The sequence below is a fragment of the Halichoerus grypus genome, chromosome 14, assembly GCF_964656455.1.
Source record: "Halichoerus grypus chromosome 14, mHalGry1.hap1.1, whole genome shotgun sequence".
NCBI classification, from domain to species: Eukaryota; Metazoa; Chordata; class Mammalia; order Carnivora; family Phocidae; genus Halichoerus; species Halichoerus grypus.
Genome location: NC_135725.1, coordinates 16,587 through 88,675, shown reverse-complemented (window position 1 = coordinate 88,675; position 72,089 = coordinate 16,587). Strand labels below are relative to the sequence as shown.

General features: G+C 45.5%; 1 long non-coding RNA gene and 1 pseudogene across 2 annotated transcripts; one reads left to right on the top strand and one right to left on the bottom strand.

Moving 5' to 3' along the window:
• Window positions 1-5,370: 5,370 nt before the first annotated feature.
• Window positions 5,371-5,861, bottom strand: LOC118533196 (S-phase kinase-associated protein 1 pseudogene; annotated as a pseudogene).
• A 7,733-nt stretch (window positions 5,862-13,594) lies between these two features.
• On the top strand, window positions 13,595-53,589 carry LOC118533194 (uncharacterized). Of its 2 annotated transcripts, XR_013443963.1 has the most exons (5): window positions 13,595-13,681; window positions 14,555-14,675; window positions 41,493-41,549; window positions 42,202-42,313; window positions 43,888-44,628. It is a non-coding gene; the product is annotated as an uncharacterized LOC118533194 (long non-coding RNA). The 2 variants fall into 2 exon arrangements; XR_004916110.2 differs by lacking the exons at window positions 42,202-42,313; window positions 43,888-44,628 and adding an exon at window positions 53,146-53,589.
• The last annotated feature ends 18,500 nt before the right edge of the window (window positions 53,590-72,089 follow it).

Below are 72,089 nucleotides of genomic sequence, written 5' to 3'. Positions count from 1 at the left end.
GAAACTAAAGGGACCCCATGAATGGCTGCTTTTTTGCTCCCTTTCCTGCTTCTTCCCTTGCTAGGACCTGCACCCCCACCTTACACATGCCTTATAGGACAGATAATGTGTGTCCTCCTTGTAAAGGTCAAAGAGTTAATGATTTCTTTGAAGTCTCCCAGCACAATAGAGAACACCTAAGGAGTGACAAGGCGGGTCATCATGCCAAGACCACTGACTCACCAGACCCCTGGCTCCAGGGATCTTATGGAGGACTTACGGAGGACACCGAAACACTCGTCTTTGCTGCTGGATGCGAGAGGACACGTGCACCAGAACATAACCCTCAACAGAAACCCCAGATACCAAGCGAAGATGAGACTCACTCTTCTTTCCTTTCTGAGTCTCCCCGACCCTCTGTCTGTATCTGCTCTCTTTCTAGAGCTTCCATAAACTCTGCTCTCACCTCCTCTCAGCTCACATTTGATTTCCATCCTGCACAAAGCCAAGCACCCTCTTGGCGGGTCCTGTGGGACCCCCTGTGGTCCTTGGACCCAGACAGCCTGCATCACCTGATACATGTATATATTGCAAAATGATGACCACAATCAGGTCACCTCACGTAACTACCATTGGTTGGTGTATGGTGAAACATTTAAGATTTACTCTTAGCAACTTTCAAGTGTATGATACAGTACTGCTACCTGTGGCCACGGTCTCTGTAGTACACCCCAGAACTTAGTCATCCCATCACCTGCGGTTTGTGCCTTTCGATCAACTCTTCCCACTTCCTGTACCACCCACACAATCTGGCTGCCCCTGGCAACCACCATCCTATTCTGTGAGAGTTCTTGACATATCCTGCATACTAGACCCAGGGTTCCCTCTAAAGGAGATCTTGGGCCATGGAGTCTTCCCTGGGAGTCTAGACTCTCAAGTGTCTCAACAAGGCCTGGTGAGAGAAGAAAAACTTCCCCTTCATTCTCTATATTCTAGGACAAAGGAGAGTCTTGCTAGCCTAGTCTTTCTTTTCTCTCCTTTTCCACTGAAGGCCTGGTTGCCTTGACTTCTTGTGAGATTGGCTGGAAATGCAGTCGAACCATCCGTAAATGTTAGCTAGATGGTAAGTTTCCAATCCTGGATAATGAGCCTGGTTCCTGGGGAAAAACAACTCCAAATATAGTTTAGACTATGTCAAATTATCTTGTTACAGTCTTTGTTACCTGAGACAGTGGTGAACTTTCAGAGCTGAAACCCAGGCAAACCTGATAAGTCAGAGCCCCAGGGCATTGGCACCTGCCCTAACTTTGCATTGCCCAACACTCACAGAGGCAGGGAAATCTGTTCTTTCTGATGCTGCAATCTGTCCCAATTTATATGTATGCAGATTACCTAATGCCATTCTCAAATAAGCTGCTTATTGATTTCACAGTTTCTGAGGAGGTAAAGCTTTCTGAGTTACAGACTGTAAATGGGTTCTAAGCAGAACAGTTCTGCCCACATAACATTGCAGTTATGACCTGCAGTTATGGAAACATCTTTTCAACCAAGGTGAGTTATTTCTTACAAGTATTTCTTCTTACAACAAATATTACTTACTCAAATAAAGAAATGACAGCGTTAAAGTTTTGATGGCAGATAATTAATATTCTTAATCCCCAAAAATGAAAATAACATCTTTGGCATGTTCCTGGGCAATTCATTGCTGGAAATCATAAATCAAAGTGTTCCTCTAACTACAATAAACATCGAAGTTTGACTTTAAAGATTATGACTGTATATCATAATCACACAATAAATATGTTAAATGATGAATATTTTTTAGAAAATTAATCATACAAAGAAAAGCACTTCCTCTGGTGCAAAGTTATAACATAGGCCAGTGGTTTTCAAAGTGTGGTCTAGGGAAGCCAAAGGGTCCCCAACACTTTCCTGGGGGGACATGAGGTCAGACTCTTCTCAGAATAATACTAATATTTGTCTAATTTACTCTTATCTCATGAGTGTACAATTGAATTTTTCTGAGACTACATGATGTGCAAAACCAAAAGAGATTGAATGCAGAAGCAGATATGAGAATCCAATTGTCATCTATCAAGGCAGACATTAAAGAAATTTGCAAAATTGTAAGACAATGCCAACTTTCTCACTACATTTTTTTTTCTTTTGGGAATATTGTAACCAAGTCCAAGCCTTTTTTACTTGCCACACAACACACCAGTCAGTCGAGAGGCAAGATGTTGGGGCAGGGAAAGAGACTGTAATTGGAAAGCTAGCAAACCAAGGAGATGGCAGACTATTGTCCCAAAAAACCATCTCCCTGAGCATGAGATTTGAGCAGGGAAGTGGGAGGGGTGGGAGTCAAAGGGTGACTGATGTCTGTTGACATCTGAGGGAGGGTTTGTAGCTCCTTTGTCTTGGGTCAGTTGATTTTTGTTACAGGATTCTGGTCATGTCATTCCCGTAAACCTTAAACATAGCATAGTCATTTCTGTGTGTAATTTCTTACCTCCTTGGATGAGGTAGGTTTTGGGTAAGAAATCAATTTTGTAATTCATGGCTGTAAGCAAAATTCCTTTGATGACACCAGGCCTACGTGCAGGGCTAAGCAGAGGTTTCTAAGCTATAGGTCACAGCAGCAAGGGAAATAGAAACAAATGGAGCCAGACATGCCCAGTTTCTCCTTGTTACAATAGAACTACTTTCCACAAGCTGTGTTATTTATATTAACATGTAATAGATTTATTATTGTTATTTTGTGTTCTATAATTTAATTTTTTAAAGTTAATTTACAGTAAAACTGAACTCTTTGGGGGTGCACAATGCCATAAGTTTTTTAAAATATAGATTTGTATAGTCACCACCATAATCAGGGTACAGACCCATCACCCTAAGAAATTCCCTGGTACTGCGCCTTTGTAGTCACACCCTTCCTACAAACTCTCCCCCGAAGTCCTGGCAACCTCTGGTCAGTTCTCCATCATTATAGTTTTGTCTTTTTGAGATCGTCATGTAAATGAAATCATGTAGCATGTAACCTTTGAGACTGGCTTTTTCCAATCAACATTATGTCTTTGAGATCCAGTCAAGTTGTTGGTTCCTTTTATTGTTGAGTCATATTCCATTCGTTGGATGGCTATGAGTAAGGAAAGGGTTAAGGTATAGGCAGGGAGACTTGGGGGGGGGGGGCGTGCTTACTAGGCTCTGAAACTATCCCTGGCAGCAAAAGCGCTAAGACAAGAGATAAGGGAATAGACCAGACCACCCGGCCCTGGATGTTAAGGAGTATTTTTCTTTGGCAGCTGCATTGTAATCACAGAAGACGCCCAAACCTCAAAGAAGTAAGGCACTAAGGATGTTATCAACAGTCCTTGCTCAGACCAAGGTGGCACCAGAATCTCAGAATCTCGAGGCCACAAGTTTCCCGGTCAGTTCTCAATAAAGACCACCGGTGACAGCCCTCAGTGGCCACCCATTCGGGATCCCTGTCACTCTAGAGAGCTTTTCCTTTCCTTTCTGCTCTCACCTTCACTCAACAAACTTTCACCTCACTTCAGCCTTTTGTGTCTGTGAGATTCATTCTTGGACTTGGTGAGACAAGAACCCTGCAAGCCCCTTACAGCTACACCACAATTTGTTTATCCATTCCCCCCACGAAGGGCTCTCAGTTGTTTCCTATTTTTGAATATTATAAGTAAAGCTGCTACGAAACATTCCTGTGCAAGGTTTTTTGTAAACATAAGTTTTCATTTTTCCTGGGTAAATACCTAGGAGTAGGATTCTGGATCATATAGTATGTGTACGTTTAGCTTTACTTAAAAAGTAGTGAAACATTTTCTAGAGTGGCTGCACCATTTTGCCTTCACACTGGCAATTCTTGCCAATTCCAGTCACTCTACATTCTTGACAGCCCTTGGTAATGTCAATGTTTTCTACTTTGGTCCTTCTAGTGTTGTATGGTCTCAGTATGTTTTTATTTGCACTTCCCTGATGGCTGATGATGTTGATAATCTTTTCATGTGCTCATTTGCCATCGGTATATCCTCTTTGAAGAAGTATCTGTTCAAGTCTTTTGCATATTTTTTACTTGAAGTCTTTGTTGTCCAATGTTGTAATTTGAGAGGTTTTTACATACTCTAGATACTAGTTTCTGCCAGATAAGGGATTTGCAAATATTTTCCCTAGTCTGTGGCTTGTCTTTGTATTCTCCTAACAGTGTATTGTGCAGAGCAAAGGTTTTTAATTTTATGAAGTTCCATTTATCAATTATTGAATGGATCAGGCTTTTCACATCATATTCAAGGACTTCTTGCCTAAAGTCAGGTAATGAAGATTTTCTTCTCTGTTTTCTTCAAAAAATATTGTAATTTTACTTCTTACATTTACATTTATGATAAATTTTTAGTTAATTTTTGTATAAAGTGAGGTTTAGGTCAAGGTTCATTTGTGTTCCAGGATGACCTGTGTTGCAACACTATTTTTACAAAGGCAAATTCACTTTTTGGCAGGGGGGAGGGGGTATTTGTCTTTTTTTTTTTTTAAGATTTATTTTTATTTTGGCTGGAGAGGGGTAGGGGGAGAGAGAGAGTCTCAAGCAGACTCCATGCTGATTGCAGACCCCAATGCAGGGCTGGATCCCAGGACCCTGAGATCATGACCTGAGTGGAAACGAAGAGTCAGACGCTTAATCGACTGTGTCACCCAAGTGCCCCTATCTTTTTTAATTGAAAAGCTAACAGACTATCTAGTTATATTTCCTTCCAAACCACAAACTGAGTAGTCACTGAGTCTCCAGCCAACATATTCAAAGCTGAAGATTAAAAATGCAAAAAGTCCTTAGATCCAATTAAGGGAGCCTTGTTACATAACAGGCTAATCGATTCTGCTGGTACTCCTTAACCATAGGAAGCTGGAAGACAACCTAATAACCCCACTCAAAACATTTACCTCAATTAGCCTTCTTCCAGTTTCCAACTCATGAATAAAGATGATACATTGTTAATTCTATTTCAGAAAATGTTTTGCAACATGTTTTATCTACAATGCCAACTTTAAAAAGGTCATTAAACTAAAGTTAACTACACAATAAACTAGGCAGAAATCACTCTACAAAGAGAGGGAAAGCCCCAAATGCCACCTTGTATAGAGAATCCGTAGTTCAGTTTTATTCAGGTCAAAGAAAAAAGCAACTTTTGATCATACTGGAAGAAACTCAGCGATAAATTTGGACTCTATTCAAACTACACATGCAAGGAAGACAGTATTTTGCTCAAACAACTGATTTTCTGCTGCATTTGTCTACTATTGGTCTCATATTAACAATTATAAGCAGAGTGGTGCAACTAGTAATTGGAACTATCCTTACAGTGTTACAGTGTCAGGCCCCACACTTCACTTCTCTTCACACCACTGGTTCTCTTTGTTACCTCAGCTTCCTCTTCTTCAGTAAAGTCATTCTTGATATTGAAGGTCTCGTGAACCCCCTCAGAAGTTTTCCCCTTGATCATATGGACATCAGTCTTGCATAGAATATCATGCAAACCTTTGATGTCTAAGTAGCTCGCAGCCAGAATAAGTTAAAAAAGTGTTTCTGGGTCAACTTTCAGGAATTCTGGGTCCCAAACAAGGATATCATCTGTTTGCTTTTCTTTGTTCTCATCATCCTCAGGAGGAGGAGGTTCATCCTTGTGGTGGGTGAACCACTGAATTGATCTTTTGTAATATTGCTGTGTTGATTTGGTAGAGGAACTGGGTCATTATCTTCTCCCTTATCCATTCCCAAATCTTCCAAAATGGGTCTTGATAATCACAGACTGTTTGGCAATTCCAACATCAACCTCCAATATCTCTCCATCAGAACTCTGCAGCTTAATTGAAGGCATGGAGGCTGCAGGCCAGAGGCTGACAAGAGCAGAACAGCCTCAGCGACAAGAAGAGAAAGGTGGAGAACAAGACCGCTCAGCAAATTCTCTTTGAATTGCTTTTTGCACCTTTGCCAACAATCAATTTGCCATCAACTCACATCCATCAGAAAGGCTACTATCAAAAAACCCACAAAAATAACAATAAAGTTAAGCACAAAACCCCAGAAGGTAAAAAGTGCTGGAGAGGATGTGGAGACACTGGAATCCGTGCACTTTGGGAGGAAATGTAAACTGGCACAGCCATTGTGGAAGATAGTAGGGGGTTTGTAAAAACTTAAAAACAGAATCACCACATGATCCAGCAATTCCACTTCTGGATATATACCCATAATAATTAAAATCAGGGTATATAAGAGATATTTGTGCACCCATTTTGGAAATTTTTTTACTTAAATTCAATTTAGTTAACATACAGTGTATTATTAGTTTCAGGGGTAGAGTTCAGTGATTGATCAGTTGCATATAACACCCAGTGCTCATTATTTCAGGTGCCCTCCTTAATGCCCTTCACCCAATTACCCCATCCCCGCCCTTTCCCTCCAGCAACCCTCCATTTGTTTCCTAGAGTTAGGAATCTCTTGTGGTTTGTCTCCCTCTCTGATTTCATCTTATTTTATTTTTCCCTCCCTTCCCCTATGATCCTCTACTTTGTTTCTTAAATTCCACATATGAGTGAAATCATATGGTATTTGTCTTTCTCTGACTGACTTATTTTGATTAGCATAATCCCCTCTAGTTCCATCCATGTCATTGCAAATGGCAAGATTTCATTCTTTTTGGTGCCTGAGTAATATTCCATTGTATATATACCACCTCTTCTTTATCCATTCATCTGTCAGTGGACATCTGGGCTCTTTTCATGTTTTGGCTATTGTGGACATTGCTGCTATAAACATTGGGGTGCATGTGTCCCTTCGAATCACTATGTTTATATCTTTTGGATAAATACCTAGTAGTGCAATTGCGGGGTCGTAGGGTAGCTCTATTTTCAACTTTTTGAGGAACCTCCATACTGTTTTCCAGAGTGGCTGCACCAGCATGCATTCCCACCAACAGTGTAGGAGGGTTCCCCTTTCTCCACATCCTTGCCAATATCTGTTGTTTCCTGAGTTGTTCATTTTAGCCACTCTGACAGGTTTGAGGTTGTATCTCATTGTAATCACACAATTCTTTTTTTTTTTTTTTTTAAGATTTTTTATTTATTTATTTGACAGAGAGAGACACAGTGAGAGAGAGAACACAAGCAGGGGGAGTGGGAGAGGGAGAAGCAGGCTTCTGCTGAGCAGGGAGCCCGATGCGGGGCTCGATCCCAGGACCCTGGGATCATGACCTGAGCCGAAGGCAGACGCTTAACGACTGAGCCACCCAGGCGCCCCTGTAATCACACAATTCTTTAAGTATGATAAGAAGGAAATGAAATGAAATTTCTCATTTTTTAAAAAAAATTTTTTTTTATTTGCGAGAGAGAGAATGAGAGAGAGTATGAGAGGGAGGAGGGTCAGAGGGAGAAGCAGACTCCCCGCCGAGCAGGGAGCCCGATGCGGGACTCAATCCCGGGACTCCAGGATCATGACCCGAGCCGAAGGCAGTCGCCTAACCAACTGAGCCACCCAGGCGCCCTGAAATTTCTCATTTAATCTTACTCAAGACTTATCCTTTCTCTGGGAAGATTGCGTTCTGTGGTGGTGCACAGAGATTGAAGATGCCTAGTTGGGGAGGAAGAAGGGAGCAAAGTGACCTGGATCAGCAGAACATACTCTTGAGAAGTGATGGGAAAATGCCATTTGCAGCCTGATCTTTCTCATATATCCAGCATTACTAAAGGATAATAATTTTTCTGAATGTGATGAGAAAAAAAAATAAAAGTAAGGTTGTAGACTATGACATGAGTATGGTAGTTCCCTCCCAGTGTGCTCACCAGCAGGGCACTGGAAGCAATTGTAACAGGGAGACAATTGCATTCGTTTTTCTCTTTTAGTGGGCATCTCCTTTGCCCGATATTTTGTTTTTCAACTTAAAATGGTTTTCATTTTTATACCTGTAAGATAGGTAGCTATTCAACATTCCTTCATATCTATATCTATCTATCTATCTATCTATCTATCTATCTATCTATCTATCTATATCTATCTATATCTATCATCTATCTATATAATTACACACACACACACACACACACACACAATCCTGTAAAGCAGCAAAACATTTGTACAAGTTCCTCTCACCAGGGTTTTATCTTTTTATCTTTTCTCAACTACCTTCTTATTTCTTACTGATAGGATAATGTTAAAACATATCATTGCTTTATTCTAGTGGTGCATTATGATATTGGTGTTTTCCTTGGAAGAGTCAGCATTTTATTTTTGCCCTCCTTCACTTTGGTGAATGCTTCCTTTATGAGGCACATTTAAAAATCTGTCAGCAAGTTATTTCAACAAGTGTCTCTGTATCTGTGTGTGTGTGCATGACACTGAACCGTGGTTTGTTTTTATTTGCTCCTCCAAGCAGGTGTGAGTCAGGGGATATACCCTGTTATTGCACAGATGGTCTCAGATACTTTTATAATTAATCCCATTAAGAAATTTTCTGAGCATAGATTTTTGTTGTGGATACCAGAGAACACATCCTTAGAGGAAATCAAAGGAGGTATAAAATAGTGTGAAATACCACATCTCCTATTCACATTTTATGAACATTTATTTTAGGCCAGTTTTGTACCAATTTCTTTCATACATCAATGGGTCTACACCCAAACCCAATTCAGATTTTGAAAGTCTTAGAATACTTAAAAATGTGCTGTATGCCTAAACATTTGCATATGAAGGAACTGAAATGCTCATTCTCTGATGTCTATTTGGTTGGTATATAACTATGCTTCTTCAGTACTAAGCAGCTGGATGAAAATGGTCATCAGACCCGCCTTAGAGCTGACAATTTGTTGAGTCCAGTGTCACTAACTCTTCAAGATAGCTTTCAGAAACGTGATAATTAACCTAATGTTGATGGATGTCTGAGATTCATATAATACCAAAATATCCTTTTCTTTATACCTTTCCTTATAGTACTTTAAAGTTTGCATTATAGCGCTTTGACCTGTCATTGCTTTGAGAATGTATCTGTCTTTATCTCCAAGTTCTTATCCATTTTAATTATTGTATCATAGAGAGTGATGTCAATATTACACTTTGTACATAGATTACTCAACTGGATAACTTGTTAAAGTGTTTATTCTGATTAAAATGTTAATAGTGGAAAGAGCTGAGATGCCCTTCAACAGATGAATGGATAAAGAAGATGTGGTCCATATATACAATGGAATATTACTCAGCCATCAGAAAGGATGAATACCCAACTTTTACATCAACATGGATGGGACTGGAGGAGATTATGCTAAGTGAAATAAGCCAAGCAGAGAAAGTCAATTATCATATGGTTTCACTTATTTGTGGAACATAAGGAATAGCATGGAGGACATTAGGAGAAGGAAGGGAAAAATGAAGGGGGAGAAATCGGAGGGAGAGATGAACCATGAGAGACTATGGACTCTGAGAAACAAACAGGGTTTTAGAGGGGATGGGGGTGGGGGGATGGGTTAGCCCGGTGATGGGTATTAAGGAGGGCACATACTGCATGGAGCACTGGCTGTTATATGAAAACAATGAATCATGGATCACTACATCAGAAACTAATGATGTATTGTATGGTGACTAACACAACATAATAAAATTAAAAAAATGTTAATAGTGAATAATCCAAACTCAGGAATTTTATGCACTTTACTTGGGTAATGTGTGAAACAGAAATCTGCAGAAGGAAAGGAAAGTGTTGGCCACTGCATTTGAAAGTTCTGATTCCAACTGAGGGTATAGGGCCAATGAATTTTCAGAGTTCCTGATAAATTGGTACGGTAATTTTAAGCATCTTTTGGGCAAAAGTTAAGCACTGTGATTGAATGGTGTTGTTTTCAGGTTCTCTCTGATCAAGTATTTAATTGTTTTACTGCCACACAAAAACACAAAAACCAAACATGTAGCTTTCAAAAATACATTAGAGGTAATTCTGACACAATGTTTATATAAAGAACTAGTGGTGATATTTTACCCGTAATTGAATTCTTTGTATAAGTACATTCTAGGTCATAAATTCCTATCTCTGAATGTATTTTCTTCAAGATTATGTTGTATTCTGTTTTATTGCATGTGAGGTATGTACAAATCCAGTTGTGTAGAATCATGAGATATATATTTACAATAAAGTCTCTCCCTCTGTCTGCATCTCTTCCTGATTCTTTCTTTTTTTTTTTTTCCTGATTCTTTCTGATTGCTCTGTCTCTTTTTCCCTCATCCCCATTCTCTCTAAAATGTATGTATGTTTTTACAGTACTTTAAGTCCTATTAAGCTCAGACTGAAAGGTCTTTTATACCTATGACTGATGCCAACACAAGGTCCATTATTTGATTTTTTGTATATTAAATCATAATGATTTCCTTTTTATGATAATGTGGAACTAAATTAGTATAACCTATGTAATTTCAATGAGTACATCATTTATTCAGTAGTTACTGATGAAATCCCATGGCCATGTCTTACGATAAATCCACCCGCCCCACCTTTTTTTTTTTTTTTTTAAGATTTCTTTTAAAAATTGCTAAATGCTTGGGACTCTTGCTTGGCTTAGTCGGTGAAGCGTCCAACTCTTCATCTCGGCTCAGGTTGTGATCTCTGGGTGGTGAGATTGAGCCCCATGTTGGGCTTGGTGCTCAGCAGGGAGTCAGAGCTTGCTTGAGATTCTCTCCCTCTGCTTCTGCCTCGTCCCCTGCTTGTGTGCTCTCTCTCTCTAAAATAAATCAATAAATCTTTAGAAAATAAATTGCTAAATGCTTGGTTTTTTTTTTAAAGATTTTATTTATTTATTTGACAGAGAGAGACACAGTGAGAGAGGGAACACAAATGGGGGGAGTGGGAGAGGGAGAAGCAGGCTTCCCACTGAGCAGGGAGCCCGATGTGGGGCTTGATCCCAGGACTCTGGGATCATGACCTGAGCCGAAGGCAGACGCTTAACGACTGAGCCACCCAGTCGCCCCAAAATGTTCGTTTTTGTTTTTTTTTTTTTAAGATTTTGTTTGAGAGAGACAGAGAGCATGAGCCGGGGGAGGGGCAGAGGGACAGGGACAAGCAGACAACTGCTGAGCAAGGAGCCAGGACCCCGAGATCATGACCTGAGCTGAAGGCAAACACTTAACCGACTGAGCCACCCAGGCACCCCCAACTACACTTTAAGTACTTGGTTGTCAAGGGACATTTCTGTCACTGCAGAAAGTTCTATGAGACAGTGATATGTGAGCTCTGATATGAGGGGGAATTCAGTACTTCACAAATCAGAACACAGCAGCTGTTCAGCCAAAAGTTCTCACATTTATTACTGAACCAACCTACTGGTGTAGAGGCACAGTAACAGACAAAAATCATTTCCCTGATAAAACATGTCTATTGGCCAGGTAGGAGGGATGTTTACAGAGTGATAAGATAGGAACACGTGATCTTCATGCAGCTTAAATATGTGTGCCAATTATGTGTGTCATCTCATGATGTGCGATGCCTTATAGACTAAGCCTGGTTCTCCAGTGCCTCCTCTTGGAGTTGTGCCTGATTTTATTACCACTTTTCATCCAAATCCACTGGGGAATGGGACAATTCTGCTTTTGTTTCTTGGTCAGGAATCACTTGATCCTGATAGTCTTGTGAGAAGACATGGCGAGGAACAGTCAACCACACACACCAGGATGGTGGCAAAAAGGAGAAAGGAGCTAAATGCTTGGTCTTGACAGGAAACATGTGCTAACAGAGGATGGAACAGAAAAATGGCACTCTTTCACTGGGTTTATCCTGCTGGGTTTCTCTGAGCGGCCTCAACTGGAGCTAGTCCTCTTTGTGGTTCTTCTGATCTTCTATATGTTCACTCTGCTGGGAAACACCACTGTCATTGCATTTTCCCAACTGGACCCACATCTTCAGACTCCATGTACTTTTTCCTCTCCAATCTAAGCTTTCTGGGCCTGTGTTACACGACCAGCACTGTCCCGCAGCTCCTGGCTCAGCTCAGTGGAGTCAACAAGTCTATCTCCTTTGGTGGGTGTGTAGCTCAGCTGTTCCTCTCTCTAAGGCTGGGAGGCACAGAATGCATTCTCTTGGGGGTCCTGGCATTTGGCCGCTACGCAGCCATCAATGATGCTTTGAAGGCCCCTGCACTGCACAGTGATGACGCACCCCCATCTCTGTGCCTTGCTGGCTTCTGCATCCTGGTTCCTTGGTTTTGCCAACTCCTCATTGCAGACAGTGCTCATCTTCCTTGTACCACTTTGTGGGAGAAATAAACTAGATCACTTTTTTTGTAAGGTCCCCTGGCTGCTCAGGCTTGCCTGTGTTGGCACCACTGTTTATGAGTCAGAGATCTTGTCACTGTAATCATTCTCCTCATACCTGTGGCATTAATGACATTCTCCGACAGTCAGATTGTCTTAAGAAGAAGGTCAGCTGCGGGGCAGAGGAAAGGTTTGGGACATGTGGGTCCCACATCACAGTGGTCTCCCTGTTCTATGGCACGTCCATCTACATTTTACCAAGCTCAAAATGACTGGGCAAAACCTCAAAACACAGGCTCTATTTCTGGCCCAAGCACATATTGTACATCTGCTTCAAGAACAAAAAGATAACTTAAGAAAAGCCATTGCAAACATAAAGATAAGAAAAACGAAAGAACCTCTTTGGCTCCCAAAAGGTTAAAGTCATACCAACTTGCACACATTGAAAACATAAGAAGAAGTCTGTAACTTTCTGGAATGTTCTTCCTCATGATGATGTATAACTCTGTATGTAAAACAAAACAGAACAAATATATAAACCTGACCCAAATGTTCCTCCCCCGGAGAACTCCCTTCTTTGTGAAGATTGTGTTTCCCAGGCCGCCGTCCTGACTTGGGTTTGAATAAAACTCTCTTCCTTTCTCTCTAAACTATTTAAAAAGTTTCGCTCATTCAGTGTCGACAATAACAATGTGTTTTCTTTTTAAGTGAAAAATAAATGTTCCTGGTTCACAACTCCAACAGCACAGAAGGGCGGCTGTTCTTCATTCTGGAGCTTCCCTGAAGAACCAAGCATGTGTATATATATTCCAGCAAAAACGGGCTCATCCTAGAAGGATGCTTTGAAGGTCCAAGAAGCACTATTCACTCCATGGGTGAGACCAGAAGGTGAAGCTCTTCCCATTTGAGCATTACTTTTTGGGTCTTAAAATTGCCTTGGAAATGCGTGAAACCATTGCATTTCCTAAAACCCAAGCCTCGGAAGGTCCGAGCGCAGCTGACCTTGCCGGGAGCCAGGAACAGCCCTGCAGGCAGGGGTTGGTGCAGGAAGGGAAGGGGCAGGGCCCTGGGGGTGGTCTGCAGCTAGAGGCGTCCGCGGCAGGGTCCGGATGTCTTGGGGGGGGGGGAAGGCCTGCCCACGACCCCACCCATGCCTGCGCCGCCAAGCCAGGTGTTGGCGTGAGGAGGGGCCTCCTGGACCACCTGCCGTCGCAGGGAAGCGCGGATGTAAGGGCGGGTCGCCCAGTACAGGCAGGCGCAGCATCCAATGGGCTCGGGGCACCACCCTCCCCGACCAATCACCGCATGGGGGTGGAGCTACCTCTCTGTGGGAGAACCCGGAGCTGCCCCGGGATGCAGAGACGGGGCAGGTGAAGAGGCGCTCTGAGAGAGTTGACCTGTGGAGTTCCCGGCTGGGTGAGTACACTCTGTGGGCCGGTGTGGGGGTCCTGGGGATAGGGTGCACCCTGGGTGGGAGGCGGGGTCCTCGAAGGGCGTGGCGACTCAGATGAGTTTTCTTTTTCCCTTGAAAATCTCTTCTGCCGATGTTGGTCAACTGGCTGTACCCCTAGACCCGTGAACTCCAGGGCGCCCGCTCACCCGAACTTTTGTGGGATGGGTTGCAGACATTTCAGGGTTTCCCGTGTTCCCCGGGAAGAGTGCACGTAAGGACCGCACACAGTCCCCAACTTCAGTGCGGTGCCCCCGTCCCCTGGCACAGACAGTGCAGGTAATGGACCTTGAGCGGCTCCCCAAGTTCAGCAGGGTGTCCCCTGTTCCCCCAGGCACAGGTGTGGCGCTAACAAGCCCCAGAGCCGTCCCCCAACTTCAGCATTGGGCCCCGTGTCCGTAGGCGGATGGTGGTAATGGTCCGTCAGGATCGTCTGCAGGGTCCTCCAGGTTCCTGCTCCCCCAGGCACACGTGTGGTGGCAACAAGCCCCAGAGCCGTCCCCCAACTTCAGCATTGTGCCCTATGTCCCCCCAGGGATAGTGGTAATGGGCTGTCAGGATTGTGCAGGAGGGTCCTCCAGGTGGGGGCCTGGAGGCGAGTAAACCAGACCCCACTCAAGTTACATGAGGAACAGATGAGTTGAGGCGTTCATTTGGAAGAATAATTTTGCTTTTCCAAAAAAGACAAAGTCATTGGTCTACTTTAAAATGAAGGTAATTACTACTTAAGAAACAAGTGTGTGTTTCCCCTTCTCCCAGAAACCAAAGCAGGTGTGCAGGCTATAGGTCGGCGGTCCTACTTATCCCCAGCTGACAGCATTTCTCTGCTCTGGCTCCAGGAGACCCGAAGTTTTGAACATCAGCATGTGAGTCAGTGATGCAGCTTGTCACAGGACGTCAGCGTTCAGAGAAAGCAGCAGGTCCATTTGGCACAATGTCATCTTCATGTCAGGATTGGAGGTAAAACTTCTCATTAACCCCAAACCTCCTGAGCTTTTCTCTTTTCTCTAGTTGAACCACAGAGTAAAACTTAAGTAGCTGTCAGCCTTCTGGATTTGGTGCAAGAAGTTACTTAATTTCCCTGCAGGTAGAGCATTGCAGGGTATAACATTTTATCTGTTCATTTATTGCTTAGAAAATGTATTCTGAATATCTGTTTCCTAGAAATAACTTATTAGAAAGGGAAGATGAAATTTACTCTTTGTGCCTCTTTAACATTTAATTTGTTCCTTAATCTAACAGTGTTTATTCAACTGGGCCTAGGATATTGGTTTAGTGTCCAATATGTGGAGTTAGGTGGCTTTTTGTCATCGGATACAGACTTGGATGATGTCTTGTCATTTATCAAAGGTGATGTTCATAATTGATTAGTCTTTCCATCAAAAGAGTTACAATTAGGGTAGAGGGAAAATTCAAAATTATTCAAAGTAGCCTTTTACCATTTTAAAGTTGAGCTTGACTTTCAAGTTTACTAAATGTATCATCTAGATATTTTGAGGTGCCATATTTTCTCTGTAGTTTCTTTGGTGGTGGAGTCAGAAGGAGAGTCTTTGGGAATTCTTTTGGATAGAGGCATGCTGGTGGCTTCAAGGCGCTTGGCGTCAGGAGCCCTGGGGTGAATTTTGGAACTGCTTGCCTGACACTGGGTCAGTCAGGTCATCCCACAGAGTTTCTGTTGCCTCCTTATGAAATTGCTGGCAGATAATGTTCTGCTTAAAGGGGAACCCTCCCATCCTGTTGGTGGGAATACAGGCTGGTGCAGCCACTCTGGAAAACAGTGTGGAGGTTCCTCAAAAAGTTAAAAATTGAACAACCATATGATCTAGCAATTGCACTATTAGGTACTTACCCAAAGGATACAAAAATGCAGATTTGAAGGGGTATAGTACCGTGATGTTGATAGCAGCATTATCAACAATAGCCAAACTATGGAGAGAATCCCAAAGTCCATGCACTGAGGAATGGATAAAGAAGATGTGGGGTACATATATATATGATGAAATATGACCCAGCTTCAAAAAGAATTAAATCTTACCATTTGCAAGGATGTGGGTGGATCTAGAGTATAGTAAGCTAAGCAAAATCAGTAAGTCAGAGAAAGACAAATACTCTATGATTTCACTCATATCAAATTTCAGAAAGAAAACAGATGAACATGGGGTGGGGGAGAGGCAAACGAAGAAACAGACTCAACCTTAGAGAACAAACTGAGGGTTGCTGGAGGGCAGATGCGTGGGGAGAAGGGTTATATGGGTGATGGGTATTAGGGAGGGCATTTGTTGGGATGAACACCGGGTGTTATATACAGGTGAGGATTCACTAGATCCTACACCTGAAGTGAATATTACACTGCATGTTAACTAACTGGAATTTAAGTAAAAGAAGAAAAGACAAAGACAATGTTCTGCTTCATGAAAAGTGAGGTAAAAATGTAGTGATTTTGACTGTACTATTCTGTAGATGATAGTTTTAAAACACCCTGTTTTAGGATACACTAGTCCTTGGAAGGCTGCGATGAAAGATTTAGATCTCAGAGCATGTTCGTGTTCCATTGATATGTTACTTACAGTTTGCACAGGTAGGAAGGTAAGTGGAGAGAAATAAGACAGAAGAAGAAAGTAGGTGTGAACCATTCCTTAGGTAGCCTTCCACCTTTCTAATGAAAGCCTTGGGCCAGTGTCATTTTGGAAGAAGAGGGGGAATCCTGGAGCTCTGCAGTAGATGGGGGAGTTCCAGGTCTGGGTAAAGCTGACAGGGGCCTCAGAGGAGAGCTGAGCGCATTGTGCAGGAGGACGTGGGCAGGGCGGGCTCCAGGGGTGCCTGTGGGTCTCCCGTGTGAGAGCTGTGACAGGTGAGGGCCGTGAGCGGGTTCCTGGCTGAGGACAGGTGAGGCACAGGTGGAGAGCTGGCCGAGCACCTTCTTCTGTGCCACCAGCCTCACCCAACACACACCACCTCATCGTCCGTCCCTGTCACTCCAGTTCAGACTCCTCAGAGTAGCCAGGCTGAGATGTTTGTTTGTGCTTCTTTCTTTGCATGTGTGTGAAGTTTGAAAACTTAGATGATGGAAATGACGGGTCATCAGAACATCTGTTACTCTTTTATTTCCTGCTCTTCTTTCAATCACCAAAGTGAATCATACCTGCCTAGTGGAAGGGGCTATCTGTATGTTTTCATTTCCTGTTTTAATTAAACAATGGGAAAACAATCTTCTGAAATATTAAAAGAATCCTTTGTGAGTGTTCATGTTTTTCTCTTATGTGAACCACATTCCAATATTAGAAAGTATGTTTTAAAGTAAACACAGCCTCAGAGCTGTGACAGGGTGCGGTGGCCTTTCTGAGGGGGAGAAATGGAGAAGGAGTATAGGTTCTTTAGGAGCTCGGGGAGTGGCGCATCATGCTCCCAAAGGAAATCAAGCCCCCTGTTAGCCTTTCCTGAGGGGGCTGTTTACCTGGTGGCCCATCGTGGGCTCTGGAAGCTTGACCCCGTGAGTCACTTGCGACTTGAGCTGGGGAATTTATGAAGAAAACAGAAGGAATCCTGGAGGGTGCCTGCATCCTTTGTACTTGGACAACTCCATGTAGCAAAGGAACCCATCACCCATGAAGCGTATCGGGATCCCTGAGGGTGTGGGCTTTGCTTCCTGGGCTGAGGTTGTGTCTTCATCCTTATCTGGACCAGAGCCAGGGTGTGTGGCTATGGAGATCCAGACCCTTATGTGACCATGTCATTATTAATATTATTATTTTAAGAAAGCAATATAGACCTTGACTTCCAGATACAAATATCAAAAGGAAAAACACAAGGTCAAATATATATATATAATGATTGAACTCGTGGCCTCTCTCATTAGTATGGGTAACGTAGGACTGCACTTATGAGAAAGACCAAGGAGTTATATTTTGATAGAAGTGTGCTGTGCACACGTAGTGTTTTATTCTATCATTTGCCTTATTTCTCTGAAGGGAAACTAGAGCGATGACTGGAGCTTGGTTTCCGACTTTAAGGAATGGGAGACAAGTGAGTTGAAAGAGCAGTGTTGATGGTGACATGGTGCTCAGTGCCCAGTGAGGGAAGGTTTGAAGCTCGGACTTGGAAGCATTGGTGTTCAGCGAGGATGTTGTCCGAGTTTCCAACACATGGAGTCACTTGGCTGGTGTGCCTAATCGGGCAGTTCCTGCCTTTCTAAGGGCAGTTTGGAAGTGGCTTGAGACCCTAGGGCATTTGTGGAGTGGTCTGGATGGGACACCTGTGTGGGCCAGTGTAGACACCCCCCGGGGAATTCCAGAGGTAACGATGAGCACATCTGTGAGGCTGGAGTTTGCTTCTCTGTGAGAAGCATTGATCTGGAGTGGAAAGAAGTCGCTGGGTCTTATGACTCCCTGTGTGAGCAGGTCTCAGCCTGGCAGGGTAGTCAGATCAGATAGCTGGGGGGTTGTGACGCCGTGGTGGTGGACCGTCGCTCATGATGGGCAGGCCAGCTTGCTACGGGGACAGGGATTGGGGTCTCCCCCCCCACCTGGCCAGCCCTCCTGCTGCAGATGTGATAAGAGAGTTGCTTCCTGTTTGGTTCTCCAGCCCTCGGCTCAGCAGGGTGGTTGGTGGGAAGTAGCCCACACGCAGCATTATCGATTCTTGCCCAGTGTACCGCCTGCTTCCTCGGAGGAGGCACAGCGGATGTCCTCTGCCTGGTGTCTGTGAGTTCAGCCAGCAGAAGCACTTCTTCCAGAGCCACACCCCTGAGAAACCCTCTCTCCACGTTCCTGTGCTGTGTGCAAGAGGTCACTTTTCATTTGGAACTGAAATCTCAGCTCCTGCCGTTAGGTTCCGAGGCCACACAGGACACCAGTCTCCATGAAGGTCTAGTTCCAAGTGAAACCTGATGTGTGAGACTGAGGCCGAACCTGGGCGGCCTGCTGACCCAGCTGCAGGCTCCTTCCTGAAAACTGTGCAGCAAAGCCTGGTTTGTGATGACGTCACAGGAAAGAGGGACAGGTGCAGCACTCTGCTTGACCACAGGAGGATTCTGGACGTCAATCACAGGCGGTTGGTGCAGGGAGGAGAGATGGCTGTTTCCCAGGACCTTGGCCAGAGGGAGATTTGGATCCTGGGATGGGTCTCTGCTCAACTTTCTCGGATGAGCACCTCAGACAAGGAGAGGAAGTGTGTGTGCTCACCTGTAATCGAGGAAGGTGTCTGGTTTCAGGTTTCAATTGCAGGTGGATTCCTCGTGTGGCTCATTTTCCTGATGGAGTTCAGGGTGTAGTAGGTGGACCCCCTGGTCCTGTGCATCCTGGCTGTGCAAGGGAAAAGGAGCCCCAGGGCTTTGGACCAGGAAATCAGAGGGAGTCAGTGGTGAAATCATCAGTGTAGGCCTCCATTTCTCCCCTGTCTAGATGGACTGGTGACTGTGATAAATGCTATGGAAATACAGAGCAGGAGACAGGGCTGGAGTGCTTAAGGGGAGGTAGGAGTGGTGCTTGCTATTCACATAGGGCCCAGGTGGGACTTCACTAGGAAGGTGATCCTTGAGTCAAGATCTAACAAAGGTAAGTGATATCACATCAAGAGCATTCTAAACGGAAGAGAAAGAATGTGCAAAGGCCCCAGGGCAGGAGCATACCTGGTATATCTAGGAGCAGCAAGAAGGCCCTGTGGCCGCAGGAGACAGCTTAGGACATGACCTCAGGGAGGTGACAGGGGAGACAGAAAGCCATTGCAGGGCTGTGACCCCATGGGACCCTGTTTCACTGGGCCTTCCTGACTACAGTGTTGAGAACAGATGACAGAGGTTGAGGATGCGCAAGGGAGGTCCATGACGAAGCTTTTCCAGGAACTTAGGCAAGAGATGGGCTCCAGTGTGGACCAGACAGGTGGCCTTGGAAGGAGTGGTGAGTCCTATTCTGAGTACGTTTTGAAGATGGAGCTCACAGGATTTGCCAATGGATTAGATATTGGGAGTGGCAGAAAGGAGGAATTGGGGTAACTCCCAGCTGTGGTTGGTTGTCCTGAGGAAGGGGAAGGAGAAGGTTTCTGGGAGTAGGAGGTAGTCCGTGTTCCCCATGCTGAGGAAGGTGCCTTTCATGGTGGATCTGCTGATGTTTGTGTCCAGGCGATCATTTAACATCTCCTCCCTCAGCAACTTTCAAGTACAAGTATCCCCCACTTTTTAAAAGTTCACGGTAAGACACTTGGCTTTTTTTGAAAGATCTACATTATTACCTGGCTTCAGTAACAGGAAGAAACCTGAAGAGGATTTCCCTCTTATGTAAAAAGTCAAAAAGTGAGCATCGCGTTCAGCATCTGTTTTGCGGGGAGCCACTGCAGAGGCGGCCTGCACCCCACCCAGCTCCTTCCTGGGAACCGCTCTCTGCCTCTAGCCCCCAGCACTTTCAATTGACACCACACCTGGGGTCTGTCTCTGGGATGATTGCCGTCCCTACAGTTGTGAGATGATAGCGGATTGCGGGTTTGACTTAGGTTTCCCTGACGACCATTAGTGATGTTGGACAGCTTCTTCTGTGTCTGTCGGCCACCTGTGTGCCATCTTGGGAAAGAATCTATTCACATCTTCTCCCTGTTTTTTATACAGGTTTTTTGTTTTGTTTTGATTTGTAGGAGTGTTTTGTGTATTTTGGATATTAGCCTCTTCTCACACATATGATTTGCAGATATTTTTTCTCATTGGGTAGGTCGCCTTTTCAGTTTTTGATGGTTTCTTTTTCTGTGCAGAAGATTTTAGTTTGATGTCGTCCACTTGTTTATTTTTGCATTTGTTGCCTTTGCTTTTGGTGTCTGATCGAAAAGACTCTTTGCCCAAACCGAAGTTGAGAAACTTACTACCTGTGTTTTCTTCTCGGCGGTTTATGGATTCAGGTCTTATGTTCAAGTCATTCATCCATTTAAATTTTTGTGTGTGCTGTAAGAAAGTGATCCAGTTCCATTCTTCTGCATTTAGTGTCCAGTGTTCCAGTACCGTTCACTGAAGAGACAGTCCTTTCCCCACTGTGTATTTTCTGCTCCTTTGTGGCCAGTTAGCACCATACATGTGTGGGTTAGTTTCTGAGCTTTCTATTCTGTTCCATTGACCTGTGTGTCTGTTTCTAGGCCAGTACCATACAGTTTTGATGACTACAGCTTTGTAATCGGGCTTGAAATCCAGGAGTTTGGTGCTATCAAATCTGCTTTGCGGGCAGACGTGTTTTCTGACAGAGCTCTGGCCTCAACAGTCTGAGTTAGACTGACTATAGCATACCCAGCTTTTCTTACTCCTTTTTCCATGAAACTATTGTCATCAGTAAACCAGCTGTCCTTCGCAATTTTAATAGGGGCATCTTAAATCTGGTCAACCCAAGAACCTCTGAACAGTTGCGCTCTATAGAAGTACAGTGGTCAGATCCAGGCATAAGGCTAGCTGGGTTTAAAGTCTGACAGGTTTTAAGTGTTATTTCAGGCATATCTATAAGCATTGCCTGGTGTTTAATAAGTCGGCTTCCCATCATCTATTGGTGGTCTTTGGTCTCTAAGACCTTCTGAACCTGATGTGGAAGTCATTCCAGTCAGGGACTGTCCCAAAGTGAGCTTGGAGGCTCCTTTTACCAGGAGCACTGTTGGATGCTTAGCTAAAGCCTTTGTTTGCAATTGTACATCCATAGAGGTGGCTTCTAGACTAAATATGACTATGAGAGACAAAACCACTAAGAAGTCCTTTCTGTTTGAGGTAAAGCATTAATATCCTAATTACAAGGAATCACTGGCAAGTGGGAGAAGACTTGTCAAGATATAAGGGCATCCCCAGGTACATTAGCCAATGCAATCATAAAGAAAGTGGGGTCATCAGATATCTCCACAAGTCTATAGTTAACCCTATGGAGTGGGATATGCTCTGGCTTTTAGGGAATGATTTCATCATCCCAACCACAACGAATTGGTCAAGGTGCTAGTGGAGTTATACAATTGTTGGGGAATCGATCCCATTTTCCAGTTGTTCAAATAATCATACGCCCATGGGGTCCTGTTATAACCCCCCAGAATAAAAAGCACAAAGATTGTCTATATGAGCTGTTGTGGCAATTTCTCTGAAGTTTACCTCAAGCTGTCTAACTTAAGCAAACATTTAAGGATACTCAAAACTAGGATTTAAGATCTGCAAAGGTGGGTTATTGAAACATAATTTTTCTCTCTAAAATACTCATTTCCAGAGATAGCCAAATCAGGACTATTTGAAAAACAAGTCCAGTTTTAACAAACTTGGCCTAATCATTTACATAAGCTCAGCAAGAATAGTGATTGATCATATAGATCTTTTTAGAATCTGCTTTGCTGGAACTTTTATAAGGAATCTCTAGGTTGAACTTTCTGTAGCCTCTCCTGGCCAGAAGCCAAGCCAAGTACTTGCCATCAGATATGCCTGCAATACCTGTAGATTTGGGCGAATTCCTCTTCATGGAGATCCCCAAAGTATCCTGAGGTTCCTGTACCTGCCAGGAAGTGACATTCTCTACTCACCTGGTGAGGCTGCTGGGAACTCTGTAAGCAAGGTCAAGGGGCTTTATGGCTCCAGGTCTGTTAAAGTCAACCTTAGTTCCTTAAAGCTGTTTGGTCATATCTGAGTCTATGCACGTCTCTCTCAAATACGACATTCCAGTCAAAGCCTTGGTCAAATAACCAATGTTACCAAAGGTGTCCTGTTACAAGGAGAACAGATTCTTATTGAACTTATGCAAATGACTATGATTGCCATGGACGAAAGAATACTGAGACCTTTATAATTTTAGAGGGTTCAGGTAGAGAGAAAAGTTAAATGCTTCAATTTGTTTACAAATGAGTATTTTATCACATTTCTGTAAGTCATTGATATCTTAAGAGAGTCTCCTTAGTCTGGAAGAGTAAACATTAGAGAACCAGCAATGTTTCAAGCAAGAGTCACAAAACTAAAATCATCTTTTTAATTCATTGAGTCCCATGTTACTATTTCTTACTTAGTTTGAGTGCAGCTTTAGTTAGTTCTGGAAATTCTTACCCATTTTAGTTTTAGGATTTTAAAGATATTGAATACCTGTGTGTGTCCTGAAAGTCCTTTTTGTGAATCTCCTTGAAGATGAAACTCATTTTGCAAGAGAATAAGAACAATTATACAACTCAGAATAGACATGGTGAAAGATATGATGAGATGCGAGTTTACAGTATAGCTGGCAAGAAAATCAGGTCATTTCTGTGACACATAACACTAGCCAGAATAGCCAGAATATTGAGTAATAATGACCTTATATTAAAACATTAAAACTTTAGGAATTGCATATAACCTCTAGAAGAGTTATAGCATTTACCCAAATGTAACCTAAGGCTTCTGGAGTTACTTAGCATACCAAATAAAAGGCCCTTCATTTACAATTTAAATCTTGGAAAGTTTGTTAAAACCTAAGAAAGTTATAGCACATGCCTGAATAGGATTACAGATCATTACAAAACAATTATTTTCATTTAACCAAGGTGACAATAAGAGATTTGAAAGGCAAATATGTAGGGTTCTATAGTTGTTAGCAAAACTTAGCTCCTTTAATACTGAGAAGTCTTAACCAAGTGATTGAAGACCTGATGACAAAATATAGAAACTGGTTTTCTGGACAGATGAGAAAAAAACCTTTGTTTACATTTTCTTATCCAGAGCAGATGAACAATTCAAGAAACCTTGTCTTTTGAACAGAAGAGAATTTCAGTCTTATGCCCGTGTACCTTTAAAATCCATTCATTTCAATCTTAGTCCATCCTGACCACACCTAAAATTCCTTTCCAAAGATTTCCCATCAGTCTTAATTACATTTAGCAGAATTTTGCACTCTTAGAAACCTTAGTCTCCAGTGAAGCCTAAGTAGAACCAATTGTGAACTGTTATACCAGAATTCTTTAGACGGCAAATTTGTCAGTTAAGCACAAAGCATGTTTACCAACAGATTTAAATATCCTTAGTTTCTTTGCAGTAAGAAGTGAAAAAGTACAACCCTATGTCCAGTAATCAATGATTTAACATTTTATCCTATTTGGAAAAGACCTAGATGTCCAACGAATTAATCCCATTTATTATCCAAGCAAACTTTAAAGTTTCAGGTTACCAAAGAGTTTTTTTACCTTCTTATGGTACCTTACCTTACCTTATCTTACCTTCTATGAAAACTTTGATGAGACAGACAATTAACCATCATTTTAGTCATCTTTTTGCTAACAACTTGCAACAGAAATAACGTGAGCTTATTGGACCTTCAGTAAACCTCGATAGAATAAATTTCACATTTAGTGCTGATAACTTGAAAGACATGTCTATCTTAATTAAACCAACAAAGTTAACTTAATTCAAATACTGAATTATGTTCCACCTGGATCCTCCCCATTGTCAGTTTTTACCTGAGACACTGGTGGGGAAATCTGGAGTGGGTGGTGTTAGGTCCAGGGGTTGCTCTTCGTGCTCCTTTACAGTGAAGGGAGGAGCCCTGGTGCCTGAGGCACTGAGGACGGTACAGGAGCCAGTCATGCAGGCCGCCCCCAAGGTGGTGTGGAAACAGAAGGGGGAGGGGAGACAGAAGAGGCAAAGTGCTGCCAGAAGGCAGAGAAAGGGTTCCCGGTTCTAGAGCTCATCAGCTCCAACAGAGGTGCAGATGCCATGTTCTCCCCCCAACAAGGGCGGAGGGGTTAGGCAGTCCATGTCGGGCCAGAGAAGACAGGGAATTTCCCTGAAACAAAGGGAGTTTGGGCAGCTGCTTGGGAATATTCCTTAAAGTTCCCCTCCCGAGGGAGACTAACCACATTTGGCTCCAGTTACAGCCATTAACCCAGGAAACGAGTGAGGGAGAAGCCCCCACATCTGTTAGGAGGAACAGAGAGAAAGAGTCAGAGTCCTCTTTGCTAGGAATGGCCTGTTTTCTCCAGCAATCTGGGTTTGGTTGGAGGAGGCCTATTTAGATAATTATCATCCAATATGTCACAAGCGGGTTTACTAGCGGACACATCGGGCAATCAGATTCTGCAAAAGGCCCTTAGGTTGGGGTCCTGGTGTAGAACAATGAAGGCCTAGGTACGAGCAATGAAGTTACCCTAGGTCCATGTGCCCTGTTTCCTGCAGAGGAGATCTAACCGATAGATCCCACTGAGGCCATGCCGTGTTACAGGAGCTTAGTGCTTTCCTAAATTTTATAATCCGAATTGTTTCTAGTGGGTTAAAAGGCACCCGAAGGGAGAGTCCTTGGGAACCAAAGAAGCCTGCTAAGGCCATGCTCCCAGAAAAGTAAAGAAGGTCCATTACCAAAATCTCCCCAACTCCCGGGTGGTGTCCCACGCAGGCTTTGTCAGAGGTTCCAGGCGTCAAAAGCAACCGGAGGCGTCCCTCAAATAAAAATTGCTATTGATCACCATCCTGCCTTCCCCTGAAGGCATTCCTGCCATAAAAGGCCCGTATGAGGGATGCCGGCATCCCTCCCCTTCCCCATCGCATCCTAGGCTGCCGATGGGTGCCTGGTGAATGGACCGAAACACTCGTGCCATACTATCCTATGTCCTGAATGTGGTGTTATTGCCCTGCCAACTTAACCCATGGAAAATACTAGAAAAGTTTTACAAGGGGAAAGTACCAAATTTTGTAGCTTTAATAGTTACTAGAGGACAGTGACGGAAAACAGTAAAGATTGAAACCCATCATGGTCTAAGTGACATTCCAACACATGTAGTCTTTACAGCCAACTTCCCTAGGAAATGGTCCCCGGTTGGGTTTTAGTTCAATCAGGTACTGGTTTCAGCTGGCTCCCAGTGGAGGTCTCACAGCCAGAAGTGGCTAGACCAGGGATGTGAAGGGACCACATTAGATCAATCAGGAGGAAACCTCACCCAGGAGTCTTAAGATTGGCAGCCATCCTGGTGACGTAGGTGGCCGTCCCGTGCCCAAGACAGACAACTTTGTATAAGGACAGGAATAAAGAGAGGGCATCAAGTTTCTGGATCTTATTACCATCCCGGCCAGGTACTAACTTCCAGCAAAAAGGCAGGCTTTCTCCTCCCCATAGAGTAGCCACGGGCTAGAGGATTGCAGTCTGAGCAACTGGCATGAAAGTGTTCCAGTAAGACCAGACCATAGTCCTTGAAGAGCCCCGGAAATGAGAGTAAAGGAAGAGAGAAAGGACTCACTAATTTTACACCAAAGCTCAGAGTCCAGATGTAAAGACTCAAAGGCCCATGTTTGGGTGCCATATGATGAAGTTTTAGAATATAAGTGAGTTCAGTGGGGTGGAGTTCGGAGCTGATGACTAAGAAAGAATTCTTGAAATGTCTTTGGAGCAAAATGGTGGTTTATGAAAGCACAGGGACAGGACCCGTGGGCAGAAAGAGCTGCTGCACCGGGGTTGTGAGGGGTGGCTGATTATATACTATGGGTTGGGAAAGGTGAGGAAAAGGGAGGTTTCAAAAGGATTTTTGTATGTTAAAGAAGACTCACAGGATACCAGAGTCCTTGCCATTGCCAAGTTAAGGTTGTTGACCCCTCTAGTAAGTCATTAACATTAAGATAGTTGGGAGCGTCCTGGAAGAATGTCACACATGTCCCACCCAGGAGTGGGAGGTGGGGAGAGGTTGCAGGGTGTTGGCTTATGCTTTGTCTTCAGCCAGCCTTCTCTTCCCTCATCAGTGGCTTCAAGCAGCTTGGTGTCAGGAGCCCTGGGTTGAGTTCTGGAACTGCTTGCCTGACCCTGGCTGAGTCAGGTTATCCCACAGAGCTTCCATTGACTCCTTATGAAATTATTGGAAGGTAATATCTATGAAAAGGCTTTTTACACAGAAAGTCTTCTGTCTAATGAAGAGGAACTAAAAATGAGGTGATTTGGCCTGCATTATTCTGTAAATAATAGTTTTAAAACTGCCTGTCATAGGATATGGTATTTTATTGTACAAGGAGTCCTCAGAAGGCTACAATGAAAGATTCAGATCTCAGAGCATGTTCATGTTCCATCGATATGTTACTTACAGTTTGCGCAGGTAGGAAGGTAAGTGGAGAGAAATACGACAGAAGGGGAAAGTAGGTGTGAACCATTCCTTAGGTAGCCTTCTACCTCTCTCATGAAAGCCTTGGGCCAGTGTCATTTTGGAAGAAGAGGGGGAGTCCTGGAGCTCTGCAGCAGATGGGGGAGTTCCAGGTCTGGGTAAAGCTGACAGGGGTCCTGGAGGAGAGCTGAGCGCATTCTGCAGGAGGGTGTGGGCAGGGCGGGCTCCAGGGGTGGCTGTGGGTCTCCCGTGTGAGAGCTGTGACAGGTGAGGGCCGTGAGCGGGTTCCTGGCTGAGGACAGGTGAGGGCCAGGTGAGAGCTGGCCGAGCACCTTCTTCTGTGCCACCAGCCTCACCCAACACACACCACCTCATCGTCCGTCCCTGTCACTCCAGGTCAGATGTCTCGGAGTTGCCAGACTGAGACGTTTGTTTGAGCTTCTTTCTTTGTGTGTGAAGTTTCAAAACTTTGATCATGGAAATGACGGGTCGTCAGAACATCTGTTACTCTTTTATTTCCTGCTCTTCTTTCAATCACCAAAGAAAATCATACCTGCTAGTGGAAGGGGCTATCTGTGTGTTTTTATTTCCTCTTTTAATTAAACAATGGGAAAACAATCTTCTGAAATATTAAAAGAATCCTTTGTGGGTTTTCATGTTTTTCTCTTCTATGAACCACATTCCGAATTTAGAAATTATGTTTTAAAGTAAAACAGCTTCAGAGCTGTAACAGGGTGCAGTGCCCTTTGTGAGAGGGACACATGGAGAAGGAGTGTAGGTTCTTTAGGAGCTCGGGGAGTGGCTCATCGTGCTCCCAAAGGAAACTGAACCCCTGTTAGCCTTCTCCAAGGGGGCTGCTTACCTGGTGGCTCATCGTGGGCTCTGGAAGCTTGACCCAGTGAGTCATTTGCGACTTGAGCTGGGGAATTTATGAAGAAAACAGAAGGAATCCTGGAGGGTGCCTGCATCCTTTGTACTCGGACAACTGCATTCAGCAAAGGAACCCATCACCCGTGAGGCGAGTCAGGATCCCTGAGGGTGTGGGCCTCGCTTCCTGGGCTAAGGTTGTGTCTTCATCCTTATCTGGACCAGAGCCAGGGTGTGTGGCTATGGAGATCCAGACCCTTATGTGACCACATCATTATTAATATTATTATTTTAAGAAAGCAGTATAGACCTTGACTTCCAGATACAAATATCAAAAGGAAAAACACAAGGTCAAATATATATATAATGATTGAACTTATGGTATCTCTCATTAGTATGGGTAATGTAGGGCTGCCCATATGAGAAAGACCAAGGAATTACATTTGATAGAAGTGTGCTGTGCACACGTAGTGTTTTATTCTATCATTTGCCTTATTTCTCTGCAGGGAAAATGGAGCGGTGACGGAGCTTGGTTTCCAACTTTAAGGAATGGGAGACAAGTGAATTGAAAGAGCAGTATTGATGTTGACATGGTGCTCAGTGCCCAGTGAGCGAAGGTTTGAAGGTCAGACTTGGAAGCGTTGGTGTTCAGCGAGGATGTTGTCCGAGTTTCCAGCACATGGAGTCACTTGGCTGGTGTGCCTAATCGGGCAGTTCCTGCCTTTCTAAGGGCAGCTTGGAAGTGGCTTGAGACCCTAGGGCATTTGTGGAGTGGTCTGGATGGGACAGCTGTGTGGGCCAGTGTAGACACCCCCCAGGGAATTCCAGAGCTGACGATGAGCACATCTGTGAGGCTGGAGTTTGCTTCTCTGTGAGAAGCATGGAGCTGGAGTGGAAGGAAGTCTCTGGGTCTTATGACTCCCTGTGTGAGCAGGTCTCAGCCTGGCAGCGTAGTCGGATCAGATAGCTGGGGGGTTGTGACGCCGTGGTGGTGGACCGTCGCTCATGATGGGCAGGCCAGCTTGCTCCAGGGACAGGGACTAGGGTCTCCTCCCTGGCTAGCCCTCCTGCTGCAGATGTGATCAGAGAGTTGCTTCCTGTTTGGTTCTCCAGCCCTCGGCTCAGCTGGGTGGTTGGTGGGAAGCGGCCCACACGCAGCATTATCGATTCTTGCCCAGTGTGCCGCCTGCTTCCTCGGGAGGAGGCACAGCGACTGTCCTCTGCCTGGTGTCTGTGATTTCAGCCAGCAGAAGCACTTCTTCCAGAGCCACACCCCTGAGAAACCCTCTCTCCACGTTCCTGTGCTGTGTGCAAGAGGTCACTTTTCATTTGGAACTGAAATCTCAGCTCCTGCCGTTAGGTTCCGAGGCCACACAGGACACCAGTCTCCATGAAGGTCTAGTTCCAAGTGAAACCTGATGTGTGAGACTGAGGCCGAACCTGGGCGGCCTGCTGACCCAGCTGCAGGCTCCTTCCTGAAAACTGTGCAGCAAAGCCTGGTTTGTGATGACGTCACAGGAAAGAGGGACAGGTGCAGCACTCTGCTTGACCACAGGAGGATTCTGGACGTCAATCCCAGGTGGTTGGTGCAGGGAGGAGAGATGTCTGTTTCCCAGGACCTTGGCGACAGGGAGATTTGGATCCTGGGGTGCATATCTGCTCAGCTTTCTCGGATGAGCACCTCGGACAAGGAGAGGAAGTGTGTGTGCTCACCTGTAATCGAGGAAGGTGTCTGGGTTCAGGTTTCAATTGCAGGTGGATTCCTCGTGTGGCTCATTTTCCTGATGGAGTTTAGGGTGCAGTAGTTGGACCCCCTGGACCTGGGCATCCTGGCTGTGCAAGAGCCCTGGGGCACCTTTTCCCCCGGGCTTTGGACCAGGAAGTCAGAGGGAGTCAGTGGTGAAACCATCAGTGTAGGCCTCTGTTTCTGCCCTGCCGAGATGGACTGGTGACTGTGATAACTGCTGTGGAAATACAGAGCAGGAGACAGGGCTGGGGTGCCGAAGGGGAGGTGGGGGTGGTGCTTGCTATTCACGTAGGGGCCAGGTGGGACTTCACTAGGGACGTGATACTTGAGTCAAGATCTAAAGAAGGTGAGTGATTGGGCGCCTGGGTGGCTCAGTCGTTAAGCGTCTGCCTTCGGCTCGGGTCATGATCCCAGGGTCCTGGGATCGAGTCCCACATCAGGTTCCCTGCTCGGCGGGAGGCCTGCTTCTCCCTCTCCCACTCCCACTGCTTGTGTTCCTGCTCTCATTATCTCTGTCTCTGTCAAATAAATATAAAAGGAAGGGAGGAAGGGAGGAAGGGAAGGAAGGAAGGAAAGTGATATCACATCAAGAGCATTCTAAATGGAAGAGAAAGAATGTGCAAAGGCCCTGGGGCAGGAGCATACCAGGTATGTCCAGGAGCAGCATAAGGGCCTGTGGCCACAGGAGACAGCTTAGGACATGACCTCAGGGAGGTGACAGGGGAGACAGAAAGCCATTGCAGGGCTGTGACCCCATGGGACCCTGTTTCACTGGGCCTTCCTGACTACAGTGTTGAGAACAGATGACAGAGGTTGAGGATGCGCAAGGGAGGTCCATGATGAAGCTTTTCCAGGAACTCAGGCAAGAGATGGGCTCCAGTGTGGACCAGACAGGTGGCCTTGGAATGAGTGGTCAGTCCTATTCTGGGTACGTTTTGAAAATGGGGCTCACCGAATTTTCTGATGCGTTAGGTATTGGGCATGAGAGAAAGGAGGAATTGGGGTAACTCCCAGCTGTGGTTGATTGTCCTGAGCGAGGGGAAGGAGGTTTCTGGGGGTAGGAGGTCATCTGTGTTCCCCATGCTGAGGAAGGTGCCTTTCACGGTGGATCTGCTGATGTTTGTGTCCGGGAGAACATTTAACATCTACTCCCTTAGCAACTTTCAAGTACAAGTGTCCCCCAGTTTTTAAAAGTTCACGGTAAGAAACTTGGCTTTTTTTTTTTTTTTTATGTTATGTTAGTCACCATACAGTACATTATTGGTTTTTGATGTGGTGATCCACGATCCATTGTTTTCGTGTAACACCCAGTGCTCCATGCAGTACATGCCCTCCTTAATACCCATCACTGGGCTAACCAATCCCCCCTCCCCCCTCCCCTCTAAAACCCTGTTTGTTTCTCAGAGTCCATAGTCTCTCATGGTTCATCTCTCCCTCCAATTCCCCCCCCCCCCATTTTTCCCTTCCTTCTCCTAATGTCCTCCATGCTATTCCTTATGTTCCACAAATAAGTGAAACCATATGATAATTGGCTTTCTCTGCTTGACTTATTTCACTTAGCATAATCTCCTCCAGCCCCATCCATGTTGATGTAAAAGTTGGGTATTCATCCTTTCTGATGGCTGAGTAATATTCCATTGTATATATGGACCACATCTTCTTTATCCATTCATCTGTTGAAGGGCATCTCGGCTCTTTCCACAGTTTGGCTATTGCGGACATTGCTGCTATGAACATTGGGGTGCATATGGCCCTTTTCACTACATCTGTGTCTTTGGGGTAAATACCCAGGAGTGCAACTGCTGGGTCATAGGGTAGCTCTATTTTTAAATTTTTGAGGAACCTCCACACTGTTTTCCAAAGTGGCTGTGCCAACTTGCATTCCCACCAACAGTGTGAGAGGGTTCCCCTTTCTCCACAACCTCTCCAACATTTGTTGTTTCTTTCCCTGTCCATTTTTGCCATTCTAACTGGTGTAAGGTGGTATCTCAATGTAGTTTTGATTTGGATTTCCCTGATGGCTAATGATGATGAACATTTTTTCAAGTGTCTGTTAGCCGTTTGTATGTCTTCTTCAGAGAAGTGTCTTTGCATATCTTCTGCCCACTTTTTGACTTGATTATTTGTTTTTTGGGTGTTGAGTTTGAGAAGTTCTTTGTAGATCTTGGATACCAGCCCTTTATCTGTAGTGTCATTTGCAAATATCTTCTCCCATTCTGTGGGTTGCCTCTTTGTTTTGTTGACTGTTTCCTTTGCTGTGCAGAAGCTTTTTATCTTGATGAAGTCCCAAAAGTTCATTTTTGCTTTTGTTTCAGTAGCTTTTGGAGATGTATCTTGCAAGAAGTTGCTGTGGGCAATGTCAAAGAGGTTACTGCCTATGTTCTTCTCTAGGATTTTGATGGATTCCTGTCTCACATTGAGGTCTTTCATCCACTTTGAGTTTATCTTTGTGAATGGTGTTAGAGAACGGTCGAGTTTCATTCTTCTGCATGTGGCTGTCCAGTTTTCCCAGCACCATTTATTGAAGAGACTGTCTTTTTTCCATTGCATGTTTTTTCCTGCTTTGTCAAAGATTATTTGACCATAGAGTTGAGGGTCCATATCTGGGTTCTCTATTCTGTTCCATTGGTCTATATGTCTGTTTTTGTGCCAGTACCATGCTGTCTTGGTGATCACAGCTTTGTAATATAGCTTGAAATCGGGCAACGTGATGCCCCCAGCTTTGTTTTTCTTTTTCAACATTTCCTTGGCGATTTGGGGTCTTTTCTGATTCCATATAAATTTTAGGATTGTTTGTTCCAGCACTTTGAAAAATGTCATTGGAATTTTGATTGGGATGGCACTGAAGGTATAGATTGCTCTGGGTAACATAGACATTTTAACAATGTTTATTCTTCCGATCCATGAGCATGGAATATTTTTCCATCTTTTTGTGTCTTCAATTTCTTTCATGAGTGTTTTGTAGTTCCTAGAGTATAGATCCTTTACCTCTTTGGTTAGGTTTATTCCGAGGTATCTTATGGTTTTTGGTGCTATTGTAAATGGAATCGTTTCTCTAATTTCTCTTTCTACAGTTGTATTGTTAGTGTATAAGAAAGCAACTGATTTCTGTGCATTGATTTTGTATCCTGCCACATTACTGAATTGCTGGATGAGTTCTAGTAATTTGGGGGTGGAGTCTTTTGGGTTTTCCACATAAAGTATCATGTCGTCTGTGAAAAGAGAGAGTTTGACTTCTTCTTTGCCAATTTGAATACCTTTTATTTCTTTTTGTTGTCTGACTGCTGTTGCTAGGACTTCTAGTACTATGTTGAACAGTAGTGGCGAGAGTGGGCATCCTTGACGTGTTCCTGATCTTAAGGGAAAGGCTCTCAGCTTTTCCCATTGAGGATGATATTCACTGTGGGTTTTTCATAGATGGATTTTATGAACTTGAGGAATGTTCCCTCTATCCCTATACTCTGAAGAGTTTTAATCAGGAAAGGATGTTGTATTTTGTCACATGCTTTTTCTGCATCAATTGAGAGGACCATATGGTTCTTCTCCCTCCTCTTATTAATGTGTTCTATCACGTTGATTGATTTGCGAATGTTGAACCACCCTTGCATCCCGGGGATAAATCCCACTTGGTCGTGGTGGATGATCCTTTTAATGTATTGTTGGATCCTTTTAGCTAGGATTTTGTTGAGGATTTTGGAATCCATATTCATCAGGGATATCGGTCTGAAATTCTCCTTTTTGATGGGGTCTTTGCCTGGTTTGGGGATTAAGGTAATGCTGGCCTCATAGAATGAGTTTGGAAGTTTGGAAGCATCCCGAGAATGAGTACACTGCATGCCCATCCAAGTGAACCCCCACTTTCATCGGCACCTTGGCCGTGACCCATGAGCTTGCCACTTACACTCATGAATGCCCTTAAGCCAAACCACCCGAACCTCGCCACAGCGCCAGCAGTACAGGACTTCATGTCCCAGGCTCTGAGCGTCACCCTAGGGAGTCTTCTGAGGGGTCTGTCCCCAGAGCCCTGGCTCCAAACCCCAGGGATTTGGGACACCTGAGCAATACCAGAGGACTCAGCCTGTCGCTCAAAAGCAAAACACGCCATTTGGAACTCTGGTAGGCATTCACACCAGGAGAACTGTGTGTGTCCATCCCGAGGAAGCCCCAAGTTCAATGTACCCTGGCCGCAATCCCTGAGCCTGACACTGCCCCTGACCCACGGCCTCAACCAAGAGCCCGGGAAGCTCATCAGAGCTCCAGGAGGTAAGGCCTGTCATGCCTCTAACCCTAACTCCAAGTTGGCTTCTGAGCGGTCTGTCCCCAGAGCCTGGCTCCATTGCCCCAAGGATTCGGGAGCCCTGAGCAATATCAAGGGACTCAGGCTGCCACCCAAAAGGAAACCCCGCCATTTGGAAGTCCGGAAGGCATTCAGAGCAGGAGAACTGTGAATGCCCATCCCAGTGAACACACACTTTCTGCGCCCTCTGGTGGCAAACCCTGAGCCTGACACTCAAGCTGACCCACCCCCTCAAGACAAACCCCCGGTAAGCTGGCCGCAGTGCCGGCAGATCGGGTCTGCCATGCCCCTAGGCCCTGACCCTAAGCCTCGCTTTGCTTCTGAGGGCTCTTTTCGGAGAGGCCTGGCTCTAAAGCCACAGGGATTGGGGGTCATGAGCTATACCAGAGGATCAGCCTGCCCCCCAAAAGGAAACTGCGCCATTTGGATTTCTGGAAAGCTTTCAGAGTACGAGAGCTCTGCGTGCCCATCCCTGCGAAACCCCACTTTCAATGGACCCTGCCTGCACACCCTGATCCTGACACTCACCCTGACCCACGCCCTCAACTCAGACCCCCCTGAGGCTTGGCACAGCTTGGTAATGTCAGAGCTGAAATGACCCTAGCCTGTAAGCTTATCCCTAGGTTGGCTTCTGAGGTTCTGTCCCCAGAAGCCTGGATGCAAAACTCTGGGGAATTGGTACACCTGTACAAGACCAGAGGACTCAGCCTGCCACTAAAAAGGAAAATGCGCCATTTGGAACTCGGGAAAGCATTCAGAGCAGGAGAAATGTGCACGTCCATCCCAGCGAAACCGCACATTCAGCCGCCCCCTGGTGGTAAACCCTGAGCCTAACAGTCATCCTGACCCACGGCTTCCACTCAGACCTCAGGTAAGCTCACACAGCATGGGCAGATCCGTGCCGAAATGACCCTAGGCCCTCACCCTAACCCTAGGTTGACTTCTGAGGGGTCTGTCCCCAGAAGCCTCGCTCCCAAGCCTCCGTGGTGGGGATAACTGAGCAAGACCAGAAGACTCAGCCTATCACCCAGAAAGAAAACACACCATTTGGAACTCGGGAAAGCATTCAGAGCATGAGTACACTGCATGCCCATCCCAGCGAACCCCCACATTAAACGGCTCCCTGTCTGCATACCCTGAGTCTGACTTGCACCCTGATCCATGTACTCAACTCACACCCCCAGGAAGCTGGCCACAGCACCGGCAGATCTGGCCTGCCCTGCCCCTAGGCCCTAACCCTAACCCTAGGTTGGCTCCTGAGTGGTTTCTTCCCAGAGTGCTTTCTTCCAGAGCGAGTCCCCAGGGATTGGGGACACCTGAGCAATACCAGAGGACTCAGCCTGCCACCCAGAAAGAAACCCTGCCATTTGGAACTCTGGAAAGGATTCAGAGCAGAACTCTGCATGCCCATCCGAGCAAACCCACACTTTCAGTGGTCCCCTGGCTGAAAAGAAGAGGCTGACACTCATGCTGACCCACTCCCTCAACTCACACCCCCGGGAACCTCGACACAGCACTGGCAGATCAGGCCTCCCATGCCCCTATGCCCTAACCCTCACCCTAGGTTGGCTTTTGAGGGCTCTTTCCCCAGAGGCCTGGCTCTAAAGACCCAGGATTCGGGGACACCTGTGCAATACCAGGGGACTCAGCCTGCCACCCAGACAGAAAAGGCACCATTTGGAACTCCGCAAAGCATTCAGAGCAGGAGAAATGTGCATGCCCATCCAAGTGAAACCCCACATTGAGCGGCCCCCTGGTGGCAAACCCTGAGCCTAATACTCATCCCAACTCACGCCCTACACTCAGACCCCAGGGAAGCTCGCACAGCATGGGCAGGTCCGGGTCAAAATGACCCTAGGCCCTCACCCTAACCCTAGGTTGACTTCTGCGGGGTCTGTCCCCAGAAGCCTGGCTCCAAAGCCACTGAGGTGGGGACACCTGAGCAAGATCAGAAGACTCATCCTGTCACCCAGAAGGAAAACACGCCATTTGGAACTCGGGAGAGCATTCAGAGCATGAGTACACTGCATGTCCATCCAAGCAAACCCCCACATTCGTCAGCCCCTTGGCCGCAAATTATGAACTTGCCACTCACCCTGATGAACGCCCTTAAGTCAAACCACCCGTAACTCTGCCACAGCGCAGGCAGTTCGGGCGTGCCATGTCCCCAGGCCCTAACTGTAACCCTTGGGAGGCTTCTGAGGGGTCTGTCTCCAGAGGCCTGGCTCCAAAGCCCCAGGGATTTGGGACACCTGACCAATACCAGAGGACTCAGCCTGCCACTAATTAGGAAAATGCGCCATTTGGAACTACAGAAAGCATTCAGCAGACTCCCCACTGAGTAGGGAGCCCAGGGCAGGTCTCGATCCCAGGACCTCGGGATCATGACCTGAGCCAAAGGCAGACGCTTAACCGACTGAGCCACCCAGGCGCCCCAACTTGTTGCATTTCTGTGTACTGATTACAAACCTTCACAAAGAGAAAATAAGAAAGCAATGCCATTTACAATTGCATCAAGGAAAAAAAATCTAGGAATAAAAGTAACCACGAATGAGAAAGACCTGGTACACTGAACACATGGTGGAAAAGGAAGGAATAACACGTGTATGTTGAGGGGGGATGTATGAGTCAAAGAAACGGAGGATGACACAAATAAATGGAAGCATATGCCATGCTCATTAACCGAAGAGTTAATAATGTTAACATGTCTATTGCAACCAAAGCAATCTACAGATGTGATGAAATCCCTCTCTGAATTCTAATGGCATTATTCAAAGAAATAGAAGTCAGTCCTAAAATTCGTATGGAATCACAAAAGACACCAAATACCCAGAGCAATCGGGAGAAAGAAGAAGAGAGCAGGAGTCACCACACTCCCAGATTTCAAGCTAGATTACAAAGCTGTAGTCATCAAAACAGTATGGTACTGGCCTAGAAACAGACACACAGGTCAATGGAACAGAATAGAAAGCTCAGAAAATGATAATCATAGCACTTTTGGCAAAGTTTATTCATTAGAGTCAGTACATTAAAGGTATATTTAAACTTTGCTCTGATATAATTATTATTAAGTCTGAATGGGAATTAATATTTATGTCCTGTTTCAACAGCTGATTCCAATAAATGCATTTCTTTAAACTTGTTTTATATAAATATATATTATTAAATAAGGATGATTTAGAATCCACATTTTTAAGAAATATTAAAATCACTTTAATAACCCTATCATGGAAAAGGAAATAGAGATACCAATCATCACATCTGATAGGATTACAAAAGACAATCAGACACAATCCCTTATCTGATGGAAGAATACAACATTTATTGAGTAGTTCTGCCCAAATGTTAAACCTGTTGAAAGCTATAGATCCAGCTACTCATTTACAAAAACACAGATGTCAGAGAAATGTCCTAACAAATAGTATGAACATGTAATCAATAAAGTCCACACTGCATATATTCCAAAAGGAAAAATATTTTCCCAAAAAATAAACTGTAACACAAAAAAAAATGGAGGAGGAGGAGGAAGCTGAGAAACTAACCCACACATATATGGTCTTAACTTACGACACAGGAGCAGAATATATACAATGGGAAAAAGACTGTCTCTTCTATGAACAGTACTGGGAAAACTGGACACTAAATGCAGAAGAATGTAACTGGATCACTTTCTTACAGCACACACAAAAATTTTAAATGGATGAATGACATGAATATAAGACCTGAATCCATAAACCACTGAGAAGGAAACACAGGTAGTAAGTTACACAACATGGGTTTGGGGAAAGAGTCTTTTAGATCGGACACCAAAAGCAAAGGCAACAAATGCAAAAATAAACAAGTGGACGACATCAAACTGAAACCTTCTGCATGGCAAAAGAAACCATCAAAACTTAAAAGGCAACCTACCCAATGAGAAAAAAAAATCTGCAAATCATATGTGTAAGAAGAGGCTAATATCCAAAATACACAAAACACTCCTACAAATCAAAACAAACAAAAAAAGCTGTATAAAAGAATGGGGAGAATATATGAATACTTTCCAAAGATGGCACCCAGGTGGCCAACAGACACAGAAAAAGTTGTTCAACGTCACTAATGGTCGTCAGGGAAACCTAAGTCAAACCCGCAATCCGCTATCATCTCACAACTGTAGGGACGGCAATCGTCCCAGAGACAGACACCAGGTATGGTCGAGGGTGTGTAGACAAGGGGACCCTGTGCACTGTTGGTGGGAATGTAAATTCGTGCAGCCACTGTGACAAACAGTATGGAAGTTCCTGGAAAAAATGAATACAACTACCACATGACCCAGGAATTGCTCTAATGAGTGGATTTATTTGGAGAACACAAAAACACTACCTCAAAAAGATAGATGCACTGCCATGTTCACTGCAGCATTATTCACAGTAACCAGACATAGAAACAGAGACCTTGGGGGCTTATGCTAAGTAACTCAGACACAGAAAGACAAATACCAGATGCTCATGGACATTCCACGTGGAAAAAAAAAGTACTGAACGCATAGATACTGAGAACAGATTGGTGGTTGCCAGATTCGGGGATGGAGGGAGACAGGGGAAGGTGGTCAAAGACACAATGTTTGAGTGATAAATGCGTAAGTCACGGAACGTTCTGTGCAGCACGGAGACTAAGCTCACCCTGCAGTATGGGGTACAGGTTCCCCCGCTATTTGAAAGTACAGTGTTCCTAGGAAACCTTTCACAGCAGAAATGGTGTAAACCAAGGGAGGAATTACCATTATTTACACAGAAAAAATAGTGAGCGTGCTCAAACTCCAAAAATGACTTCTCTTTGGCTTTTCCTAGGCCTCAGGACACAACTTCCTAAGGGATGCCCAAAATAAATGGAGATAAAGCACAGCACATGCTCACAGACACAATTCAAAGTGCTGGGGGCTGGACGCAGAGAGCGGTTCCCAGGAAGGAGCTGGTTGGGGCGCAGGCCGCCTCTGCAGTGGGTCCCCGCAACACAGATGCTGAACGCGATGCTCACTTTTCGAATTTTTACATAAGAGGGAAATCCTCTTCAGGTTTCTTCCTGTTACTGAAGCTGGGTAATGACGTAGATCTTTCAAAAAAAAGCCAAGTGTCTTACCTTCAACTTTTAAAAAGTGGGGGATACACGTACTTGAAAGTTGCTGAGAGAGTAGATGTTAAATATTCTCCCGGACACACACATCAGCAGATCCACCGTGAAAGGCACCTTCCTCAGCATGGGGAACACAGACTACCTTTTACCCCCAGAAACCTCCTCCTTCCCCTTCCTCAGGACACCCAAGTAGAGCTGGGAGTTACCCCAATTCCTCCTTTCTCCCATTCCCAATATCTAACCCATTGGCAAATTCTGTGAGCTCCATCTTCAATACATACCCAGAATAGGACTGACCCCTCCTTCCAAGGCCACTTGTCTGGTCCACACCAGAGCCCTTCTCTTGCCTGAGTTCCTGGAAAAGCTTCACCGTGGACCCCCCTTGCCCATCCTCAACCCTCTGTCATCTGTTCTCAACATTGTAGCCAGGATGGCCCAGTGAAACAGGGTCCCATGGGGTCACAGCCCTGCCATGGCTTTCTGTCTCCCTCTGTCACCTCCCTGAGGTCTGTCCTAAGCTGTCTCCTGTGACCACAGGGCCTTCTTGCTGCTCCTGGACATACCTGGTATGCTCCTGCCCCGGGGCCTTTGCACATACTTTCCCTTCCGTTTATAGTGTGCTTGACTTGATATCACTCACCTTCTTTAGATCTTGACTCAAGGATCACCTTCCTAGTGAAGTCCCACCTGGCCCTTATGTGAATAGCAAGCACCACCCCCACCTCACTTTCAGTACCCCAGCCCTGTCTCCTGCTCTGTATTTCCATAGCAGCTATCACAGTCACCAGTCCATCTCGGCGGGCAGAAACAGAGGCCTACACTGATGGTTTCACCACTGACTACCTCCAATTTCCTGGTCCAAAGCCCCAGGGAAAAGGTGCCCCAGGGCTCTTGCACAGCCAGGATACCCAGGACCAGGGGGTCCACCTACTGCACCCTGAACTCCATCAGGAAAATGAGCCACACGAGGAATCCACCTGCACATGAAACCTGAAACCAGACACCCTCCTCAATTACAGGTGAGCACACACACTTCCTCTCCTTGTCTGAGATTTTCATCTGAGAAAGCTGATCAGAGACCCATCCCAGGATCCAAATCTCCCTCTGGCCAAGGTCCTGGGAAACAGACATCTCTCCTCCTTGCACCAACCACCTGTGATTGACGTCCAGAATCCTCCTGTGGTCAAGCAGAGTGCTGCACCTGTCCCTCTTTCCTGTGACGTCATCACAAACCAGGCTTTGCTGCACAGTTTTCAGGAAGGAACCTGCAGCTGGGTCAGCAGGCCATCCAGGTTCGGCCTCAGTCTCACACATCAGGTTCCACTTGGAACTAGACCTTCATAGAGACTGGTGTCTTGTTTGGCCTCGGAACCTAACAGCAGGAGCTGAGATTTCAGTTCCAAATGAAAAGTGACCTCTTGCACACAGCACAGGAATGTGCAGAGAGGGTTTCTCAGGTGTGTGGCTCTGGAAGAAGTGCTTCTGCTGGCTGAACTCACAGACACCAGGCAGAGGACATCTGCTGTGCCTCCTCTGAGGAAGCAGGGGGCACACTGGGCAAGAATCGATAATGCTGCGTGTGGGCTGCTTCCCACCAACCACCCTGCTGAGCCGAGGGCTGGAGAACCAAACAGGAAGCAACTCTCTTATCACATCTGCAGCAGGAGGGCTGGCCAGGGAGGAGAGCCCAGTCCCTGTCCCCGGAGCAAGCTGGCCTGCCCATCATGAGCGACGGTCCACCACCACGGCGTCACAACCCCCCAGCTATCTGATCCGACTACCCTGCCAGGCTCAGACCTGCTCACACAGGGAGTCATAAGACCCAGCGACTTCTTTCCACTCCAGATCAATGCTTCTCACAGAGAAGCAAACTCCAGCCTCACAGATGTGCTCATTGTCAGCTCTGGAATTCCCTGGGGGGTGTCTACACTGGCCGACACAGGTGTCCCATCCAGACCACTCCACAAATGCCCTAGGGTTTCAAGCCACTTCCAAGCTGCCCTTAGAAAGGCAGGAACTGCCCGATTAGACACACCAGCCAAGTGACTCGACGTGCTGGAAACTCGGACAACATCCTCGCTGAACACCAATGCTTCCAAGTCTGAGCTTCAAACCTTCCTCACTGGGCACTGAGCACCGTGTCGGCATCAACACTGCTCTTTCAATTCACTTGTCTCCCATGTCGGACCAGTCACCGCTCCATTTTCCCTTCAGAGAAGTAAGGCAAATGATAGAATAAAACACTACGTGTACACAGCACACTTCCATCAAAATATAATTTCTTGGTCTTTCTCATATGGGCAGCTCTACATTACCATACTAATGAGAGATACCACAAGTTCAATCATTATATATATTATATAAATCATTACATATATATAAATCATATATCATGTATATAAATCATTATATTTTATTATATATAATGTATATGTTGTGTTTTTTGTATTGATATTTCTCTCTCGAAGTCAATGTCTATATTGCTTTCCTAAAATAACAGTAATAAAAATGACATGGTCACATAAGGGTCTGGATCTCCATAGCCAGACAACATGTCTGTGGTCCAGATAAGGATGAATACACAACCTCAGCCCATGAAGCAAAGCCCACATCCTCAGGGATCCCGACACGCCTCATGGGTGATGGGTTCCTTTGCTATATGGAGTTGTCCACGTACAAAGGATACAGGCACCCTCCAGCATTCATTCTGTTTTCTTCTTAAATTCCCCAGTTCAAGCCGCAAGTGACTCACTGGGTCAAGCTTCCAGAGCCCAGGATGGGCCACCAGGTAAGCAGCCCCCTTGGGGAAGGCTAACAGGGGCCTCGATTTCCTTTGGGAACACAATGAGCCACTCCCTGAGCTCCTAAAGAACCTACACTCCATCTCCATGTGTCCCTCTCAAAAGGGCACCGTACCCTGTCACCGCTCTGAGTCTGTGTTTTACTTTAAAACATAATCTCTAGGGGCGCCTGGGTGGCTCAGTCGTTAAGCGTCTGCCTTCGGCTCAGGTCATGATCCCAGCGTCCTGGGATCGAGCCCCACATCGGGCTCTCTGCTCCGCGGGAAGCCTGCTTCTCCCTCTCCCACTCCCCCTGCTTGTGTTCCCTCTCTCGCTGTGTCTCTCTCTGTCAAATAAATAAATTCTAAAAAAAAAAAAAAAAAAACAAAAAAAAAACAAAAAAAAAAACCAAAAAAAAAATAAAACATAATCTCTAATATTGGAATGTGGTTCATGGGAGAGAAAAACATGAACACCCACAAGAATTCTTTTACTATTTCAGAAGATTGTTTTCCCATTGTTTAATTAAAAGAGGAAATAAAAACACACAGATAGCCCCTTCCACTAGCAGGTCCGATTCACTTCACTGATTGAAATAAGAGCAGGGGGGAGGAGCAAGATGGCAGAGGAGTAGGAGACCTGGATTTCTTCTGGTCCCAGGAATATAGCTGGATAGGGATCCAACCATTCTGAACACCTACGAACTCAACAGGAGATCGAAGAAAAGAATAGCAACAACTCTCTGAACAGAAAAGCGACCACTTTCTGGAAGGTAGGACTTGCGGAGAAGTGAATCTGAGGCAATATTGGGGAGGATAGATGGCGGGGGAGGGGGCCTCCATCCGCCGCTTCTGGCAAGTGATAGAGCAGCGGAGCACAAAATCAGAACTTTTAAAAGTCTGCTCTGCTGAGGAACAGCGCTCCAGTGGCTAAGCAGGGGGTGGAACCCTCTCTGGGACAGTGTGGTCTCAGGACCCTTGGGGTCACAGGAAGACCGGGGGTGCCTGAGTGCGGCAGAGCTCCCAGGTATTGGAGCGGGGAAGCCAGCTGCAGAGACAGAGCCGAGGAGTGGGCTCACAGCTCGTGGTTGCCATAAACCGTGATCTGTGGCACAGTTGGGCCACTGCTCTTCCAGCAGGGACCCAACAAGTGGCAGATCCAGGGAGAGTCCCCTTCCTCCCCCGGGAGGAGTGGCGCGGGAATGCGCTGCAGGGATCTGCTAGGTTTGGAGACTCCACACAGGGCCGGGTGCCAGAGATAGAAACGCTCGGTCACAGGCCGGGTGAGCACGGAGTGCGGCCGGAGACCGGGGAGACGGGAGTGACTGACTGCTTTTCTCTGGGGGCTCACTGAGGAGTGGGGTCCTGAGTTCTTGGCTCCTCTGGGGTGGAGATTGGGAGGCCGCCATTTTCACTCTCGGCCTCCAAAGCTGTATGGAAAGCTTGCAGGGAACAAAAGCTCCCGAGAGCAAACCCGAGCAGATTACTTAGCCCAGACCTGGCAAGGGCGGGGCAATTCTGCCTCCGGCAAAGACATTTGGGAACCACGGCAACAGGTCCCTCCCCCAGAAGATCAGCAAGAACAGCCAGCCAAGACCAAGTTTACCGATCAATGATAACGGCAGAACTCCAGCGCTAGGGGAATACTGCACATAGAATTCATGGCTTTTTTACCATGATTCTTTAGTCTTTCAAAGTTAATTTTTTTTAACTGTTTTTTTTTTTTCCCTTTTTCAACCAACATCTTATCAATCCCCCTTTTAAAAAAAAATCTTTTTTTTTTTTTTTGAAATAAGAGCAGGGGGGAGGAGCAAGAGTCAGATTTTTAGAGTCATATTCTATCCCTTTATAGTAGTTACCCTTATTTTTGGTGTATATATATATATATATATATATAAGTTTTCTCTTTAAAATTTTGGGATACAGCTTCTTCTAGCAGATCAAAATATACCCTAAATCTCTAGTGTATGGCTTTGTTCTAGTCTCTTGCCTGAACACATTCTCTCCCCATTTTTTTTTAAATCCTCTTCTTTCTTTTTTCAACCAACTTCTTATCTTATCAATTCCTTTTATAAAATCTTTTATAATTTTCATCTTTACAGTCATATTCCATCCCTTCATCATATTAACCCTTATTTTTGTACATATATAAGTTTTTTTTTCTTTAAAATTTTGGGAGGCACTTTCTTCTAACAGACCAAAATACGCCCAAAATCTAGTGTGTGGCACTGATCTATGCATCAGCCTGATCATATTTGATCATATTCTGTTTTGTTTTGTTTTTGTTTGTTTTAATCTTTTTTTTTTTCTTTTTTCTTTCTTTCCCTTTCTTTTCCCCTGGTTTCAGGTCTTTTCTGATTTGTTTAGTGGATATTTTCTGGGGATGTTGTTACCCTTTTAGTATTTTGTTCTCTCATTCATCTATTCTCCTCTGGACAAAATGACAAGACAGAAAAAAATCACCTCAACAAAAAGAACAAGAGGCAGTACCGACTGCCAGGGACCTAATCCATATGGACATTAGTAAGATGTCAGAACTAGAGTTCAGAATGATGATTTTAAAGATACTAGCTGGGCTTGAAAAAAGCATGGAAGTTATTAGAGAAACCCTTTCTGGAGAAATAAGAGAACTAAAATCTAACCAAGTCGAAATCAAAAAGGCTATTCATGAGGTGCAATAAAAAATGGAGGCTCTGGGCGCCTGGGTGGCTCAGTCGTTAAGCGTCTGCTTTCGGCTCAGGTCATGATCCCAGGGTCCTGGGATCGAGCCCCGTTTCGGGCTCCCTGCTCAGCGGGAAGTCTGCTTCTCCCTCTCCCACTCCCCCTGCTTGTGTTCCCTCTCTCACTGTGTCTCTCTCTGTCAAATAAATAAATAAAATCTTAAAAAAAAAAAAAATGGAGGCTCTAACTGCTAGGATAAATGAGGCGGAAGAGAGAATTAGTGATATAGAAGACCAAATGATGGAAAATAAAGAAGCTGAGAAAAAGAGAGAGAAACAACTACTAGATCACGAGGGCAGAATTCAAGAGGTAAATGATACCATAAGATGAAACAACATTAGAATAATTGGGATCCCAGAAGAAGAAGAAAGAGAGAGGGGGGCAGAAGGTATATTGGAGCAAATTATAGCAGAGAACTTCCCTAATTTGGGGAAGGAAACAGGCATCAAAATCCAGGAGGCACAGAGAACCCCTCTCAAAATCAATAAAAATAGGTCAACACCCCGACATCTAATAGTAAAACTTATGAGTCTCAGAGACCAAGAGAAAATCCTGAAAGCAGCTCAGGAGAAGAGATATGTAACCTACAATGGTAGAAACATTAGATTGGCAACAGACCTATCCACAGAGACCTGGCAGGCCAGAAAGGACTGGCATGATATAGTCAGAGCACAGAAACTTCCAAACTCGTTTTATGAGGCCACCATTACCTTTATCCCCAAACCAGACAAAGACCCCATCAAAAAGGAGAATTACAGACCAATATCCTTGATGAACATGGATGCAAAAATTCTCACCAAAATACTAGCCAATAGGACCCAACAGTACATTAACAGGATTATTCACCACGACCAAGTGGGATTTATCCCTGGGCTGCAAGGTTGGTTCAACATCCGCAAATCAATCAATGTGATACAATACATTAATAAAAGAAAGAACAAGAACCACATGATCCTCTCAACAGATGCAGAAAAAGCATTTGACAAAGTACAGCATCCCTTCTTGATCCAAACTCTTCACACTATAGGGATAGAGGGTACATACCTCAATATCATAAAAGCCATCTATGAAAAACCCACAGCGAATATCATCCTCAATGGAGAAAAACTGAGAGCTTTCCCACTAAGGTCAGGAACACGGCAGGGATGTCCACTATCACCACTGCTATTCAACGTAGTATTAGAAGTCCTAGCAGCAATCAGACAACAAAAAAATAAAAGGCATCCAAATCAGCAAAGAAAAAGTCAAACTCTCACTCTTTGCAGATGATATGATACTTTATGTGGAAAACCCAAAAGACCCCACCCCAAAACTGCTAGAACTCATACAGGAATTCAGTAAAGTGGCAGGATATAAAATCAATGCACAGAAATCAGTGGCATTCCTATACACCAACAACAAGACAGAAGAAAGAGAAATTAAGGAGTCAATCCCATTTACAATTGCACCCAAAACCATACGATACCTAGGAATAAATCCAACCAAAGAGGCAAAGAATCTGTACTCAGAAAACTATAAAATACGCATGAAAGAAACTGAGGAAGACACAAAGAAATGGAAAAACGTTCCATGCTCATGGATTGGAAGAACAAATATTGTGAAGATGTCAATGCTACCTAGAGCAATATACACATTCAATGCAATCCCCATCAAAATACCATCCACTTTTTTCAAAGAAATGGAACAAATAATCCTAAAAGTTGTATGGAACCAGAAAAGACCCCGCATAGCCAGAGGAATGTTGAAAAAGAAAAGCAAAGCTGGCGGCATCACAATTCTGGACTTCAAGCTCTATTACAAAGCTGTCATCATCAAGACAGTATGATACTGGCATAAAAACAGACACATAGATCAATGGAACAGATTAGAGACCCCAGAAATGGACCCTCAACTCTATGGTCAACTAATCTTCCACAAAGCAGGAAAGAATGTCCAATGGAAAAAAGACAGTCTCTTCAACAAATGGTGTTGGGAAAATTGGACAGCCATATGCAGAAGAATGAAACTGGACTATTTCCTTACACCACATACAAAAATAAACTCAAAATGGTTGAAAGACCTCAGTGTGAGACAGGAGTCCATCAAAATCCTAAAGGAGAACACAGGCAGCAACCTCTTCGACCTCAGCCGCAGCAACTTCTTCCTAGAAACATCGCCAAAGGCAAGGGAAGCAAGGGCAAAATTGAACTATTGGGAATTCATCAAGATAAAAAGCTTTTGCACAGCAAAAGAAACAGTCAACAAAACCAAAAGACAACTGACAGAATGGGAGAAGATATTTGCAAATGACATATCTGATAAAGGGCTAGTATCTAAAATCTATAAAGAACTTATCAAACTCAACACCCAAAGAACAAATGATCCAATCAAGAAATGGGCAGAAGACATGAACAGACATTTTTCCAAAGAAGAAATCCAAATGGCCAACAGACACATGAAAAAGTGCTCAACATCTCTCGGCATCAGGGAAATCCAAATCAAAACCTCAATGAGATATCACCTCACACCAGTCAGAATGGCTAAAATTAACAAGTCAGGAAATGACAGATGTTGGCGGGGATGCGGAGAAAGGGGAACCCTCCTACACTGTTGGTGGGAATGCAAGCTGGTGCAGCCACTCTGGAAAACAGTATGGAGGTTCCTCAAAAAGTTGAAAATAGAGCTACCCTATGATCCAGCAATTGCACTACTGCGTATTTACCCCAAAGATACAAATGTAGGGATCCGAAGGGGTATGTGCACCCCAATGTTTATAGCAGCAATGTCCACAATAGCCAAACTGTGGAAAGAGCCAAGATGTCCATTGACAGTTGAATGGATAAAGAAGAGGTGGTATATATATACAATGGAATATTATGCAGCCATCAAAAGGAATGAAATCTTGCCATTCGCAATGACGTGGATGGAACTGGAGGGTATTATGCTGAGTGAAATAAGTCAATCAGAGAAAGACATGTATCATATGACCTCACTGATATGAGGAGTTCTTAATCTCGGGAAACAAACTGAGGGTTGCTGGAGTGGTGGCGGGTGGGAGCGATGGGGAGGCTGGGTGATAGACATTGGGGAGGGTATGTGCTATGGTGAGCGCTGTGAATTGTGCAAGACTGTTGAATCACAGACCCGTACCTCTGAAACAAATAATACATTACATGTTAAAAAAAAAAGAAGAAGAAGATAGCAGGAGGGGAAGAATGAAGGGGGGAAATTGGAGGGGGAGACAAACCATGAGAGACTATGGACTCTGAAAAACAAACTGAGGGTTCTAGAGGGGAGGGGGGTGGGGGAATAAGTTAGCCTGGTGATGGGTATTAAAGAGGGCATGTTCTGCATGGAGCACTGGGTGTTATATGTAAACAATGAATCATGGAACACTACATCAAAAACTAATGATGTAATGTATGGTGATTAACATAATAAAAATAAATAAAAATAAATTCAGTTAAAAAAATAAAGAAGAGCAGGAAATGAAAGAGTAACAGATGTTCTGATGACCTGTCATTTTCATCATCTAAGGTTTGCAACTTCACACACATGCAAAGAAAGGAGCACGAAGAAACGTCTCAGCCTGGCAACTCTGAGGAATCTGAATTGGAGTGACAGGGACAGATGATGTGGTTGTGTGTGTTGGGTGAGGCTGGTGGCACAGAAGAAAGTGATCTGCCAGCTCTCCACTTGTGCCTTGGTTGAGCTCTAAGGCTGAGTCTGTTTCCTCATTTGCCTCTCTCTTCCCCCACCCCCCCACTATGTTCATGTTTTCTTTCTGAAATTCCACATATGAGTGAAGTCGTAGGGTATTTCTCTTTCCTTACTAATTTTGGTTAGCTTAATCCACTCTAGATCCATCCACATCCTTGCCAATGGTAAGATTTCATTCTTATTCCATTGTATATATATCTCCCACATCTTCTTTATCCATTCATCAGTGCATGGACTTTGGGACTCTCTCCATAGTTTGGCTATTGTTGATAATGCTGCTATAAATATCATGGTGCTTGCACCCTTCGAATCTGCATTTTTGTATCCTTTGGGTAAATACCTAGGAGTGCAATTGCTGGATCATAGGGTTCTTCAATCTTTAGCTTTTGGAGGAACCTCCATACTATTTTCCAGAGTGCTGCACCAGCCTGCATTCCCACCAACAGAGCGGGAGGGTTCCACTTTAAGCAGAACATTATCTGCCAGCAATTTCATAAGGACACAATGGAAATTCTGTGGGATGACCTGACTCACCCAGTGTCAGGCAAGCAGTTCCAGAATTCACCCCAGTGCTTCTGACGCCAAGCCCCTTGAAGCCACCAGCATGCCTCTATCCAGGATAATTCTCAAAGACTCCCCTTCTGACTTCCCCACAAAAGAAGAATACAGAGAAAATATGGCATGTCAAAATATCTAGATGATACATTTCATCCAACTAGAAAGTCAAGCTAAACTTTTAAATGGTAAAAGTCTACTTTGAATCATTTTGAATCTTCCCTCTGCCCTCATTGTAACTCTTTGAATGAAAAGACTAATAAATTATGAAACATCACCTTTGACAAATGACAAGACATCATCCAAGTCTGTATCTGACGACAAAAGCCACCTAACTCTAGATGCTGGCCACTCAACCATATCCTAGGCCCAGTTGAATAAACACTGCTAGATGAAGGAACAAATGATATGTTAAAAACACACACAGAGTAAATCTCATCTTCCCTAATACAAGTGATTTCCTAGGAAAGAGATGTTCAGAATACATTCCTAAGCCATAAAGGAACAGAGAAAATGGGATCCCCTGCAGTGTTCTACCTGCAGGGAAATTAAGTAACTCTTGCACCAAATCCAGAATGCTGACAGCTACTTAAGTTTTACTTTGTGGCTCAACTAGAGAAAAGAGGAAAGCACAGGAGGTTTTGGGTTAATGAGAGGTTTAACCTCCAGTCCTGACCTGGATGTGACATTGCGCCAATTGTACCTGCTGCTTCCTCTGAACGCTGACGTCCTGTGACAAGTTGCATCACTGACTCAGATGCTGGTGTTCAAAACATCGGGTCTCGTGGAGCACAGTGCGAGCAGAGAGGTGCTGTCAGGTGGGGATGAGAAGGCACCTCCGACCTATAGTCTGCACACCTGCTTCAGTTTCTGGGAGAAGGGGAAACACATACTGTTTTTTAAGTAGTAATTATCTTCATTCTAGTGTAGACCAATGACATTGTCTCTTTTGGAAAAGCGAAATTATTCTTCGAATAAACCCTCAACTCATCTGTTCCTCATGCAGCTTGAGTGGGGTCTGGTTACTGCAGCCTCCATTCCTCCACCTGGAAGACCCTCCTACACAATCCTGACAGCCCTTGACCACCAACCCCTGAGACACAGGGCACATTGCTGAGTTGGTGGACGGCTCAGGGGGTTGTTACCGCCACACCTGTGCCTGGGGGAACAGAGACTACAGCTCACCACTGCCTCCTGAGGAACAAGCCACACTGTCACACTTTCCTGCGCCTCTCCAACTGCAGCTCACCACAACTTCCAGGGGCAGCAAGCTGCACTGTCATGGCTTCCTGTTCTGTGGCCCACTGCCGCTCAGCACTGCCTCCAGTGGCGGGAGGCTGCAGTTCATCGCTTCTGCCTTTGCTCACACTGCCGCTCAGCACTGCCTCCAGTAGCGGGAGGCTGCAGTTCATCGCTTCTGCCTTTGCTCACACTGCCGCTCAGCGCTGCCTCCAGTGGCGGGAGGCTGCAGTTCATCGCTTCTGCCTTTGCTCACACTGCCGCTCAGCACTGCCTCCAGTGGCGGGAGGCTGCAGTTCATCGCTTCTGCCTTTGCTCACACTGCCGCTCAGCGCTGCCTCCAGTGGCGGGAGGCTGCAGTTCATCGCTTCTGCCTTTGCTCACACTGCCGCTCAGCGCTGCCTCCAGTGGCGGGAGGCTGCAGTTCATCGCTTCTGCCTTTGCTCACACTGTCGCTCAGCACTGCCTCCAGTGGTGGGAAGCTGCACTGCCTTGGCCTCCTGTCTGTTGTGTTGTGTGGAGACAGGAAGACAGCAGTCTCTGGCCAGGCAGGAGGGTCGCACTGGCTCGCCACCAGAGGGGCAGTGTGCGGTGGGAACCACTGCTTGGTTTCCATGAAAACTGACCAGGGTCTGTGACTGTGATTCCTAGCAGCTGCATGGGGAGAGGAGGGTGGTGGTGGTGCCACACCGTCCTTTCTGATGGCTGAAGAATATACACCACATCTTCTTATCCATTCATCTGTCCGTGGACATCTGGACTCTTTCCATAGTTTGGCTATAGTGGATATTGCTGCTATGAACAGTGGGGGGTAGGAGCCACTACTTTTCACTTAATCTATATTTTGGGGGTAAATACCCAGTAGTGCAATTGCTGGGTCATAGTGGAGCTTTTTTTAACTTCTTGAAGAAACTTGATACCATTTTACAGACTGGCTGTACGAGATTTCATTCCCAGTGTAAGAGGGTTCCCCTTTCTATGCATCCTCACCAACATTTGTTGTTCACTGACTTGTTAATTTTAGACATTTTAACTGGTGTGAGGTGGTATCTCATTGTGGTTTTGAATGTATTTCCCTGATGGATAGTGATGTTGAGCACTTTTTCGGGTGTCTGTTGGTCGCTTGTTAGTCGTCTTCATAGAAAGGTGTGTTCATGTTTACACACATGTCTTGAGCTAGGGTTATGGAGAGGGCCAGGAGCATGGAAGATGTGATCTGTTGAGGTTCTTGGGAGCCAGACCTCTGGGGACAGAACTCTCAGAATCGAACCTAGGGTTAGTTTTAGGGCCTAGGGGTATGGCAGTTACAATCTGCTGATTGTGTGGCAAGCCTCCAGGAGCGCTGAGTTGAGGGCATGGGTTAGGGAGAGTGTCAGGCTCAGGACTAGTGTCCAGAGGGCCAATGAAATTGAGGGTTCGGTGTGATGGGCTCAGGAGGGCCTTCATATTTCTCCTTTTCTGAATCCTTTCTGCAGTTCCTAATGATACGGTTCCTTCTTTGTGGAAGGCTGAGTCCTCTGGTATGGCTCAGGTGTCCCAATACTAGCTATGCCTCTGGGGACAGACCACTCAGAAGAAAGGTAGGGTTAAGGTGAGGGCCTAGGGGCATTGCAGGCCCGATCTGCCAGCACCGTGGGGAGCTTCCCTGGGGGTCTGATTTGAAGGCATGGGTCAGGGTGAGTGTCAAGTTCTGGGCTTGTGACAAGGGGGCCGCTCAAAGTGGGGGTTCGGTGGGATGGGCATGTAGATTTTCCTGCTCTGAATCCTTCCCGGAGTTCCAAATGGCACAGTTTCCTTGTGGGTGGGAGGCTGAGTCCTCTGTTTTTGCTCAGGTTTCCCCAATCCCTGGGGCTTTGGAGCCTAGACTCTAGAGACAGACCCCTCAGAAGCCAGCCAGGGTTAGGGTTTGGGCCTAGGGGCATGGCAGGCCCAATCACCCATAGCTTTGGTGAGCTTCCCAGGGCACTGAGTTGAGGGTGTGTGCCAGGGTGTGTCAGGCTCAGGTTTTGTGGCCAGGTGGCAGCTGTAAGTGGGGGTTCACTGGGTCGGGCATGCAGATTTCTCCTGCTCAGAACCCTTTCCGAAGTACTGTGGGACGTGGGCAGAGCAGGCACCCCGCGCACACCTTCCTCACCGAGGGCACTGCTTTCTTGTTTCCGCTCATTCTGTAAACAAGTGTTCTTTTCAAGATGCATTATTGCCCCATATTTACAGTTTTGTGCTTTTTGTCAGTGATTTATCTTGCTTAAAATAGCCCTAATGGTGAAGTGTGAAGCATAAGAAGGTGCGACGTACATTGGGGAGAAAATATGCATGTTAGGTAAGCTTCCTTCTGGCACATAACTACTGGAAACTAAGGAGAATCAGCTGTGTTTTGTTCAGTATGAGGCTTCTCAACTTGGGTGTTTTGAGATCCATCTGTCTAGAGACTTAAAATACAGATTCCTGTCCCCCACCCTTTTCAGGTTCTGGTTCTAAGGTCTGGGGATGGATGTGGAGGTCTGAAGATGGGTGTGGAGGTCTGGGGAAAAGATTTTATTTTATTTGAGAGAGAGAGCACAAGAGGGGGTAGGGTCAGAGGGAGAAGCAGACTCTCTGCTGAGCAGGGAGCCTGATGCGGGACTTGATCCCAGGACTCTGGGATCATGATCCAAGCCAAAGGCAGTCATTTAACCAACTGAGCCACCCAGGTACCTGAGACTCTTTTTTTTTTTTTTTTTTAAGATTTTTACTTATTTATTTGAGAGAGAGAGAATGAAGAGAAAGAGAGCGTGAGAGGGGGGAGGGTGAGAAGGAGAAGCAGACTCCCCGCCGAGCAGGGAGCCCGATGTGGGGCTCGATCCTGGGACTCCAGGATCATGACCTGAGCCAAATGCAGTCGCTTAACCAACTGAGCCACCCAGGCGCCCGGGTGTGGAGGCTCTTCAGGCATACTGTACGAGGTGTAAGAGTCTCAGGACCTACACTGAGAATCCACTGGTTGAGGCCATGGCCCTGGCTGGTTATAGAGCTCATGTCCCCAGTCTCAGAAGTAGCTGGTGGCCTCATCTCTCTGGGCTAAGGGATGGCCAGTGCTTCTGTAAACATCCAGAAAGAGTGGGAAAGGTCTAGACAGGAAAGGATCATCTGAGTTTTGTGCCCTGCTAAGGCCTCAGTCTTCCCTTTTGCAAAACCAGGATAACCAATAATACTTCACAGGATTTGTTTGCGAATGTAATGAAAGAATGTACTTTGAACTTTAAAGTGAACTTATTATTTTTGAACTTATTATTTTTATTCCACTTGTAGAAGAGAGAAGAAGCCAGGGTGGGGGTGGAATTGAGTGCCCAGTACTCTTGGATGTTACCTCTGGATTTTCTGCTGAGTCTTCGAGGTGCCCTTCTCCTTTCAGGTAACCTGGATGGGAGAAGCATGTGGCTTCTCCCAAGTGAACGGTGGAGGATGTTTTCCTCTGAAAGTTCATGCTGGGCACCTTCCCAGGGTGTCTGGCCAACCAGCCGATCCTAAAGCACCGGGCTAACCAGTTGGAGATCCGTGCCCTGGTCCTGAGGCAGCTGCCTGCACACAAGTTCTACTTCCTGGTGGGCTACAGTGAGACTCTACTGTCCCACTTTTACAAATGTCCCGTCCGTCTACACCTCCAGACTGTGCCCTCCAAGGTCATGTATACGTACATCTAAGACAGTCACCTTTTCTGCATCAGGCTCTAGCCTGTGAAGGACAGAACCATATGGGAAAGAAGTGAAGTAGAAATGGGGAAATACATCCCCTCACTGTCTCAAGGATTCCTTTTCAAAGCTGCTGTTGAATAAATAGACCTTCGTGTTGTCTTGCCTCTTGGTTTGTCTTTCCTCCTTAGAGAAGAGAACTATAATAGGGTTTCTTCAAGGATGCTCCAAGGCTCCCCAAAAGGCTGCCAGTTGTTTGAGGCTTGGGTAATAGCTACAGTGCAATGAGTCTCTTGTCACTTTACCAGGAACTTTACCTGGAGTTCTTTGTTTTTTCTCAAAGTGGAAGAATCCATTTTTGGTCATTATAAAATAACATTATTATTTTTTTTAAATTTTAAACAGTATGGACATGTGTCAAGTCAACCATGAAAGTTTCTTGTAATTCTTCCATAGAGAGAACTACTGTGAACAGTTTATTTCTAGATGTACTTTTCCCCTCCAGAAATATCTTAATGGATACTCGTTGCTTATTAAATAAGCTTTCAGTTGAGCACCTACTGTAGGCCACAGATTCTTCTGAGTGCTTGGAATCCATCAATGGACAAAACATTCTGTTCCAAGATCCCTGGCTTCATGACACTTGTATCCCCGTGGAGGTCGGCAGGGAGGGTTAGGCAGCACTGAGGACTCCCAAGCAGGTGAGCTCAGTGCAGGAGAGCGTTTCAGGAGGTGGCATCTGCAAGAGCTGCATGTGGTGCTGGGTGGTGGGGAAGGGATTGCTGACCAACTTCACTGTGACACTGACCTTGACCCTCACCTTGACTATGACCCTGTTACACTTAACCCTGAACCTCAACCTCACACACCCTAATTCCAACCCTGACCTTGACTTATTACCCTGACTCTGATTCTACCCTAAGCTTTACCCTCAATCTAACAGTAATCTCTCCCTAATCCTACCCGCAACTTGACCTTCACTCAACCTCACTCTTACCTGAGGGTCTCACCCGGACCCTCCCCTGATCATATCTGACTCTGACACTGATGTTGACTACATCCCTCACATAACCCTGATTTTCAGTCAGAACTTCACTCTGAAAATATCCAAATGCTATCTGACCCTTATCACGACCCTGACTTGACTTTATCCTAACTCTAACCCTGAGGCTTGCTTTGACTCTGACCGTAATCCTCACCCAGACTCTTATCATGACCTTGACCATAAAACTCAGAGTCATCTAAATTTGACCCTCGCCCTGATCTTACCTTATTGATAAACCGGACTCTGACCTTCACCCCAAAACCCAACTGTCACCCAGACTCTGTCCCTCACACAGATCTGAGCCTACTCTTAACCCTGGTCTTGGCCCTGATTCTAACACTCAACAACCCTGGATTGATGGGACTGATTTTCATTCAGGCCCTGAGACACCCTCACACCTTGCTGACAAAACTCAACCTTAACCTGGCCCTGACCCTTCCGACCTTCACTCTGGCACTGACCCCGACCCTGGACTTCATGTGAATTTGACCCTCACCCTCTTCTCGATTCTCACCCTAACACTGACCTTGACCCTTCCACTAACAGAGATCTAACTGAATCTCTGCTGGACTTGATCATGTTCCTGACCCTCATGATCCTGATCCACCCACATACTGATCATGAAACTTCACTTAACCCTGACTTCAACCCTGAACCTTATTCAAGTCCTTAACTGACATAGGCCCTTATCCTGTTCTCGACTGTGACCTGATGCACAGCCTTGCTTTGATATTCACCCTATAGACTTACCCAGATCTTGACCGTGATCCATTTTTTTAATTGAAATATATTTGACATATAACATTGTGTAAATTTAAGGTGTACATGTTGATACATTTATGTATCTTAATACATTATATATCATAATATGATTGCAGCAATTAGCACTTCTATCCTGTTACATAATTTTTCTGTCTTTTTAGTCGGTAGAATAATTAAGTTCTAGGTTCCTAGCAAATTTGTTGATTATAATACAATATTGTTGTCCGTGCTCACTATTCATTATAAATTTGTACCCTTAGGCAACATCTGCCCTGTCCCCTCCACTCCCCAACCCCTGGTAACCACCATTTTGCTCTCTGTTTTTGTGAGTTTGGCTTTTTTTAGATTACACATATAAGTGAGGTCCTACAGTATTTGTCTTTCTCCGGCTGACTTATTTCACTTAGCATAATTTCCACAAGGTCCACCATGTTGTTGCAAATGGCAGGATGTCCTCTTTTCTCATGGCTGTATAATATTCCATTGTATTTGTTTTTATCCATTAATTTGTTGATAGGCACTTATTGGCTATTGTGAACAATGCTGCAGTAAACATAGGAGTGCATATCTCTCTTCAAAATCCTGTTTTTATTTCCTTTGTGTGTATACCCAGAAATGGAATCACACTGGATCATTGTTGGGTCTATTTTTAATTTTTGAGAATGCTTCATATTGTTTTCCATTGTGGTTGAATCAACGTACACATGCACCAGCAGTGTGAAAGAGTTCCCTTTTCTCCAGACCCTTGCCAGCAATTTTTATCTCTTGTCTTCTTGATAATAGGCCTTCTGACAGGTGTGAGGTGGTATCTCATTGTGGTTTTGATTTGCATTTCCCTGATGATGAGTGATGTGGAGCATCTTTTCATGTGTCTGTTGGCCGTTGGGATGTGTTCTTTGGAGAAAGGTCTCGTTCTACCCATCTTTCAGTCAGATTGTTTTTGATTTTGAGTTGTATGAGTTCTTTATATATTTTCAGTATTAACTCCTTATCCAAAGTATGGCTTGCAAAAATTTTCTTCCATTCTGTAGAGTGCTTTTTCATCTTGTTAATGGTTCCTTTTGCTGTGCAGAAGGTTTTAAGTTTCCTGGAGCCCTATTTGTTCATTTTCACTTTTGTCTTTGGTGCTGCTGGTGTCATATTCAAGGAATCATTGCCAAAACCAGTGTTAAGGAACTTCTTCCCTACATTTACTTCTAGGAGTTTTATAGTACCAGGTCCTTCTGCTTCATTCTTTAATCTATTTGAGTGAATTTTTGTGACTGGTGTAAGATAGGGGTCTAATTTCATTGCATGTTCTCATCCAGTTTTCCCCACCTCACTTGTTGACAGGACTGTCCTTTCCCCATTGTGTGTTCTTGGCTTCCTTGTTGAATATTTTTTTTGACTGTATAAGCAGGGGTTCACTTCTGTGCCTTCTATTCTGTTCTATTGGTCTATGTGTCTATTTTTGTCTGTCTATGCAGTAACGTACTGTTTTTCTTCCTGAAGCTTTGTAGTATAGTTTGAAGTCAGGAAGTGTGATAACTCTGGCTTTGTTCTTTTTTCCTCAAGAAGGACATTTTAACAATATAAATTCTTCTGATCCATGAACAGAGGATGTCTTTCCATTTGTTTGTCTTTCCATTTCTTTTATTTCTTTCAGCAAAGTCTTCTAGTTCAGTGTACAGGACTTTCACATCCTTGGTTAAATTTATTCCTAATATTTTATTGTTTTTGATGCTATTGTGAATGGGGTAGTTTTCTTTATTTCTTTTTCAGATGTTTCATTCTTAGTGTATAGGAATGTAAATGATTTCCGTAAGTTGATTCTGTATCCTGCAACTTGACTGAACTCTAACAGCCTTTTAGATTTTCTATATACAGAATCATATTATCTGCAAACAGTAACAGATTCACTTCTTCCTTCCTGATCTGGATGCCTGTTATTTCTTTGTCCTGCCTAATTGCTTTAGCAAGGACTTCCAATACCAAACTGAATAAGAGTGGTGTGTGTGGGCATCCGCATCTTGTTCCTGCTCCTTGAGGAAAAGATTTCAATTTTTCACCAGCAAATGTACTGTTAGCCATGGGCTCATAACATATGGCCTCTAATATATTGAGGTACGTTCCTTCTATACCTGATCTGCTGAGGGTTTTTATGAAATTATGTATTTTGTCAAGTGCTTTTTCTGCATCTATTCAGATGATCATGTGATTTTTTCCTTTCATTTTATTAATGTGATGTATCACATTTATTGATTTGTGTACGTTTAATGATCCTTGCATTCCAGGGATAAATCCTACTTGCTCATGATGTATAATCCTTTTTATGTGTTCTTGACTTCAGTTTGCTAATATGTTGTTGAGAAATTTTGTATCTGGATTCATCAGAGATATTGGTCTATAGGTTTCTTTTCTTGTGGAGTCCTTCTCTGGCTTTGGTATCAGGGCAATGCCAGCCTCACAAGGTAATTTTGGAAGTATTCCCTCCTCAAGTTTTTGGAAGAGTTTGAGAAGAATTGGTGTTAATTCCTCTTTGACTGTCTGGTAGAATCTCCAGTGAAGCTGTCTGGTCCTGGGGGAGGTTTCTGTGTTGGGAGGTTTGTTTTTTTTTTTTAAAGATTTTATTTATTTGACAGAGAGAGACACAGCGAGAGAGGGAACACAAGCAGGGGGAGTGGGAGAGGGAGAAGCAGGCTTCCCGCCGAGCAGGGAGCCCGATGTGGGGCTCGATCCCGGGACCCTGGGATCATGACCTGAGCCGAAGGCAGACGCTTAACGACTGAGCCACCCAGGCGCCCCTGTGTTGGGAGGTTTTTGATTCCTGATTCAACCTCTTTAGTCTCTATTGGTCTGTTCAGATTTTTTATTTCTTCCTGATTCAGTTTGGTAGGTTGCTTGTTTCTAGGAATGGATCTGTTTCTTCTAAGTTATCTGAGTTTTTGGCTTGTAATTGTTTAGTCTCACAATCCCGTTTTTCTGCAGTCTCCGTTGTAATGTCTTTTTTTTCTTCTTCTTTAATATTGTGTTTATTTATTTGAGAGAGAGAGAGCACAGCAGGGGGAGGAACAGAAGGAGAGGGAGAGAGACAAGCAGACTCCGTGCTGAGCAGGGAGCCTGACGTGGGGCTTGATCCCATGACCCCGAGATGAGGACCTGAGCCGAAAGCAGACACTTAACTTACTGAGCCACCCAGGCACCCCTAATGTCTCCTTTTTTACTCTTAATTTTATTTGAGTCTTTTCATTTTTTTTTTCCTTAGTCTAGCTAAAGGTTTGTTGGTTTTGTTTATCTTATTCATAGAACCGGTTCTCAGTTTCATAAATCCTTTCTGTTGTTTTTATCATTCCTATTTCATTTATTTCTGCTTGGGGCTTTATTGTTTCCTTCCGTCTGCTAACTTTGGGCTTAATTTGTTGTTGTTGTTGTTGTTGTTTTTCTAGTTCCTTGAGGTGTAAAGATAGGTTGCTTATTTGAGATCTTTCCAATTTCTTAATATATGCACTTATCACTTTAAACTTTCAGAGCTACTTTTGCTGCCTTCTGTAAGTTTTGATATGTTGTCTTTCCATTTTCATTTCTTTTGAGACAATTTTTTATTTTCCTTTTGATTTCTTCACTGACTCACTAGTTTTTCAGAAGCGTGTTGTTTAGTTTCCACATATTAGTGGATTTTCCAGCTTTCCTTTTACTGATTTCTAATTCTATACCATTGTGGTCAGAAAAGACAGTGGGTATGATTTCAGTCTTGTTAAATGAGCTAAGAGTTGTTGTGTGTCCTATCGTGTGGTCCTGTCTGGAGATAGTCCCATGTGCACTTGAGGAGAATGCCATGTTCTGCTGTTGTTGGTTCTCGTGTTTTAATTCATGGAGCCGCTCTGCCTATTGATTGGTGAATTCAATTTTTAATATTTAGAGTGATTATTGATATGGAAGAACTCAATAGTGCCACCTTATGTCTTGCCTTCTGATTGTTTCGTAGCTCCTTTATTATCCTCCCCCCCTCTGTTTCTGTCTACCTTCGTGAAGTGCTGGTTTTTCACAGTGCGTTTGGTCTCCCCCTTTTCTTGTTTTGTGACTCTAGAGTCTTGCTTTGCTGTTACCATGTGGATTACAAACAACATCTGTTATACAAGATAGTCCTTTTTATGCTGAAAGCACCTTAGTTTCATTCCCTGTAAAGTTTCCACACTTTTACTCTTCCCCTTTAGTTTTGATGTTAAAATGTATCTCTTTTTATGCTGCGAATTCACTGAGAAGTGATAGTGACACTGAGAAGTGATAGTGGTTATTTTTCATGCTCTTTTCCTTTAGCCTCCAAGCTATAATTAAGTGGCTAACACACCCTTCTAATACAGAGTTGTCAGCCTGAGCATAGGCTCTGTAGTATGTCTTCTTTGCTCCTGGTGTGGCTCTTTCTCTGCCTCTTGAGGCTGTTGATTCTTTTTTTTTTTTTTTTTTTTTTAATGGCAAGGCAGATTTTATTCAAGGTGGGGGCATGGAAATAGATGTAGGGACCACTGCAACGGGGTCTTGACCTGGAGGAGAGAGATTAGACTCAACTCCAAAGACAACAAAAGAGAGAATTTATAGCCAAGGAGCAGGTGGGGGGTCAGTGGATGGAAAATTACCAACCATGGGGGGTTAGCAAGGATTCTGGCTAAACCGACCTAACAGGATTCTTTTTTTTTTTAAATTTTATTATGTTATGTTAGTCACCATACAATACATCATTAGTTTTTGATGTAGTGATCCACGATCCATTGTTTTTGTATAACACCCAGTGCTCCATGCAGAAGCTGTTGATTCTTATTTTGTTTTCCTCTGAACTGCACTATTTTGTGTGGGTTCAATACTGTTAGTTGACACAAATTCTTTGTGAAAATAAGTGGAATATAAATCATACTTGTTTCCTAATTAGATCTGAACATATTCAATAGTAACAGTGTTTTCCCTGGCCCCTGGGTCTTCATCTGCTCGTCAACTCCGAGTTTTTTATGTTTTTAACAGCTTCAAAGAATTAGTTTGTTTTTTTTAATTCAACAAAGTCACACTTTTAATAATCTATAGAATGATCTGTAAACATTGAATGAGCAGGGTTTTACAGGATGAAGGAAGAATTGGCTTTGTGGCGGGGTTTGCCCTAATGTGTACTCACTATTGCCCCCGTGTGGCCGCTCCCTAGATAGCACGTGGCTGAATGTGTTACAACCTACCAAATTCAAGGGAGAATAAAATAGAATAGGTTTGTCCCTGGATCCCCTAGCTCCTAAAAACCACCATATAATTTATAAGCCATATTCTAAATTGAGTATATCTTAACTATATATTAGGGTTAGGTTCAGGGTCAAGTTGCATACATTAATTATGTACAGCTTTTTGTATGTCAGTCATAACTCCATAAAGTGTTTTTTAAAAATAAAACGGGAGAGAATATAGTCACCCAAAGCACTGAGCAGCTTTCCTGTCACAGTAAATATGTAACGAAACGTATTTATTGTTTAACCTTAGCTGAGGACCGGGAGCTGGTCCTACAGGTACTTGGCAGGTAACATCTGTGGCCAGCTGCCCATCTCTCCCCCTGACACCCACACCCAGCTCAGCACATCCTCTGCTCTGCTCAAGGGCAGCCCAGAGAGACCAGGTCCAGGTGTGGCTCCCTCCTGTCAGGCATGGCTTCCTTCCGACAGGTAGAGAAGGTGGCCAGCTCACAGACACATGACATCTTCTTTTGGTTACTTGCTATCTGCCTCCCCTTTTTGTCACCCTGGTCCTTAAACTTAAGCTCCTGTGAGAACCTGGGTTTCCAGGTTTCTGTTGACATTTCCAAGTGTGCAGATCTGTGTTGCCTTTGTTCCCTGTCCTTGGGTTAGAGATAAAAGCAGGAAAAGTCATCATATTGTGAAAGCAACAAAAATAAATATCAAGTGTGCTCTGTGCCCAGTACCTCAGACTTGAAAGAAATGGCAAACTACATACCTCATGTCATACTCATCCAGCTTTAGGGACTCATAAAAGCATGTAAAATGAAATTGTACTAAAAGAAATCTCATTACTAATCTTTTGCCTTACAGAAGACAGTTCAGCGACAGCCCCCCAACCCTGCCCTGTCATTTCCTGTCTGGCCAATGCCCGGTCACACTGACAAGTGTAGCCACATAAGGACACAACTGTGATCAACCTCCTGGAGCATTCCCGGTCCCCCTGCCCCTGCTCTGGCCAACCCTGCACACCCCCAGTCCTCCTGAGCATCCCCTGTAGTGACACAGCTGGGATCATCCTCCTGGAGCATTCCCTGTCCCCCTGCCCCTGCTCTGGCCAACCCTGCACACCCTCAGTCCTCCTGAGCGTCCTCTGTAGTGACACAGCTGTGATCATCCTCCTGGAGCATTCCCTGTCCCCTGCCCCTGCTCTGGCCAACCCTGCACACCCCCCGTCCTCCTGAGCGTCCCCTGTAGTGACACAGCTGTGATCATCCTCCTGGAGCATTCCCTGTCCCCTGCCCCTGCTCTGGCCAACCCTGCACACCCCCAGTCCTCCTGAGCATCCCCTGTAGTGACACAGCTGTGATCATCCTCCTGGAGCATTCCCTGTCCCCTGCCCCTGCTCTGGCCAACCCTGCACACCCCCCGTCCTCCTGAGCGTCCCCTGTAGTGACACAGCTGTGATCATCCTCCTGGAGCATTCCCTGTCCCCTGCCCCTGCTCTGGCCAACCCTGCACACCCCCAGTCCTCCTGAGCATCCCCTGTAGTGACACAGCTGTGATCATCCTCCTGGAGCATTCCCTGTCCCCTGCCCCTGCTCTGGCCAACCCTGCACACCCCCAGTCCTCCTGAGCATCCCCTGTAGTGACACAGCTGTGATCATCCTCCTGGAGCATTCCTGGTCCCCCTGCCCCTGCTCTGGCCAACCCTGCACACCCCCAGTCCTCCTGGGCATCCCCTGTAGTGACATAGCTGTGATCATCCTCCTGGAGCATTCCCTGTCCCCTGCCCCTGCTCTGGCCAACCCCTCACACCCCAGTCCTCCTGAGCGTCCCCTGTAGTGACAGCTGTGGTGATCCTCCTGGAGCATTCCCTGTCCCTCTGTCCTTGCTCTGGCCAACCCTGCACACCCCCAGTCCTCCTGGGTGTCCCCTGTAGTGACACAGCTGTGATCATCCTCCTGGAGCATTCCCTGTCCCCTGCCCCTGCTCTGGCCAACCCCTCACACCCCAGTCCTCCTGAGCGTCCCCTGTAGTGACAGCTGTGATCATCCTCCTGGAGCATTCCCCGTCCTCTGTAGTGGCACTTGTCACACCATGTTGTCATTTGTTGTCTCTCGGTCTGTCCTTCCTGTAGGAGTAGATCTCTCTCACAGCTGCCTGGCTGGATGACAGGTGAGTGATTGGTTTCAGGATCTTTTGTCCTGGGATAGCAGGTACCCTTCAAAACCCTGATGGGCAGGGTGAGTCTCTGTCCCTCTGTGTGCCCCCAGCCTCGGTGGAGCATAGGGCCCAGGACAAGGGTTTTGAGAGTCCTCCTAGATGAAGTTTGTTCTGTGAAGGTAGATTCCTTCTGATATCATTAGGTAACCACATAACGTGGCCGTCACTGTGAGACAGAAAGCACGCTACTGTATTGTGTTCTACTCGCATACCGTGGCTAACAAAGAGTCAACACACGCTCACACTCACACATTCACACTTACACCTCCATTTCTGAGCATCAGTACCATGTAAACTACAGTGAATTCACACTGGGCAGCAGACATGTAGATGTGCCATTAAAGGTATAAATAGAGGAAGATGGATATGGAGTTCTGGCTAAAACGATGGAAGTCCTTGCCTACGGGGGTAAAGAAATTAGTTCTTACCGAGAAAGTGCTACGTTCTAGTCAAAGGAGTGACATGATAATATTACCTTTTAGAACAGGGATCGGCACAGACTTTTCTGTAAAGTCTTCTGTAAAGATTTTCTGTTAGGCATTGCAATCCACGTGGTCTCTCTGACGATGACTCCACTCTTGCACTGTGGCTTGAAAGCAGCCACAGACCGTCCATAGCTCATGTTCCAGCCACACTTAATTTACAGAATACAGGGGGAGGTCACATTTGGCCCATGGGTGGTAGTTTCCCACACCCCAGATTTGCAACCTGATGGACGGTGGGGGAGAGGGCTCTTATTTTCAAATGGCAGCGTGGGCGTACACTGGGATCTATCCTGACTGACCCCAGCCCCTAAACTTGAAAGGAAAGATGATAGCGAGACTGACCAACAATAAAGGCCTAGGAACTCCCCCGCATTTATCTGAATGCCACGAGCTTCCCATGAGATGTTTGTCTGTGGTTGAAGTACATGTAGGTATGGTTTTGCTGAATATGTCCCCATTGCCTGGAGGGTACATCTTGCGGGGTATATACCACGCAGACGGTCATCTTGTTCAGGCCAAGACCGTGAACACATTTATGGTTCTTGTGAGTCAGTGGAGGACCTAGCATGTGTGGGCTTCAGGACGAGTTCGATTCAGCCCTCAGCAATGTTATCGAGCCCCTGGCTTCCTGGGCCCTCTGTGGGGCTGGCACTGGCCTCGCCTAGGCCACTTCTGCAGTCGTGATGGAAAAGCCCCCGGCCTGGGTGGTCCACCCCATGCTTTGCTCTGCAGGCCGAGACCCGAGTTTCCTGCCACCTCACTGGCTGGGACCAGGTCACACGCCCATGGATGAGCCAATCCCTGGAGCCAGGGAGTGGGGCCGTGGAGACTGGTACAGGTTGTTAGTTCCTCTGTTGTAACGACTTTTCTAATTGCTGTGGTGGCAACGTCTTCTGTGATGCATCTGTTGATAAAATGAGTGTTGATTTCTGGTAGTGAGTGGGTCCAAGGTGCTGGCTTAGTACCTAGCACCTCAGTCCCGGCACCTCAGTTCTACTCTACTATTCTGCAGACACAATGGCTGAGAATGAGCAAAGTTGACGGAAACTGGTCTGGAATGCACAAGGTAAGGGTGTGTGTGTGCGGGGGGTATGGGGATTGGGGATAATAGCTCTGGCCAACTTGTATCTCCAATTTACCTAGGTTCAAGAAGGTGCGAGGAATCCGTGGTGTTTCACCGTCAATAATTTTGCAGATGAAGAATATGCCTTTTGTATGGAGTATGACAAGGCTTGTTTAAAGTATTTTCCAGTTGGTACAGAAGTCGGGGAGAGCGGCACCCTCCATCTGCTAGGATAGGCGCGAGAGGCTGAGTGCTCTCAAGAAGGTGTCTGGCTTTCGCAGGGCTCACTGTGAGCCTGCACACAGGACTGACGAGGACAGTTAAAGGTTTTGTTCTAAGGGTGGCGTATTGGAAGAATGTGGCGCACCTTGTAATCCTGGGAAGAGGACAGATCTGGAGTCCACTGTGGAGTTACTTCGTGAGAGTGGTGGTGATCTGCAGCATCCGGCTAACGAGATGTCTGTCCTTTATTAAGTTGTGGGTGTGGTTTCTGTGACTTTGTCCTAATGGCTGGGATTTCCAAGGAGTGGGATTTTTATGTCGGAGTGGGCAAGTCCTGTTCTGCTGCTGAGAAGTGTGCCTCTAGCGGTTGGAGTGTGTATTTACATGTCTATAGGTAAATAGTGGGGTGGTTACAGTGGTTGGCAGGCTATTGTTATTGATGATTTTTATGGGTGGATTCCATAGGATGAGATGTTAGATCTTAAGGATAGGGATCCCCATTAAGTGCCCATAAAGAGTGCTTTTTCTGAGTTTATTGGTAGATATATTTTTATTACTTCTAATAGCCCTCCTTGTACTTGGTATTCCAATGAGCAGTGCATTACAATGTTGTCTGCATTGTATCCGTGTGTTGATGAGGATTTGAGAATGGAAAATGTTGGCAATGCCTCCACATATTGTACACTGGAACATCCAAATAATAAAATTTTATTTCTTTTTTTTTTTTTTTAATTTTATTTTATTTGAGAGAGAGAGAGAGTGAAAGAGAGAGCACAAGAAGGGGTAGAGTCAGAGGGAGAAGCAGACTCCCCACCGAGCAGGGAGCCTGATGCGGGACTCGATCCCGGGAGTCCAGGATCATGACCCGAGCCGAAGGCAGCCGCCCAACAAACTGAGCCACCCAGGCACCCCTTAAAATTTTATTTCTGACAACAAAATAGGAAGTATCCTCCTGTGATTCTTAGTTTAAACCAGGGGAGGGGGCCCTCTTTTGGTACTGGTAATGAGTACCATAGTCCTTCCTAGGGAACATTATCAGATTCTATTGGGAACTTGGTCTTTGTTGTTGTGGAAGAATCAGGAGTTGACAAATTATTTGTCTCCTTTTTCATTTTCTATGAACATTTCCACAATATTTGGTTTCACACCTCTACCACTGTGAAATCATCCCAAACTTGGCACCAGCTCACCCTTCTATGCAGAGGGCATGTTTGAACCAAGAAAAAAAAAAAAAAAAACAGCTTCTGGGTGACTGGGAGACTCTAGGATCAGAATGCCGTTGGTAGGCAGTTACTGTGACCCTAAATTCTGAACAAGCTCCTGATACCCAGGCTAAATAGATTTCAGATTTAGAAACTTCAGATAGAAATTTTGTGTCCATGATGACAACTGAAGAACATGTGTAATCCCTAAACCTAATGCTAACCCCTAACTTTAACCCTAAAACCTAATGTGACCCTAAACACCAAACTGGAACCCTGAATCCCAAACCTGAAATTGAACCCCACACCTGAACTCTGAACCAAGCCCTGAATCCAAGCCCTGAACCACGAACCCAAACCCTGAACGTGAACTCTGAGTCATGAGCCCTGAACCCAAACCCCAAATTTGACCTTGAACTTTATCCCCTAAGCCCTAAGTCTTAAACCCTAAATCATAAGCCTAAAGCCCTAAACTCTAACTCTAACCAGTACCCTCACCCTCATCCAAAACCCTCACCCTCACCCTGATCCTAAACCCAAACCCTGATCTAGAACCCTGCCCCAAACTTGACCCTGAACCCAGACCCAAACCCTTAACCACACTTTGTTTATGCATTCACCACTGATGGACATTTGCATGGTTTCTACCTTTTGATTATTGTGAACATTGTTCAGGTTGCGGGCTAGGGTTAGGGTCCTGGGTTAGGGTCAGGACCAGGCTTGAGATCAAGTTTGGGTCAGAATCATGTTCAGTCAGGGGCAGGGTCATGTTCAGTGGCACTGTTTGGGTCAGGGACTGTTGTCATTCCATATTGTTTCCAATTAATTGTTCCTTAGCTATTTTTGGAGAAGTTTGGGGGATATTGGGCTCCATTCAGCTTGAATTTTCAGAATTTAATGGCTTTAGCTGGACCCAGGGAGCGAGCAGGTGCTTCCACTGAACGCTGAGCTCACCTTGTCCTGCGCTGCCTCCCCCGCCTGCAGAGGGCGCACGACCCCAGCTCCCGCCCGGAGCCCGGCCTGCGCAGCCGCGGGGACAGGAGCCGGACCTCAGGACCTGATGTGGAGGCTTCTGGAGGCCGTGGGGCCGCGTCCGCGCTGACAGGAGCCCGGCCTCCTCAGGACCCGCTGCGGAGGCTTCTGGAGGACACGGGGCGGCGTCCACAAGGACAGGAGCCCGGCCTCCTCAGGACCCGCGGTGGAAGCTTCGGGAGGACACGGGGCGGCGTCCACAAGGACAGGAGCCCGGCCTCCTCAGGACTCACTGTGGAAGTTTCGGGAGGACATGGGTCCGCGTCCATACCCACAGGACCCACTGCGGAGGCTTCTAGAGGACGTGGGGCGGCGTCCACAAGGGCAGGAGCCCGGCCTCCTCAGGACCCGCTGTGGAGGATGTGGGGCTGCATCCAAGCTGACAGGACCCGCTCTGGAGGACGTGGGGCGGCGTCCACAAGGACAGGAGCCGGGCCTCCTCAGGACTCGCTGTGGAAGCTTCTAGAGGACACGGGGCGGTGTCCACGCTGACAGGAGCCCGGCCTCCTCAGGACTTGCTGTGGAGGCTTGTAGAGGACGTGGGGCGGCGTCCACGCTGACAGGAGCGGGGCCTCCTCAGGACCCGCGGTGGGAGGAGGAGGTGAGGAGACGCTGTCTGAGCGGGGACTGCTGAGGGGCTCCGCGCCCACAGGACCCCGCGGAGGAAGGGCGGGTGCGCAGCCCGGGGGGTTTCCGTGGCTCTGTGTGCGGCGCTGTGCGCGGGGCTGTCGGGCCTCCGCTCTCGGGACTCGGAGCTGCTCCGGCAGCCCACGCGTCCGTGTTTATGCGCCCGGATTCGGTTCCGGGGGCTCCTCCGGCCGTCTGCGGTCAGGGGCCGGCCTCCCCCCGCTGTGATCATGCTCCCCCGGCCTCGGCCCTGCCGGGTCCTCCCCGCGTCCACACCCGCTTCAGGGTTGTTGGTTCGGTGTCTGTGAAGACCCCGCTGGAAGTTGGGTAGCGACGGCGCGGACTGTGTAGACGGCTTTGGGCAGAGTAGGTATTTTCAGTGTCCGCTCTTCTGTGAGCTTAGAGTGTCTTCCCGTCTCTGTGTGTCTCCCTCGATGCCTGTCATCAGTGTCTCACGTGTGTGTGTGTGTGTCAGAGAACAGGTCTGTCACTCAGTATTTCACGGAGAAGGTGGGGGACAGTAGATATTGTCACAGTGTCCGCTCTTCCCTGAGCACAGGGTGTCTTCCTGTCTCCGTGTGTCTCCCTCGATGCCTGTCATCAGTGTCTCACGTGTGTGTGTGTGTGTGTGTGTGTCAGAGAACAGGTCTGTCACCTGGTCAGTATTTCATGGAGAAGGTGGGGGACAGTAGATATTTTCACCGTGTCTGCTGTTCCGTGAGCAGAGTGTCTTCCCGTCTCCGTGTGTCTCCCTCGATGCCTGTCGTCAGGGGGTCAGAGAACAGGTCCGTCACCTCCTTGGTTAAATGTATTCCAGGGTGTAGTGTTCTTTCTGATGCAGGTGTAAATGACATTGTTCTCTGTACTTCTTTTTCTGAGTTTGTTATGAGCACGTAGAAATGCAATTGATTTTTGTATGTTGGTTTTGTTTCTTGCAAATTTATTGAATTTATTAGTTCTGTTAATCTTAAACTGCCAGTTATTTTACCAGCAAAATGGGTTAATTTGGGAATAGCAGAGACTTGCAATCCGGGACAAGCCAGCTACGGCCACATCACAGGCAAGGGCAAGAAAGAAAGGAGAGAAACATTATTTCTTGGGAAGGTGGGGGAAGTTGGGAGGGTTGTTTTGAAGGAAAGTCCACTGGAGAGAAGCAGGGCTCCAGGTGATGGAGGGTTCTCACCTGCTGAGCTGCAGGGGTGGTGGATTTCTTGGAGGAGGTGAAACCTACATCTTCCCCTCTGGGGCCTGTAACTGATGAGTCTCTCCTGTGGAGGGTTCTAATGTTGGGTCTGTAACTGACAGTTGTTCCCTAACCGACCCTGAGTGGCAGGCTCTCCCCTCAAGCCTCCTCTTCTGGCGTCCCCAGTCAACTTTCCTGAGGATTGCCTTCATGCATTTTCACAGTTCTAACCAGTTTTTGGTGGAGCACTGTGGAAAATTGGAATTCCAGATCCTACTGCTTCTACTGCACCCAAGACACAGGGACCACCGACCTAATCCTCCCACGAGTCTCTTGCTACCATGTGGCCTCCTACAAGGGCGAGTGGCCTCTCCATGGTGGGTGAACTGGATCTCGGAGGGCTTGGCCTCCATCTTGGAGTTTGATGTTGTCTCTGCTTCTGTGACCTGGTGCTGACATGGTTGTTTGGAAGAGTAATTGACTCTGTAGAGATTTCAAAGTGTGGTAAACCTGTCACAGCAGCACAAATACACTTTATCTCCACACTCAGACCCCCCAGCTGTGATCTCCTTACCACATTTACCACTTCAAACGGGGTGATTCAGTGCGTTTTACCCCAAACAGGGACACTCTCCTGCAGAAGCACCACATAACCCTAAATGAGGAAATCATCTCGGTTTCCACATTATAACCCAGACCACAGACCCACTTCAACTGTCGCCACCTGCCCCACAGTCTGAAATGTCTTTCTCCATTCGGATTCAGTTTTCTTTTTCTGGAGCTGCTCCCGAGCCTTTCTGCTATTTGCACAACCCTGATGGATTGAAGGAGTACGGATGGCTCTAATCTGAGTGGTATTTTCTGTCTGGCTTCTGTCACTTGGGCTGTTTTCAGTGTCCATCCATATTGTGACATGCATCAGTCCCTCATTCATTTTTTCACTGTGACTAAACATAAATAACATTTACCACCTAAAACATTTTAGGTACACAGTTCTCTGGCCTTAGCTGAGTTCCCACGGTTGTACATCATTCTCCAGAACTTTTTCATTCTCCCTGAGGGAGACTCTGTATGCATTAAACACCCAACTCCCTATGATTTCTCTGGAGAAGGGTCTATCCAAGTCCTTTGTCCGTTTTAAAAATTGGGTTGTCTTTTTGTTGAGGAGTTGTAAAAGCTCTTTATATATTCTGGACAACAGACTCTTACTAGATACATAATGTACAGATATTTCCTTCCTTCCAGGGGCTGTCTTTTCACATTCAGGTTAGTAACTTCTGATGTACCAAGATTTTAAATTTTTTTTAACATTTGTTTTAATAGCGAGGGAGAGAGTGTGCGAGCGGTCGGGGGCAGAGGGAGAGGGAGAGAGACTCTCAAGCAGGCCCTACACTCAGCGTGGAGCCTGACATGGGGCTTGATCTCATGACCCTGAGATCATGATCTGAACCAAAATTAAGAGTCAGATGCTTAACTTACTGAGCCACCTGGACGCCCTGAAAATATTTTTAATTTTGAGGATATGATTTTATCTATTCTTTCTTTCTTTTCTTATGCTTTGGTGTCAGATCTAAAAACATTGCTAAATCCAAGGTTATGAAGATTTAGCCCCATTTATTTCTCGTAGAGTTTATAATTTTACCTCTTCCATTTAAGCCTTTACTGATTTTGAGCTAATGTTTCTATGTGGTATGAGGTAAGGGTCCAGTTTCATTCCTCTGCGCATGGATAACCAATTGTCTCCCAATGTAGTGTTGTCGACCCTTGTCAAAATTCAGTGGACCATAGATGAAGGGGTTTATTTTGGCTCTCAGTTCAATCCCACTGATCTGTATGCATACCTTGTTTTAAAAAAATTATTTTATTTATTTAAAAAATTTTTAAATTTAAACTCAATTAACATACAATGTATTCTTTGTTTCAGGGTGTATGCATACCTTTACGACAACAGCACAACGTTTGACTTATTGTTGCTTTGTATTAAGATTTGAACTTTGGAAGTATGACCTTTCACCTTTGAATTTCTTTTTCAAGATTGTTCTGGCTATCTTGTGGTCCTTTGAAATTCCATATGACTGTTAGGATTAGCTTGTGCAATTCTTCCCAAAGGCCTTTGTGAATTTCCTTGGGAACACATTGAATTTCCACATCGCATTGTGTACTATTGCCATCTTATCAATAGTATGTCTTTTCATCACGATGGGGTGTCCTCAGAGTTATTTAAGTTTCCCTTTCTTTCAGCAATGTTTTGTAACTTTCGGTGGACAAGACTTGCACCTTGATTATATCTATCCATAAGTATTTGGTCAATGTTGATGTTCCCTAAAATGGAATTGTTTTCTTGAATTCCTTTTTGGATGATTCATTGCTAGTGTATACAAATAAGAGAGATTTTTGTGTATTGATATTTTGCTCCGTAACTTTGCTGAATTAGGTAACTGGCTGTAATGATTTTTTGTTGATTCTTTTAAGAAGCTCTCTATATAAGATGATGTCATCTCTGGTCTCCAAATAGATCTAGTTCTACTGTTTCCTTTCACATATGGATGCCTTATTTCTTGCCTTATTGTTTTGGGTAGAACTTTCAGTATAATACCGAGCAATGAGTGAAAGCCAGAATGATGGACTTGTTTGTGAGTTCAGAGTAGAGCTGTTAGTCCTCAAAATTGAGCATGATGTTTGATTAGGGTTAGGGTTAGGGGTTAAGGTTAAGGGTTAGGGGTTAGGGTTAGGGTCTCCCTGTCCTCTGCTGTATAGGGACCATTCTCCTCCGGTAACCAGATTGATCATTTCAGAACATAACCTTTGAGCCTCTCTGCGATCTGCTCCCCACCTGTCTGTCCTCTCCAGCCTCACCTCTCCCACCGCAGCCCCCCTCTGTGGGCCACCCAGCTGTGTGGTTGTCCCACATGTGCCTTGGGCCTGACTCCAATCCTTTACATTCTCTGTGCCCTCTGCCAGGAGCACTCTTCTCTCCCCTTGCATCATGCCTGGCTTGTTCTCCCATTGGCTGGGCCTCTACTTGCCCCCTGGTGACCTGACTCATGTCTGCTGGGTGAGTGTGCTCGTCCCCTATTTAAATGTAGTACCCGCCTTCCCTGTGTGAGCGATTTACTAACCTGCGAGGTATGGGGCAGGCCAGGGAAGTAGTCTTAGTGCCCGTGTAAAAAAATCAGTCTCAGGGCGCCTGGGTGGCTCAGTCATTAAGCGTCTGCCTTCGGCTCAGGTCGTGATCCCAGGGGCCTGGGATCAAGTCCCATGTCAGGCTCCCTGCTCAGCGGGGAGCCTGCTTCTCCCTCTCCCACTCCCACTCCCCCTCCTTGTGTTCCCTCTCTAGCTGTCTCTTTCTCTGTCAAATAAAGTCTTTAAAAAAATCAGTCTCAGAGGGGCTCACAACCCTTGCTGACAATGGGGGAGCTGCTGTCCCCACAGTGAGAGGCAGGTAGTCCCCTCAAAGGGGGACCAGCCACGTGAGGTGGTTGGACAAGACTTCCAACTTCTTGGGGCCGGGGAGATGTAGACCTGGAACCAGAAGCTACACCGTTGGATTCAAGGCTGGGGTCTAAGCAAGCCCCCTTTTCTTCCAGGGGTCGTCTTTCCCCTTCCCTGTCCACGGGCTGAACCTGATTCCTGATCT